General features: G+C 42.3%; 3 protein-coding genes across 4 annotated transcripts; 2 read left to right on the top strand and 1 right to left on the bottom strand.

The window, feature by feature from the left end:
* Positions 1-20,038: 20,038 nt before the first annotated feature.
* Positions 20,039-22,879, bottom strand: LOC308333251 (uncharacterized protein). Of its 2 annotated transcripts, none has more exons than XM_080789520.1 (4): positions 22,617-22,879; positions 22,332-22,468; positions 21,415-21,520; positions 20,039-21,137 (listed from the first exon to the last, which is right to left on the bottom strand). In XM_080789520.1, the coding sequence occupies exons 1-4, from the start codon at positions 22,828-22,830 to the stop codon at positions 20,137-20,139; spliced, it is 1,458 nt and encodes a 485-aa protein (XP_080645646.1). In that variant the 5' UTR covers positions 22,831-22,879; the 3' UTR covers positions 20,039-20,136. The 2 variants fall into 2 exon arrangements, with proteins under 2 accessions (XP_080645646.1, XP_080645647.1); XM_080789521.1 differs by having other exon boundaries at positions 21,415-21,513; positions 22,617-22,821.
* A 1,873-nt stretch (positions 22,880-24,752) lies between these two features.
* LOC308333699 (rho GTPase-activating protein 30-like) lies at positions 24,753-36,847 on the top strand (the record flags this gene model as incomplete). The annotated part of the gene is made up of 8 exons (XM_080790154.1): positions 24,753-24,778; positions 25,369-25,595; positions 25,927-26,029; positions 26,581-26,725; positions 27,886-27,968; positions 28,244-28,351; positions 28,950-29,068; positions 36,399-36,847. The coding sequence occupies exons 2-8, from the start codon at positions 25,505-25,507 to the stop codon at positions 36,845-36,847; spliced, it is 1,098 nt and encodes a 365-aa protein (XP_080646280.1). The 5' UTR covers positions 24,753-24,778; positions 25,369-25,504.
* A 13,861-nt stretch (positions 36,848-50,708) lies between these two features.
* LOC308333698 (caspase recruitment domain-containing protein 8-like) lies at positions 50,709-52,106 on the top strand (the record flags this gene model as incomplete). The annotated part of the gene is made up of 1 exon (XM_080790153.1): positions 50,709-52,106. One exon carries the CDS (start codon positions 50,709-50,711, stop codon positions 52,104-52,106), a length of 1,398 nt encoding a protein of 465 aa, XP_080646279.1.
* Between the last annotated feature and the right edge of the window lie 19,983 nt (positions 52,107-72,089).

Genomic DNA, 72,089 nt, shown 5'->3' with positions numbered 1-72,089 from the left:
AAAGACAAGTTGAGTCTAGATGTGAATGTAAGGAGGTCCTGAAGCTACTATATGATGAGATGGATCTAAGATCTAGAGGGAGGTTGTTCCAATCGAATGGGGCTTTGTAGGAGAAAGACCTCCGCCCAACCACATTGGAGATTTTGGGGATTTTAAAGTAAGGGTATTGAAGATGTCTTAGTGGATAGGATGAGGTAGACTGAGCCAGGTACTGTTTTAAGTAATCAGGGCACCTAAAATAAATGCATTTTTAAGTGAAGAGATACCAGTGTAGTTGCCGTCTTGATTTAGGCTGCAGCCAATTGAGTGATTTGTACATGAGGCAGTGGTGGGTATCATATGGGCATCTCAATACAAACCTGCACAGGGAGTTGTATAAAACATTTAGAGGTTTAAGATGAGAGTCAGTTGTGTTCTGATACACAACATCTGCGTAGTCAATAATGGGAAGAATCACTTGAGCAATAATTATTTTCCTAACATCAAAGGAGAAGCAATTAATAGAACGGTAAAGTGAGCTAAGGCAACCATAGGTTTTTTTAGTAACGTAATCTATGTGTGGTTTGAAGGTAAGCTCTGGGTCGAGCCACACTCCAAGATATTTAAAGGAGTCAACTTTCTCAAGTTGGGAGCCATTTGAAAAATGAATGTCTATTCCAAGTGTGCTTGCTTGACTGCGACGTGTGCCAAACACCATGCTGCAGGACTTCCTCTTATTCAACAGTAATTTATTATTGTGGAGCCAGTTCTGAACAAGGTTGAAATCGGATTGTAAGGATGATTGAATATGAGTTATGTCAGAGCCAGAATAATATATAACCGTGTCATCAGCATAGAGCTGAACTTGACTGTGTGAGCAAATGTCAGGTAAATCATTAATAAAAATAGAAAAAAGGAGTGGACCCAAGGTGGAACCTTGTGGGACACCTTTATCAATAATAGTATAATCGGATTGGGTACCTTGTGAAACAACATACTGGCGCCTATTATGGAGATAAGCATTGAACCAGAGGATGGCATTTCGCTGTAAGCCAATGGCATGGAGCTTGTCAAGAAGTAGATAATGGTCGACCACATCAAAGGCTTTGGATAAATCTATAAATATTGCTCCAGTAAGGAGGCCTTTACTGGAGGATAGGAGTACGTCATTGGTGAATTTTAGCAGGGCTGTAGTGGTGGAAAAATGTGGTCTGAAACCTGATTGGACTGGGGACAGGATGTTGTGTAGACTCAGATAATGTGAGAGCTGATTATAGATCAGTTTTTCAAATATTTTTGCAGTGGTACAGATAATGGAGATGGGACGATAGTTATTGGGATCAGATGTGTCCCCACTCTTAAAGATGGGGGTGACTTTCGCACATTTCCATATTGATGGAAATGAGGAGGTTGACAAAGAGAGGTTAAATAAATCAGCAAGGGGATACATGAGAATGTGAGCAGCAAGTTTGATGAATTTGGATTCAAGGCCATCCGGACCAGCCCCACAGCTTTCCTTCAGTTCACTGATGACACGATGTACATCTACAGGTGTGATGTTTTTAAATGAAAAGGATCCATTGTGTGTATTAATTGTAGATGGGCCTGCTGTGATATACGAGTTTGCATCTGGGGTGTTGGCACAGATAGAGGAAAAGTGATTGTTGAGGGCTTGGGAAATATGCAGTGGGTCAGATATTATATTATTATTAATTTTGAGGTGTTTTATGGAGCTTTTATTGTTTTTGTTAAGAAAGTGATTCAATTTATTCCAAAACTGTTTGGGGTTATGGAAGTCATGTCTGAAGCTATTTTTATAGTGATCTGATTGTGCATTCCTTGTTTGAGTTTTGCATTGGTTTCTCAGAAGTCTGTAATTTTCCCAGTCAGCAGGATTATTGGATGTGCGGTGTTTGAGCCAGGCTTTATCACGTTGTTTGAATAGGTTGAGTAGTTGTGGGTTGATCCAGGGTAGACGTCTGCCTTTTACTCTGAGTGTTTTGAAGGGTGCATGTCTGTCAATTATACTGGTAACCTCGGAGTGGAAGAAGTTCCATGCATCCTCAGCAGAGGGAATTATTTGAAACCTATCCCAGTTGATGGCAATTAGATCGTTGATAAAGCTGTCTACATTGATATTTCTGGCTTGTCTTACTGTAATATATTTCGGGGGAGACTTTGGGATTTTTATTTTCCATATACAGTAAACGATGGAATGGTCACTTAGAGCATCAGACATGACTCCTGAATTTAGAATCCTGTCGGGATTACTGACAAGAATCCAGTCCAGCAAAGATGAAGATCCACGATAATCGACCCTTGTGGGTTCTGAAATTAACTGAGTAAGATTTAAAGTAGAAAATATATTTTTGTCGTTGGAGGAGGCGCGGCTACTCCAGTTCTTATTAAAGTCGCCAAGGAGTATCAGTTCCTTTTGTCTCCCCAAGGAGTTGATGGTTGCCAGAATACAGTTAGTTGAGTCAGCTGGGGCAGAAGGGGGCCGGTAGATGTTTCCGATGATTAAATGTTTGTTGTCGTGAAATATGAGATTAATAAAAAGGCATTCAAAGTGAACAGGATCTACAGTAGGAGTGAGACGCTCAGAGGTTAGATTAGAGGAGACATATGTGGCTACCCCACCAGCTCTAGTAGCCCTATCCGCTCGATATAAGACAAAGTTTTCTATTTTAATTTCATCGTCGGTGATTCCACTGTGTAGCCATGTTTCAGAAATAGTGATGATATTTGGGTTGTAGAGATCGACCCAGGCTCTAAGCAGAGTGATTTTTGGTGCGAGGCTTCTTATATTGAGGTGTATGACCTTTAACCCTTTTGCGGAATCAATAGTACCTTAAACAGAAATACAGACACATCAGTGGAGCAGTGAGAGGAGGTTCAGGTAGAAAGTGGGAGCAGCAAGTAGGACATACATGACAATTAACAGATGACAAAGAGAGAGAGTCAGACGAACAAGACAAAAACACAGACAGATAAAGAGCATACATAACATTAAACACATAAACAGAAAGAAAAGACAGAGAACAAAAATAGCCCACTGCCATCCGAGTAGACCCTAAGCCCATAGGCCAAAGGATCTAGGTTAGTAACCAAGGGTTAGCCAACAATTCCCCCGCCAAAAGATGAGTGCAGAGAGAGAGAGAGAGAGAGAGAGAGAGAGAGAGAGAGAGAGAGAGATCGAATACCACTCATTGGATATTGTCTGAGAGAGGACAGATAGAGGCAAAATACTAAAAATAGTAACAGGAGAATAGTAATAATAATAATAATAATAGAGAGAATACAGTTAAATATAAGAATGATGAAAGAAAAGAAAAAAAGAAAAAGGAGACAAAATAAATTAAATAATAGTACTAGGTGTGTACATACACACGCGCGCGCGCACACACACGCACACACAAAGTACATACATACACAAAGTACATTCCTATAGACAAGGATGAAGGCAAATGAGACTCAGCTGAGTCAGGAGTACTTATCTACAGCCATCTGCAGTGATATGTTGGTTGACTAGGAATCAGTCACTGGTAGTCATGGCAACGTTGTCACACCGCTGACATCATCACAGAGCGACAGTGTTTACAGCAGCAGACGAGCATGCTGCACGCTCATGACGCTCATGACGCTCATGACGTCACGATCAACAGGTTGTGTGTGTTTACTTGTGGCTGGGGGAGCACGCTGGCTCGGTAGCTCCTCTTGAGCATCGTGGAAGATGTTTTCATCACTACCACCACACAACCAATAAGTGATGCGAGGATTCCTGTAGAGATTTCCATCAATGTACAACTTATCGATGACGAGACGAGTCTTCGTTTCCCTTTTTCTTGCATCCGCCATGATCGGATAGAGCAACCTCCGCCGAGCCATGATCTCCGCTGGAAATTGGTCGCTGATGGAATAGCTGGTATTCTTCAATTCTTTGCCCTTGGACATGACGGCAGATTTCATCTTCGAGTCGGTGACTTTGGCCACGATGGGACGGGGCCTTTCCTGATCGGCTCTGGATTTACCCAGGCGATGAACTCTGGAGAAACGAATGGCTTCAACTTCCTCCGACTCCATTTTCAGATTGTTTTTCAAAAATGTCTTGACGAGTACTTCAGACTTCAGGTAAGTCTCACCTGGTGCTTCAGAGAGTCCGTGTATGATGATGTTGTCCCTCATGCTTCTGCATTGTAGATCGAGAATGTCTTTAGCCATGTTACCGTTTTCTTTTTGAAGTTCGCCTGTCAGGCGTTTCAGACTGTTGACGTCTGTTCTGAGTGAGGCGTTGTCGGCCTTTAGCACCTCAATGAGTGCGTTGTTGAACTCGACAGAGGCTTTCAGATCCTTGACATCAGTTGATAACTGCTCAAGCAGATCCAGCTTCTGGAGTTGTTTCCGAATAGCCGATAGAGACTCGCGGATGTCCGTGTCATCCATATCACTTGAGCCCATCTCACTCCTGTTGCGTTTGGTGTCAGGTTTGTTGTCCGCCGGCATGTTGTTTTGGTGCTGGTAATATTTGTCAATATAGGCTTCCAAACCCTGTACCGTGTTGCCAGGAGAATCCAGTTTGAGGGTGGTGAGGTCGATCGGTGATCAAACAATGTTAGCAGGCATAGTTAGGAGGTTTTGTCGCGGCGTATAGCTCGTGTGTGTGCGTGCGTGCATGCAGGGCTGTGTGATGCGTAGTGCAGTAGGACTGCAGTAGTGCTTGTAGTTAGTGCATGTTGTGCATGTTGCTTCTGCTTGCTACTCTGCTTTCAGCTACTGCCGCCGGCTAGCCCTCCTCGCGGGGGGTGAAAAGAGGAGCTGAGCTGCGTAAGTCTCCTCCTGCCGGTACACAGCCTCTCCACCGCCAAGACTTCTGCAGTGCCTCCTCGTGGCCACACACGGTAACTGGGTACCTTGCGGTCCCAGGCCAAACTGTAGAGGATCTCGGAGCAACAGTGGGCCCCAGAGGCAAGGCGTGCAGGCCCACCGGTGTGTGGACACGCCCTGGCGCCTGCCAACCACTGTCCCAGCTATGGGCAAATAGCATGGGCAGGTGGGGCTCATAGCCGTGGAAGGCAAGGCAACCCATCTAGGAGAAGGACACTCTGAATTAAAACCAGGACTGCGAGGAGTTGCGCCCCACAGTCCTTAATTAGCATTGTAAAGCCAACCATGAAGTACAAAGTCATCCCAAATCCTATACTTCCAGCAGCGGGAGTCTGCAGGAACATCGCAGCGGACGGTGGTGTTGGTCCTCCTCCCGGAGGACATCATGACGACAGGACCTTAAACCCGCGAGGGAGGGCCCTGTCCGATCACAGCACCCCGTCCAATGCACTCTTGCGTTGTCGGAGACCATTTCTTATGGGAACCTTCAACGCATGTACAGTAAGAGAAGATGCTAGACTGGTGGAGCTAGCACACTGTGCTGAGGAAAGGGGAGTGGAGATCCTGGGGATCCAGGAACACAGGAGAGTGCACACTGAAGACCGGATCGTGTACCGCAGAGTGGAGAGATGCACGTTCATCACTTCATCCGCGTGGCGAAACGAGGCCCAGGCTGCAACAGGGGGCGTAGGGCTACTGCTGGGTTCTCGGGCGCGTAAGGCTCTCCGTCGGGCGTACCATCACACCGACAGGATCCTTATCGCAGAGTTCTCAGGCAACCCAGTAACAACAGTCATAGTTGTGTACTCGCCCACCAACGTGGCACCACCTGAGGAGGTGGAGAAGTTCTACGAGGACCTTTCAACAGCGGTTCAAGACGTCCCAGCGCACAACTTTCTGGCAATCCTGGGGGACTTCAACGCAAGGCTCGGACCAGAGGACGCGCCCTTCCCATATCATGACTCTACCAACCGCAATGGTGCACACCTTGCCTCCCTCCTCATGGAACACCAGCTACTGGCAGCGAACACCATATTCAGGAAAAGATCAGGCAAGAGATGGACGTTCCAAGACCGAGCCTCAGGTATGCTACGCCAACTGGACTATATACTTGTGAGGCAAAAGTGGAGGAATTCCATCCTGAATGCTGAGTCATACAGCACGTTCAGCTCTGTGGGCTCTGACCACCGCGTGGTCTCCATGAGGGTGCGACTGAGCCTCAGGGTCCCCAAGCCAAGCCCTAAAATCCGCTATGACTGGAAGGCATTCTCAACAGACCCTGGCCTGCAAGCCAGGTACACAGAGGAGGTCACAAGGCGCTTTCAGCTGCTGGATGAGGGTGAGGAGCCCAACAATGAATACAGGCGCTTCGTTGTCGCAAATGAGGAGGCAACCAGGCTGTGTGTGCCCGTTCTGGTTAAATCCAGAACCACCCTGTCCAGGCACCCGGAGGTCGTGGTGGCACGAGGAAGGGTGGAGGAAGCACGGCTTGGCTTTGCGCGAGAGCCAACTGCGGAGAGACGTGGGCGACTGAATGAAGCCAAACAGCTTCTATTCAGAACCTACGATAACATCAAAGGGGAGGAACTCATGGAGAGGGTGCATAGAGTCCAGGAAGCGCAAGGTGAGAGGCAGTACGGTGAGGCCTGGAAGGTCATTAACGAAATGACTGGACGGAAGAGGTCCAAGGAGGGACAGGTGGAGGGGCTCAGCCCTGAGGAAAGGGTGAACACCTGGTTCAACCATTTCCAAAGGTTGCTGGGAACAACAGTTGAGGGAGAGGAGGAAGACATACCACTATTACTCCAGAACCTCGACATCAATGATGGCCCCTTCACGGTCAGTGAGTTAGCCAGGGCGAAAGCCACACTGAGAGTGGGCAAAAGTGCTGGGCCGGACGGCATACCTCCAGAAGTGGTAAAGAACTGCGGCTTTGACAGCGTCATCCTACAGTTTTGTAACCTTGCCTTGCTAAACAACAAGCAGCCTGACATTTGGTCTCTGTCCAACATCATCCCTGTGCCTAAGGCTGGGGACCTCTCGAAGCCAGACAACTACCGAGGCATCAGCCTGACATGCATCTCCGCAAAGGTCTACAACCGTATGATCCTGAACCGGATAAGGCATGCCATCGACCCTCATCTGAGGGAGAACCAAAACGGTTTTCGAGAAGGGAGAACTACCGTGGCCCAGATCTTGGCCCTAAGGAGAATCATTGAGGAGGTCAAAAGGAACAACCTGACTGCCGTGTTGTGTTTTATCGACTTCAAAAAAGCATTTGACTCAATACACAGAGGAACGATGATGAAGATCCTTAAGGCCTACGGTGTCCCTCCCAACTTACTCCGGGCAATAGAAACCATGTACGCAGAAACAAGGGCCAAGGTGTTGACTCCAGATGGCAACAGTGAGGAGTTTAACATCGTGGCTGGAGTACTGCAAGGAGACACCCTAGCGCCCTTCCTCTTCGTCATAGTCCTGGACTACGCGTTGAGGAAGGCCATCAATGGACGAGAGCAGGACCTTGGCCTCACCATAACACCAAGGAGGTCGAGGCGACACCCAACAGTAGTCCTGACAGACTTGGACTACGCGGACGACATCAGCCTGCTCTCTGACCACGTGGAACAAGCGCAGGAGCTCCTGACCAGAGTGGAGTCAGAATGTGCCAAGGTTGGCCTCCGGCTGAATGCCAAGAAAACTCAAGTCATCACTTATAACATCCCATCAGAGCATCCACCTCTAACAACAACAGAAGGCACTGCTTTGAAGGAAGTCAATGACTTCAAGTACCTGGGCTCATGGGTCAACTCCACCGAACAAGACCTGAAAGTGAGGAAGGCCCTTGCATGGAGGGCCCTAAACGGCATGGCCAGTGTATGGAACTCCAACCTCCCCCGTCAAACCAAACTAAGCTTCTTCTACGCAACGGTAGAGTCCGTTCTCCTATATGGCAGTGAATGCTGGACCTTGAAGCCAACCCTGCAGAAGTCTCTCGATGGGTGCTACACCAGAATGTTGCGGGCAGTACTCAACATCAATAAGAGCACACATGTTACAAACACAACTCTGTATGATGGAATGCCAAGGGTGACCCAGAAAATAGCAGCCAGGAGAATGAGACTAGCAGGACACTGCCAAAGACACCAAGAGCTGCCAGCCAGTAAACTAGTGCTGTGGGAACCAACACACGGGCACCGATCACGAGGACGTCCAACGCTAACATACGTGGATGTACTCAGGAACGACGCAGGAGCACAAAGTACCAACGAACTGGCCAGATGTATGGAGAACCGGGATGACTGGAAACGACGATGGAGGGCTCGTCTGAGGACGACCTAGAGAGATAGCTCAGCACTTCATGCTAACGACTGTCGGACGTGTTGCCAGAAATGATCAGAGTCTAATAGTTTAGTCCACACTTCCGTATCATCAAATGTCAATTGGCTTCACCCGATGTGGGGCTCGAACCCACGACCCTGAGATTAAGAGTCTCATGCTCTACCGACTGAGCTAACCAGGCACGAGTACCATGTTCACAGCTCCATTCTTTCACCAAATGTAAAGAGGTCTGTGAAAGAAAAACTATTGTGGGCAATACACAATAGTTAAGAACTTGCTTTCGGAGGTACAGCTGGGATTTGAACCCAGGGTCTCCTGTTTACAAGACAGGCGCTTTCACCGCTAACCACAGTACCTGCCTAATAGCATGATGTTATTGATGACCTGAGATTAAGAGTCTCATGCTCTACCGACTGACCTTACCAGGCACACATACTATTTACACAGATGCATTATTTCACCAGAAGCATCTCTGGAAATCTAAGCATGAATACAAAATTTCAATCAAATGTCAAGAGGTTCATGAAAGAAAAACTATTGTGAGCAATAAACAACATTGCTAGGAACTTGCTTTTTGAGATACTGCTGGGATTTGAACCCAGGGTCTCCTGTTTACGAAACAAGCGCTTTCACCAGCTAAGCCACAGTACCTGCCCAAAAGCCTGATGTTAGAGATAGAAGATGTTATTCTCTGATAAAGTAAATGAGTTATTAAAGTTCTAAACACATTCATATTTCAACCTGCATGCTTTATTTTACATATGGAACAAGAAAAGTCTCCATTGTGATTAGAACTGTGGCCAACAGCACAACCTAGTGGACACATTCAACCTGTAGAGAGCAGGGCTATGACACATTTTCTGCACTTTGTAGCATATTTGCATATAGTTGAACTGGACCTCATATACATCTACATATTGAAATGATCAGAGTCTAATATAGTTTAGTCCACACTTCCGTATCATGAAATGTCAATTGGCTTCGCCCGATGTGGGGCTCGAACCCACAACCCTGAGATTAAGAGTCTCATGCTCTACCGACTGAGCTAACCAGGCACGAGTACCATGTTCACAGCTCCATTCTTTCACCAAATGTAAAGAGGTCTGTGAAAGAAAAACTATTGTGGGCAATACACAATAGTTAAGAACTTGCTTTCGGAGGTACAGCTGGGATTTGAACCCAGGGTCTCCTGTTTACAAGACAGGCGCTTTCACCGCTAAGCCACAGTACCTGCCTAATAGCATGATGTTATTGATGACCTGAGATTAAGAGTCTCATGCTCTACCGACTGACCTTACCAGGCATACATACTATTTACACAGATGCATTATTTCACCAGAAGCATCTCTGGAAATCTAAGCATGAATACAAAATTTCAATCAAATGTCAAGAGGTTCATGAAAGAAAAACTATTGTGAGCAATAAACAACATTGCTAGGAACTTGCTTTTTGAGGTACTGCTGGGATTTGAACCCAGGGTCTCCTGTTTACGAAACAGGCGCTTTCACCAGCTAAGCCACAGTACCTGCCCAAAAGCCTGATGTTAGAGATAGAAGATGTTATTCTCTGATAAAGTAAATTAGTTATTAAAGTTCTAAACACATTCATATTTCAACCTGCATGCTATATTTTACATATGGAACAAGAAAAGTCTCCATTGTGATTAGAACTGTGGCCAACTGCACAACCTAGTGGACACATTCAACCTGTAGAGAGCAGGGCTATGACACATTTTCTGAACTTTGTAGCATATTTGCATATAGTTGAACTGGACCTCATCTACATATTGAATTGATCAGAGTCTAATAGTTTAGTCCGATGTGGGGCTCAAACCCACGACCCTGAGATTAAGAGTCTCATGCTCTACCGACTGAGCTAACCAGGCACGAGTACCATGTTCACAGCTCCATTCTTTCACAAAATGTAAAGAGGTCTGTGAGAAAAACTATTGTGGGCAATACACAATAGTTAAGAACTTGCTTTCTGAGGTACTGCTGGGATTTGAACCCAGGGTCTCCTGTTTACAAGACAGGCGCTTTCACCGCTAAGCCACAGTACCTGCCTACTAGCATGATGTTATTGATGACCTGAGATTAAGAGTCTCATGCTCTACCGACTGACCTTACCAGGCACACATACTATTACACAGATGCATTATTTCACCAGAAGCATCTCTGGAAATCTAAGCATGAATACAAAATTTCAATCAAATGTCAAGAGGTTAGGATACCTAACACATATCTAGGTTTAACTCAGCTCAACGGGCGACTGTGTTCACCAGAGAGAGCGCTATTGTGATCTATAAATATTTGTGCAATGTAGTACCGCCTCCCGGTCGAGAGGAGTCAGCATAGGACCTTAGAGTATATACTCTGAGCATTGGACCGCCGGCTGAGTCAGTTCAAAGTTCTTATAACTTACGATGACGTCCGTAACTAAGACATAGGCTTATATGGTGAAGTTATGACATACGGGATGGATGGACATCTGATTATCCATAGATAGATAATCGCTCATGACCTAACACCCAATACACTATACATATACTTAAAAGGTAACATAATACCTAATACCAAGCATATCGTTGTATTGATTGCAGACAGACAGACTCATACAGACAGACAGAGATGACAGTGAGACAGACAGACAGAGATGACAGTGACTGATGGGTCGACAGCTTAGTTTACAATGGTAACATGTCGTGTAAATATTTACAGATAATTTGGTGTAATTATTAACTAGACTAGCCACATTAAGCCTAAGATATTCTACATATAGAGGAGCTATATGTGCGACATATGATCACTGAGTAATAAATATCCGATCAGATATTTTCAGACCGGTAAAGGTGTTCACAAGTTTTAATTTCCAATTAAACCACTCAGTCAGTTTCACGACTGTCTATATATACCATTCGGACAGCATACCTGACTACTTATGTTGGCAATTAACAGATATTTAGGTATGTCCAATGTTGACCGATAAGGTATCCCTATAGTTTATGTATTGTCCATGATTATGGACAATACATAATACTATACAAATCATGCTCATACATTAGACAGTATAACATGTACATTATGTCATCCCAAAAATCCCAGTAATCTGTTCGTCATTTCCGTTCTCAAAAATATATTTTTTAAAATATCTTTAGAGCTTTTTTTTTAAATTTCCATTTCTGCTAAGCTGCAAGCTATATATATATATATGCTTATGATTTCTGATTATATATTAGGATACGTTTCTATGGTGAAGACGACACTCGGGTCATGACATGTTATGGCTCAACATATATGCTTATACTAGGTTGACCAATGCGTCAAAGCAGTGGAGGCGCCACTGAACCTTGGTAACCATGTGTGTCTATGGTATGTGTATTGATACCCCAATAAGCAAGATGTTCTATTCAGAGCTGAATCCTCAGAAATGTTCCTTGACCAAACCCACTACTCTGTGGTTCAATATGTTTTTAAGCTCATGTATCTGAACTCAATACCTGAAATGCGTTCGATTATAACGTGACTCGAAATATAGACCTACGAATGTTATATTTACTGGCCATCTATCTAGATAATAGATGATTGTCTATACAGAGCGATTTTCCGACATAATAGGTCCATCTGACGTATTCTAGCAAGATGAAAAAAACCAGGAACCTTCTGGTTGCAAGGCCAGTGTACTAACCAGTTCACCACCATGCAGAAGACTGCTGAAGTGATGCTATTGCACAGTCTACAGTGAAAGATTGGATAAAGATGCAAAGAGGAAAATGCCCGTGCTGGACTTAAACCCAGAACCTTCTGTTTGCAAGGTCTGAATTTTAACCATTGCACCACCATAGCTCATGCAGAAATGATGCTATTGCATGCTCTACATTGAAAGATTGGACAAAGATGCAAGACAAGATTAATTGGAAAATTGTCATGACTGTATTTGAACCAGGAACCTTCTGGTTGCAGGGCCAGTGTCCTAACCAGTTCACCACCATGACTCATGCAGAATTGATGCTATTGCACAGTCTACAGTGAAAGATTGGATAAAGATGCAAAGAGGATAATGCCCGTGCTGGACTTGAACCCAGAACCTTCTGTTTGCAAGGTCTGAATTTTAACCATTGCACCACCATAGCTCATGCAGAAAAGATGCTATTGCATGCTCTACCGTGAAAGGTTCCAACCTAAATCTCATTTGTTGTCATAATGAACCCTAATGATTAGAGGTTGTATGACATAAGTTTGCTTTGAAAAGCATTTAGGTTAGGCATTTGGATTGTTGTGGTTGATGATTTTTGTTTATTGCTTTTGTTTTGTTATTTGACATGTTTTGTTTGTTTTGTTGTTTCAGTTTTTATATTGACTCATTTTTGAGTTTTTTGTTGATTTTTAGTATTGTTTGAGTTTATTTGAGTTTTGTTTGAGTTTTTGGTTGAGTATTAGTTTTGTTTGAGTTTTGAACCAGTAACCTTTGGATTGTAAACCTCCAGATGTATCTTTTGAGCCACGCTGGGCTGTAAGGTACAATCTGGGTACATTTTATTATTATATAATATATATATATAATATATTATATATTACATTTTCATTGTAATGGATTTATTGACATTCAATTCAAATTGTCATTTATTTAATCATGATGCATTTAATTTGTATAACAGCATTTTAAAAATCAAATGCTCTTAAAGTTAATTTAGACTAAATGTCAAGGCAAAATTGTGTTAATATTTATTCATATATTTTCTATGATGAATTATACAGTTATAGTTTATGTGAGAATAAATTAATGTAAAATACACAAATGTTCAAACATGACAAATGACTCAAGTTTAAAATCAGGACAAGTTGACGTTTAGGAATGTATATTTATTTTTGCGTAATCAGTCTTCTTTTGCTTTACATATACAATGACCGTCCATTTTAGTTTTTTTTTTTCAGTCAGTTCCATGTCATTTTCCAATCATTTTCTGTTATTTTTATTTTAGTCAGACGATTCTGTAGAGGAGTCTGAAGATTCCGCCGTGCTAGTCTCACCAGGCTGTAAGGACATATAGGATAACAAACATTAATACATTTTCTGTTGATATCAAAATATTTGTGTGTTTGCAACCCACTGCAGAGTGTGTGAATCCCCTAAACGTTTTAAATCTTTTTTAAGAATTGTTCTACAATGTTCGTTTTTGTAAAGTCCATATTAAAGCATTACAGTACATCGCAACGAAAAAACCAACACATTACAGTGCAACAGCACATTTTAAAAACACATTATTTTTCATATTCATCAATCACCTTAGACACACGTGATCTTAACCTAGATGTATTGGTCTAACATGTCTTATTTACCTTTGGCAAGCTTGATTTAGTTCCATCCGGTGTATTCATATATACACCGGATATTCATATATATATATGTGAACTGCTGATCTAAAATAAAAAATAAAAAATATTTTTAATTATTTGAAACCAATTGCACATGCAATTATTGCATTAACTTTTAAAGCTAATCACTTAATCAAAGAAAATTATTCTAACATTTTCCATTTCCAGTCATTCGTATTGCCAGCGTCAGGAATCTCATACATACAATAGTATCCATTTCTACTAACCCCAGTTCTGTGTAATGCAGGGTAATACTTACATTGATCCTTTCATAAGAATTGATTCTGTGCGAAATCTGTTAGTTTCCATTTTTTTGTAGCCACAGCAAGGTAACCTTTATTAAAACAAACGAAAAGATCACGTAGAGTCATCATGTTTGGATATTTGGAAGTTTCATATTACATTAAAAATCTCCATTCTACTCTTGTTATAATGTTTACTCATTCGAGCTATAGTTAAGTTACCTATATTTTATTAATTACAGTTATCATCACAGTATTATAATATATTATATCTTGGAGCACATTACCTTTTCCAAAGTCATATTTTCAAAATTGACTTACCTCCGGCATCAAGACATTTGTGTAGAAATCTTCATTTCCGTCTTTCAATTTTTCATACACCTTCTTCGTATTTCTTTTACTCAGAAACTTTAGAAGTTTTTCCCTCTGTAAATACAAAGACTTTATTACATTCCTGCAATGACATGTCATTAGGGGGATGTGACAAACACAATTATTGGTATATCAAACGGTTACTTACGTTTGCTGCAACGTAACCCAGAAACACACATTTATATGAAAAACACAAGAGTTGACTTGAAAGCTTTGGACAATGTTATGATAACCACGCCTTTTCTAGACAACGAAGATCTTCCACTAACCACTATGTCTGATGAGTGGTCATTTTTAGATTGTGTAATCGGGTTTTTGGTGAGTTTTCTTTACCTGATTGTATTGTGTTGTGAGTTTAGTTTTTTCGCTGTACAGAATGACAAAAAAGGTCACGGGCGCATCGGACGTTGTGATTTTTCAGGGAGGCTGCCAACTCGTGACAGGGAGTCCTAAAAACTGCTGAAATGTTTTGAAAAAATGTGGATTCTTTTTTTAAACATTCTTTTTTTCAAATATGACAAGATGTTTCACTTGTGCTGTGTGCTTCATTATGTAAAATGTGTTTGAAATGAAATGTAATGTGACATGTTTTGAATTACGTTCAAGAAATAGTCATTGTCTTAATATTATTACGTGAATTTGATATGAATTGATTCGCCAATTTAGTTGCTAATGAATGAATGTATGAAATACTTTCTTTTAACTCATGCATAATTGTAATGTTTTAAATAATGAAATAAAAATGTAAAAGAAAATGCATGAGAAAAAAAATGGGTATTCGCTCTTCGCGCTTGCGCACATCTACAGTACCCTGTTGAATGCATATTCCATACACTTGAATATAAACACATTGTTGAGATAACATTGTTCATTTCTGTCTAACATCAATGGGAACTAGAGATGCTAAGTGCTAACATTGATAAAAGCTAAAGTGCATTAATTTGCCATTGCAAAGAGTCGTTTCTGACCTTACATCATAACGGAAGTGACATTGAGTGTACTGGCGAGGTTTGACCACAGTGGGTCGCCATGGTATTTCATTTTCTGCCACCAAAATGTGGAATGCCCTACCAACAGTCATTAAGACATGCAAATCCCTTGACTCCTTCAAAACCGCCCTCAAAGGGCACCTACGAACGGCTGCAATTAGAAACTGGCCCCCCACCCACCCATTTTTCCCCTCACTATATGTTTCTTTTCCCTTTTCACCTCCTCTATGATGATTTCCTGTTTTGACCATATAGTTGTGTATATTCGTACGTCTAATTGTTTTGATGAATTGAAAATGGTGGGCCCTATTGTAAACAAGTGTAATGCCTTATGGTGCCGTACACTCACAGTTAACAGTTGTATTGAGTTGTACTTGAAATGAACTGTAATTCTGCAAACTTAATAAACCAATCAATCAATCATGACTTGAAAAAGAAGAGACTTTAGTGGCTTGTATATCTGCTGTTAATGGTGTGTTTCGTCTATTTTTGTATTCAGAGGTAACACAGCTGATGGAGAAAACAGAAGACATGGTGGGACGAGAAGAAGAATGGAAGAAGAGAGAAGAAGCGATGAGAGTGAGGATGCTGAGCTTCGTGGTGACGGAGCCAGAAGATCCAACCCATGAGACAAGACCGAAGACGCTGTTTGAAAGACTGAAAAGAAATAAGACATTAACAGTAGAAGAATGGAACCGACGAGAAGATAAATGGAAGAAGAGAGAAGGAGCGACGAGAGAGAGGATGAGAGAGAGGATGCTGAGGTTCGTGGCGACGGAGCCAGCAGATCCAACCCTGCCAGAAGAATGGAAGAAGAGAGAGCAGGAGATGAGGGAGAGGATGCTGAGGTTCGTGATGACGGAGCCAGAAGATGCAACCCCGTCGGCTGGTAGTAGATGGACCAGCATGGAAGATAGTGAGTATCAGTCAGTAGAATGGATCTGCTAACAGACGTCAGTCCAGATGTCTGGAGGAAACCTCATAACTCAATTTTTGAGGTTTTTGTCTGTTAAAGCAGCTAACTCCATCCACCTATCTCCCTCTCAAACTGTCTGCTATAAGCAGCTAACTCCACCACCTCTCCCCCTCTCAAACTGTCTGCTATAAAGCAGCTAACTCCACCACCTCTCCCCCTCTCAAACTGTCTGATAAAACAGCTAACTCCACCACCTCTCCCCCTCTCAAACTGTCTGCTAAGGCAGCTAACTCCACCACCTCTCCCCCTCTCAAACTTTCTGCTAAAGCAGCTAACTCCATCCACCTCTCCCCCTCTAAAACTGTCTGTTAAAACAGCTAACTCCACCATTTATCTCCTTCGCAAACTGTCTGCTAAAGCAGCCAACTCCACCACCTCCCCCCTCTCAAACTGTCTGCTATAAAGCAGCTAACTCCACCACCTATCTCCTTCTCAAACTGTCTGCTAAAGCAGCTAACTCCACCACCTCTCCCCCTCTCAAACTGTCTGCTAAAGCAGCTAACTCCATCCACCTCTCTCCTTCTCAAACTGTCTGCTAAGGCAGCTAACTCCATCACCTCTCCCCCTCTCAAACTGTCTGCTGTAACAGCTAACTCCACCACCTCTCCCCCTCTCAAACTGATAAAACAGCTAACACCACCACCTCTCCCCCTCTCAAACTGTCTGCTAAGGCAGCTAACTCCACCACCTCTCCCCCTCTAAAACTGTCTGTTAAAACAGCTAACTCCACCATTTATCTCAGCTACATAGCGGGGTTGAGGTTCCATTATGGAGCCGAGTTCAAATATTATTTGGGGGAGTCACGGGATGAAAAGGTTGAGAACCACTGTCCTGTCCTAGACATACCAGCGGTGGGGAGGAGCAGCTTATTTGGTTGATCTGGTCTCGGAATTGGAAATGTCGAGGAGGAAATCCTTGGTGGTGGTGTAGCTCTGTTCCATAGCTCTAACGCATTAGAGCTATGGACCAGAGCTAGTGGTGGTGGTTGTTCTTTGGAGGACACGGCGTCGGTCTGCTGCTGCCTTTCATGTTCCATGGACACCAGTTTGCGTTTCAACGCCTCGATCTCGCCATCTTTCCGCCTCACCTCCAGCGTGACGGAGGCGACCTCGTCGCCCCACAGCTTGGTGATCTCCAGCACGGCCGCCTTCACCACCACGTCCATGATGGACGTTAATTTGCTCTGGAAAGCCACACAGTCCGCCGCCATGTTCTCCCCGACGACGAGCATCTTCTTTCCCGACACGGTCTTCGTTTAAAACAGTTATACCAGCGCGACGCACACGTTTAAAGCCACATTCTATTCCGCGAAGATGAACCCGAAAGCATCTTTTTGGATGTATTATTTAGACATTCCTGCTAACGTTTCCGTGTAAACAACACAAACAGGAAACGCTGTGGAGTCAGCTGATACGCGGCTACGGTGTTCGTCAAGGACCAACACATGACAGCAAGAGCATAGTTTTGAGTTTTAAGAATTTATTGATTACAATAAAACATGGAATTAGTCATGGTTCCACCGCCATAAGAATAAATAAGTATACACTGGACTCTTCTCACATCGTGGCACATATATATATATATATATAATTAATCTCGTATCGTATTATTGTATTTTATACTACGTTGTGTGGCCGTCAGAGCATAAACAGCACCATCTACAGGAGTACGTTTTTAACAACAACCTCATTCATGGCCATAAAATAAATATACTGAAGACTGTACAGTAACTGTAAATTCATATCACAAACTAAAACACAATTAAAAAAACTTAAACACTTAAAAAATAAAATGGTCGGACTAATTTAAACCAACTTGTAATTGATTTAACGAGTAGCACATGGTCAAAGTGGGCAAGAAGCAATGCAGACACTGCTGTGCTGACTGGGTAAAAATACACACCACACAGGTTGATGTAAATACTCACCAGTCCATGTACATTGTACACATTTGCTGTTTTCTACCATTACCATAACAGTGCAGGGGTTGACACTAAGGGCTCAGAGGCACTTGCCCATCGGGCAAGAACAGATCATGTATGTTCACTTGCCCAAAGGTCATGCCTGCTTGCCCAAAAAGTAAATCGTTCATTATAAAATGATGATAGGTAAACTTTGAATTACCGTTCAATTTAACACTTTTTTACTTTCTGGGGCTGTGCGATAAATGTCAAACCTACATTTTTATGCTAAATAATTAAATAGCTATGAATATGACTATGGGTTCACACTTGTTATTTTATATTTTTAAGTGTAGCAACAGTGAAAACAGAACATTATAGGTAAACATAGCTCTGGTCCATAGCTCTAATGCCATCGCATTTAGAGCTATGTTACTGTCGACTTCCGGGGCTCGCATAAATGCAGACCAGCCTCTCCTCTGTAGCGAAAATAAAAAATAATGTTTTACCTACTCACCAATACAAAGACAGGTTGTGTAATTAGAAAGCCTTACATTCCTTAGTGGACACTCTGAGCCCCCCACCACATATATATATTTATATTATTATATATACACATATAAATGCACTTTTTGGCCAGAAAGGGTTTTTTTTCACCCGAAGGAAAAATCTTCTCTGAGGGTTTTCTCTTGGCAATATTGGTAGAGGGCGCAGTGGAGTAACTAAATGTATTTATTTTTCCGGTGAAAACAAAATCCCACTAAGGAAAGTAGGCTTTCTAATTACACAACCCGTCTTTGTATTGGTGAGTAGGTAAAACATTGTTTTTATTTTCGCTACAGAGAGGCTAGTCTGCATTTCATGCGAGGCAGGAAGCCAATCAGTTCCATAGCCTTAATGCAACGGCAGCAAGAGCAGTAAGGCTATGGGCCAGAGCTAAGGTAAACAGTGCTCTTATTTCACATTCCACAGACCAGAAGACAGAGAGCTCTGGCCACGTTCAGGCATTTAGACAGAAATCGTGTTGTGTTTATAGACTGTTGAGTCCCCTCTCAAACAAGTACTTGCCCGGTCGGGCAACCTGAAAGCCAACTCCACCTGCCCAAAGGTTTTATTGACCTTCTAGGGGCAGGTGGGCAAGCCTTAGTGTCAACGCCTGCCGTAACAGTGTCTCTCGCATAGCCAGATGAGCAGAGATCTCTGCCTATTGGTGACTTTGGACGGAGAAACTAAATTCAATGCAGAGGCTAAAACAGCCACTAACAAACCTACACGCTGTACTTTGAACTGACTCAATATGACCACTCCAAAGTCTGCATTTATTCTGCTTAAATTACTTTTTACATTTCCAAATTGTTTCCACCAATTTTAGCTAGTTCTGCACAATATAGTGTTTCAGCATCAACATAAAAAATGTGTAATTACATTAACTTTTATAGTAACCCTACCCCTAAGGCAAAGTTGGGCCAGGCACATTGTACTAAAACACTTTTATTCTTGATTTAAAAATAACTAAAATTAAGCTTCACATTTAATATGATTAATCTGTATTAAACAGTCCATCTGATAACATGAAATCTTGGTAACTGGTCTTGCAAGCATATCTTGCATTCACAGCGGTGTCATGTGGCACATTGATAATTACTTAATTCCATAAATTACACAAATTTAACTTAAGAATAGCCAATCTGCATTGTGAGCCTGTAGATTTACTATTCTCACTAGTTTTGGGTCCTGGGGAAAACAAAATCTATTTTGGGTCTCCTTTAGGAGCTAAAAAGTTTGGCAACCACTGATGTAGAGTACCAGTATTGAACAGACTTGTCTCTCTCTCAGTGTAAATGTACAGTGACAATTACGTCGACAACAACTAAAACGGGGACTAAACTATATTTCTTTGTATTGAAATGCATATTGCAAAAATATAAATAGATTTGCAAGCACATTTTTCCAATTGTCGTTCATCCCCAGTTTTAGCCGATACATTGAATTTTGATGCCATCAGATGTGTCAGTAGACCTATGACCGTCTGGCTATGTGGGGACTAACCGTAACATGTACGGTTAACACTGCGTAAAGCTCAGTGTGCCGTTTTCTGGTGGGATTTCAGGCTGGACCGCTGGGTAAAGCACTTCCCACACAGTGCACATTCGTAGGGCTTCTCGCCGCTGTGAACCACCGCGTGTCTGATGAGATTGCACTGCTTGGTGAAACTCCTGCCACACTGGAGACAGCTGAAGGGCTTCTCCCCCGTGTGGCTTCTCAGGTGCTCTTTGAGCTGGCTGAACCTCATGAAGCTCTTTGTGCAGTACGTACAGCTGAACCGCTTCTCCCCCACGCCCGATCTCCACGGCGTCCTCATCCTCCTGCCCAGGCTGAAAGCACGACTATAGCCAGAGTATGGTGAGGCTGAGAGGGTTGGCACCATCAAACCCTCGTTCTGATTTCTCATGTCACTGTCAGGTCCTGAGTTTGTGTACTGATTTTGCACCGACTGTGGAATCAAGCTACTGCCACTGGTGGTGGAGTTAATTTGCGCTAACGTGCCTTGACCCTCCTGTGGTATATGAATTGTCTGTGGTCTCTTATGACCAAATGTTCTGGCGCGTCTCTTCATCCGCACTGCATTGACCACGGGTGAAAGTGATTTCCACGCTGAATGAAGAGGCGACCCTATATCTTCAGGTATAGAGTGAGTCATAGGCAGGCCACTTTGACAAGCGAAGAGCGAGGAACTTTGTTGATAATGTTCAGTACCGTACAAGAAAGTTGGTTCACCCGTGTCTCTGCCAGGATCAGCGGACCACAGCTGCCTGTCCGCTTCCTCCAGGACAAACGTGTGGTCAGAGTCCACCAGGGCGGTGCTCTTGCCTTGCTCCACATCTTCCTTCTCGTGCTTCACTATGAGTTCCACTCCATCATCTTGGAGTCCACCAGGTTGCTGCTCTGGGAAGGAGTTGAGACCTGCTGCCGAGGAAAGTTGCGATCCAGCGTTGGCCGGGTTTTCGACTGAGGCGTAGTGCTGTGCAAAGACGTCAGTCCCGGTAGGATGTGTGTCTTCAAAGCACGGTGTTGGACCAGCTTCAAAAACAAAGAGAAACATAAATGAGGAAACAGTCAATCATAGATTCATAGTACTGTCTGATTTGGTTAGTGCATAGGCAAGTGCGCTAGATATTATTGTGTGTGTGTGTGTGTTAGAAGTTTGCACATAATGGCATGTGTAGTTCCATCCTTACTTTATACTGGTAAATGATAGTCATATTGCATTACTTTCTTCATAAGTTGCATGTTCATTTGCACATACCAGTGGCGTTTATAACAAAGAAAAATTGTGTGCACGCTTTGTTTCACCCACCTATGTTGTCGTGCGAGTCGATCTTCCACACATCCTCATCTGCGGTTTCCTCTTTGATTACGATGGGTCCAGTTTCACCAGCTTGTTCCAGTAAGAGTTCTACACACTGCAGCAGGGGGTCATGTATTAAACCACACGTTCAAGTGCTGATTATAAAAAGTATTGAAAATTGAAGTATTAAAATGTTTACCGATAATGGATTGAAAAGTTATTGGAAATTCCTACGAATTAACATTTTCATCAATGTAGTGGCCCGGGGCCCCTGGCCTGTTTAGACTATAAAATAAATCACACTTGTGTGAAGTGAGGGGCACCCACTGTGGCTGATCGAATAAATTTCCTTATTGTGTAGTGCTGTTGCAGTCTGACACCATCCTCCTTTACGAGAAATGAATGCAATGTGTTGCAAAATTTATTTATATTGGCCACATGTCTCACGTCGACGTCGTCAATGTTTGTTTTACTGGTGCCCTAAACAAGCATTAAGTCCATAGACTTGGCTGCCATTCCGTTTAAGTCATAAGTGCTCTAAACAAACTTTAAAAAGCCTTGGCTGCCATATGACGTAATTTTCAAAAGCAATGCAAGTGTAAACACTCAGCATCAAGGGTTGGATTGGAAGCAATCATATTAGCGTCATATCCAGTCAGTCATACCAGTCATATACCGTACATCAAGCCTTGGTTCCCTACTGCAAAATCTGTCAACTCATAGCAATCAACATATTTACACAAAATCCCCAGTGTTAATATAAATCTGAAGAGGGCTGTGCAAACCTGTGGGTCGCCACACTAAGAATTGTACTGTGTGTTGCACAGTTTGTGGTAATGTATATTAATGTGTGTGTGTGTGTGTGTGTGTGTGTGTGTGTGTGTGTGGGGGGGGGGGGGGGGAGGAGGGGGGGGATCATGAATTACCTGAGGGGGTTGCATAATCTCTTCTGCAGCCACCATTGGTCTGTCCCAGGCCGGGGGCGTGGAGTCCATCTCTTCCTGGTTCAACATTACCTTCACCAGTGGAGGGCATCGTACCACTGCTGTTGGAGGATAAAAACCTGCAGGAAATACATTAGAACTGTTTAAGGGACTGCTTACCTTACCACCACCAGCACAACTAGTCCACGACACACGCAACTAACGTTACTGGCATTATAGCAGCACATCTGGATGCTAATTGCTAATAAATAAGGCCACTCAATTTACACTTCTTCCTGGTCCTCATCCGTGTTCTCTTCAGCTCTCCCTCCATAGATGCACATTTGTTCTTCAGAAGATCAATGTCTCGTTGACTCGCAGTGATCTCCAGACGCAGAACAGCACAGCTGTCGTCCACACGTCTGTTGATCTCCGCCAGGGCTGCCTTGGCTAAGCTCTCCATGATGGACACCAACTGCGTCTGGAAGCCGCCGTTCTCCATCTTGACAAAAGGATTGTTTCGTCTCTATGCAAAACTCGCCGGATTAATAATGATAATAACAGCAACAACAAACTGAAATAACGAAACAATGCTGCAATAAATATCTAGAGTTCGAGGTAACGCTTTGTATTTGCTGTTGTCACTGTGTGCCTCTGTTTTTTTTCTCTCACAGAATTTGTATGGCACTACGAAATTCTCCTTCCGACGCACAACGTGACGTCTCATACCGTAAATGTTGGACAACACCCGCGGCACAAAACGAGCACGATCGATGAGTCGATGACCCGAGCTTCTGGCTAGGCGCTACATTGGTGCGTTGCTGCCCCTCACTGGCTCAAGAAGAAATTACCCCGCAATGAAGGGCTAAGTCTAGTGCTAAGATTTTTGGGGCCAGTGGCCCCTCTCTTGTTGATTGATATCATGTTTTCCCATTGATTGATTGATTGACATTTTTTTTTCACAGTATGCAGAATTTCAAATGAAAGCACAAGTCAATACAAAAACTCTTACTGCATTTACACTTGTTTTAAGTTGTTTATATAACAGGGTCCACCTTTTTCAGAGATGTACAGCATTGAGAGTTTAACTACTTATTCCCATCAAGTTCTGCAAACACAATATGCACCGTCTTCTCTCCCTATAAAAAGGTAATAAGGTATAACAAGGTAAGACGAAATTACATACCTTTCTAGTGAAAAAATGGCAACAAAAGTAATCAGGAAACTCAACCACAACTTGAGCTCAACTGAAACTCAACTTGAGCAGGATCTCCTCGTGGTCAGTATAGGAATACTCTAAGGACACTAGCTAGACTGGAGCACTCATCCAATGTCATTTAGACTATGCATGCGCCTCATCATGGTACTCTAGCACCCCTGCACCACAGAGGCTCAGAGTGACCTCTTCAAACAAACAGGAACTTGGCCTCACACAGGTCTAGAATTCACTTAACCATTGCTCATTAGGGTGGGGTGGCTCAGGGTAGACTCAGAGGACAGAGTACAGCAACTTGCAATGGGCCTGGTCTTCAACATACTCAAGGGAGCAGGGATACCATTATATTTGTCAGACTACTTCAATAACGTGAAAGACACAGGCACAACATCAGAGGGAGTTCCATTGATCTTGTTCAACCCAGATTAGGCACAAAGATCAGGTTAGATTCGTTCTACTGCTAGGCTACAAAAATGTGGAATGCACATAAAACGGCACGTGCTGTCTGAAATTTGTAACTGCATGGTACTAGAAAAGCAGAAATTAAATACCACTGTGCTATTTGCTATTACAGTGTTAATAAAGTATTAAATCAATCAGTCAATTCCCCCACAATCCACAGGGCCCCAACCTTAGCTAAGTTAGATTTCTAAATGGTATACATGTAGCTTTACTCTCATCCCTCTGAACAACTATGTTACTAAGGTCAGGTTTAATGAGATTTTAAAAGACACGTTTTTCTTTTATATATAGTAAAGACAAATTAATGGGTATAGACACGTAATAACCTAGGAACTGGACAAACCTATTGTGTGTAAGTGACAAATTAACTTATAATATTGCATTCATAATTTACCAGTCTCTTGTGAATGCATGAATGTGTGAACAAATGAATGAATGCAAGGAAGATAGGCACTTAAAATGACCAAAGTTAAAAAATAACATTGTATACACAATAGCCTACAGAAAACCTAAAGGATATAGGCCCTATATATTTTTTACCCAGAGTCTTTAACAGGCAGACAAGGTCCTGCACAGCATCAAATATAATAGATGGGTCATATAGATTAATTGAACTGATTCTGCAGTTCAATACATGCATGCAGCAATATGAGCCACACAGAAAAAGAGAAAACAGCAAGAGAGACACTCAGGAAGTCAACAGGGGAAGTTTAGTGGTTTTCTTGCGTCACCATTTTCTGCTGCTACTTGTGTCCCCGTGCTCAGAGTGAAGGTAGGAACATTCGCATTCTCTTTCATTTAAAAGCTAATTGTTCTTATATTTCCATGTTGAACCTTGTCACTAACATGAGGTAGAGAACGAGGGATGGTGGACTGAGGGATGTGGATGCAGGTGTTAGAGAGATGGATAGGTGGGGTTAGGCTGTACCTCCAACAGATGAGACTGTATTTTCTAGGCTTGGAGTCACAGGCGTAGAGAGAATACTTTACTTCCGCTATACTGTCAGAAAACCTACAATGGCCGTGACAGGCAGGCAAGCAAGACAAGTGAGCAACAGTAGCTTATGGGCTCCACACTACAGGCACAAGGCCTGAGCTGAGGTGTGTGAGGTACCACCAGTTCAGAAGCAAACACGGCAATGACTGAGTTCAGAGTTGATAAGATTCAATAATTACTCCAGTAAAATATGAGAACTAAGAGTAAGGGTGTGGCCTGATTATTGAAAATAAAACGAGGACATGGGGGGGGAAGTGTAGAGTGACAGTTATGCGGTGGATTCAGTAGCACAGTTTCATTTTGGACTGCTGAGTGTGTTCTGACATTGGTACACGTGAACTTAACTTCTTTATTCAACCTCGCAGGGTTGTCTGCAAGACACAAGTGGCAGTATGCCCTGACACTGCACTACACATAATACATCCAACAAACAAACAAGCACCACTTCTGAACAGAACAGGCCAGTCTGGATGTGAGCTGTGCTCTGTCGAAGGGAAGAAGATGCGGAGAGTCCGGAGAAAAGTGGCGAACAAGGAGAAGGTGGTGTTTGGTTGTGATCTGGTGGAGCATCTGACTGCTTGCGGTCAAGAGAGTAAGTCAAGGACTTGCATTCCATAATGATACTGTACATTCTGTTCTGGTCGACTGGTCCGGTCTGTCTCTGACAATATCATTAAATTATAAACATTCAAACAAATAATAATCTAATCCATTCTTGGGAATATAGATAATCATCCAATGTGAATGTTATATATTATTATTATTATTATTATTATTAAATCATAGGAGATATAAATGATTACATCCTCTAAATTGTCCACACTAGTTGTACAATTTTTGAGTAAAGGTCTCGGTAATAGTTACAATAGTATACTAGTTGTTTTAGTCAATAACCAAACTGCATTTGGCTTATTCTTCCTTAGTTCCACCGGTTCTGCAGAGCTGCTGTGAGTTTATTGAAGAGCATGGAATTGTGGATGGAATATATAGGTTGTCTGGGGTGTCATCCAACATACAGAAATTAAGGTGAAATACTGTGTGTGTGTGTGTGTGTGTGTGTGTGTGTGTGTGTGTGTGTGTGTGCAACTGTAGTATTACTACAAAACCCATTATGAGGCCCATTCTACAAATGTCTTCTAAAACAGCTTTCTAAAAAACCTATGTTGCTACTTGCTATATGTTATTGCTGTTGGGCGGAAACTTCTTACCCCCCCCCCCCCCAACACACACACACACACACACACACACACACACACACACACACACACACACACACACATAAATTAATGCCTCACTTCATCATACTACAGTGTCACACAAAACTACGTTTGAGTTTTAATTATGAAAAGTAACAGTTTTGGACATATGAGGTTTCTGTCCGACAGAGCTATAGCCTAGCTACTGTATGATGACAAATTATTGTATTTATTTGTTTGCCTGTGTGTGTGTGTGTGTGTGTGTGTGTGTGTGTGTGTGTGTGTGTGTGTGTGTGTGTGTGTGTGTGTGTGTGTGTGTGCGTGCGAGCGAATGAGTGCATGCATGTGCATTTTTAACCATAAGCTTTTCTGCCTGTCCAGGAGTGAGTTTGACAGTGAAGCGAGCCCAGATCTCTACAAGGAGCTGTACCTGCAGGACATACACTGTGTTAGTTCTCTGTGCAAGGCATACTTCAGAGAGCTGCCCAACCCCCTGCTCACATATCAGCTCTATGACAAGTTTGCTGTGAGTAACTCTTTCCATCTTTTCTCAGAGACAGTGGCCATGTCATCAAAGTCACAGCAAAGTTAACCACTTTCTACTTGGTACCCTATTATGGACATTTCATAGGTGAACATATTTTAAAAAGAGACACTTTGAAGATTTTCCAAAACAGCTCACAGTCACATCACACATGTGTTGTGAGCTTGCAGATTGTCTATGTCTATATTGTCTATGTTCTGCTGTTTGTTGTATATGACTAAGAATATAGGCCTAGGACTTAAAGTTATTGAAGTTTAAAAAAAATCTAAATTGCATTTACAGCATCTGGGCAGATTTCCATGAAACTTAATGTGCCAGCAAGAATGAACCCCCCATGGGCTTTCCACTAGTAGCCTACCACCCTCAGGCCAAAATGTCCAGATATCTCAAATTATTAACGGCTATATATTGCAATTAAACTCCCTGGAGGTAGAACTCTAACTCTAACTCTAACTCTAACTCTAACTCTAACTCTAACTCTAACTCTAACTCTATTAAACTCCCTGGAGGTAGAACTCTAACTCTTGTGCTTTTCTTCTAGTACCACCTTCAGGCCAAAATGTCAACTTTGCACACAAGATATCTCCTAATCCTTTTTTTTAAATATATAAATGGTTTTTTTTGGGTTTTGTTTTTTCGATAGATGTACAGTAGGTATAGTAGTAGACAGGAAACAGGGAGAGACATGGGGGAGAAGACAAACAGCAAAGTTCGTCAGGATCAGGACTTGAACCCGCGACAGCGTGTGAGCGCGACACACTGTCATGCTGAATTAAACTAGCTAAACTAGCCCAGGCCATGTGTCATAATGTAAAAGGCATATTGCAGGATGAACCCTATGGATTTGGTGACCCATTCAACTGGCCAACATAGTGGCTGGCAGCATGGCCTATAAGGGCTGCCACTCAGCAGGGCTTTTAGAAGCCACTTGCCCAAATACTTTTTCACAAGAAAAGCTCACTTTGAACTCTTGTTTTATTATGGCATGTGTTAAAAACTGATTGACCAATAAAGAGTGTGTGCAAGCTGGGCCTTTAGCCTTGTTTACCTAAAAACCCCACATGCATGCATTGCATGGTATTGTTACTACAGGCCTTTAGCCTGGTTTCCTAAACCCCACATGCATGCTTTTGTTACTACAGGAGGCTGTGGCCATTCAGCTGGAGGAAGAACGTCTGGTAAAAATCAAAGATGTGCTTAAAGAGCTCCCACCACCCCATTACAGGTAATGACCAAATCCTGAGAGTACATTAATGAGAATTGAAATCTAAATAGTGCTAAATAAATCTAAATAATCACTTAAACCCTATAATATTATTATTTAACCGACCGGAGTCACTCAGGACTCTATACTAAGCCCCCTCACTACACTAATCTATCTATCAAAAATATCCAATCTACAATCCTCTGAACTCCATTCAGTCAGTCCTTTCATTTGGACTGTTTCCATTTTTATTTATTCGTTTAATTAAAAGCATCCCTATACCTGGTTTCTTTCAGGACGCTGGAGTTTCTGATGTGTCACCTCGTCAAGATGGCTTCTCATTCCTTAGAGACCAACATGCATGCCAGGAACATAGCCATTGTCTGGGCCCCTAATCTGCTCAGGTGGGTTCATGTCTGTTATATGTTGGGTAAAGGTCTGTGTTAACTCTGAGAGCATAAATGTCCCTTTCGGAATTAATGCTACATTTTAAAGAATAAAACATTATTTTAACCAATCTGTATAGTAGAGTTTGTTAATACCAGTAAGACGCCTAAAGGGCGAGGTGGCGTGCACGCATCTGCCTGGGTGACAGCAGACTGCTGTGCGAGCACTGGTGCTTTGGCATGGGGTGTCAGATCAACATATGGAATGAATTCTGTACTGGCCATATATGGAGCGTGCCTTGAGTGTACAGGGTTTGATGAGGTCAGATCAATATATAGAATGTCAGAACAATTTGAAGTAGATGGCAGATCATGGCACGCCGGATTGGACACTAAATGGACTGGCTTCTTTATTGTATAGGTTGGTCTCAAAGGAGACCTCTCTTTTACAGGACAGATTTATGGAGTCTAACTTTAAATTGACAGTCTAAATCTTACAGTGTATCTTGAAGCATCCTTGAGCAAGATGCCCGTGTATCCTCTTCACTTTCACACCTGTCATGCTATGTAAACTGTCATATAAGTGGAGGATTTCACTTTTGTCACTTACATGAAGGTCCAAGGACATTGAGACATCTAGGTTCAATGGTACAGCAGCCTTCATGGAGGTGAGGGTCCAGTCTATTGTGGTCGAGTTTATACTCACCCACATGTCACAGCTGTTCCCTGAACAAGGTAATTCATCCTCATTCTGTCACTCTCTCACTCTCTCACTCACTCACTCACTCACTCACTCACTCACTCACTCACTCACTCACTCACTCACTCACTCACTCACTCACACACACTCACACACACACACACACACACACACACACACACACACACACACTCACACACACACACACACACACACACACACACACACACACACACAATGTGGGTGGGTGCCTGCCATGGGTGCCTGCCATGCAATGGCAGAAACACAGGTTGAAATCCGAAACCAATACTTAATCGTAATAATAATCAAGACACGAAACTTTGACCGCTATGGCCGGCCGCACGGTTTACCAAAGCCCCGCAATATATACATCGAGACGTGCGGCTCGGCCGGGAATGGTGTGCTTGTGCTTTTCTTTCCGTTTCGAGTTACCGTGCCGACGTAATTCGCAATAAACGACGCGAAAAATGCCCCATGCAAAGTCAATGGGGAAACGCGGGTAAAAACAGAAAATGACACGTTACTTTGGAGCCACATTACTCTGGCATACTGTTACGTAGAAACACGATTTAAACGTCAAACAGCACACGAGGCAATCGTCTTTGTCGTGGTTCAGACGGAATTCGAATACGTTGCACGGTTTGCCCGCTATCGCAGTTCAAAGTGTGTGTGGTCTGAGCAAAAATCTCGACTTAGAGTGTCGCACGCCCAGAGAGAGAGCGGGTCAGAGTGAGAGGCCAGTGTGAAAACTGTAGCGAAATTCTCCGAACAAATCGTCCTCACGGCCAAAATATTAACTTTACACGCATGGGTTTCGGTAATTCTGTAGCCACACTCGTCCTCTTTCACCCAATGTCACAACCACAGCCCAGATTCATACGGTACGTGAACTACAGCCCTGAAAGCGACAGGTGTACCATCATAATGTGTCATAAGACTGCCTGAATGAGTCAGCAATTTTTTCATCACAAACACAATTTCTTAACTCGCTCTTATAACCACGTTTTTTATCGTACTAATACCACGATCGCACACGGCGTACCTCAATGTCTCAGGTCACTCACGGCGAAAACAAAAATCGCATTCGACTTTTACTTTTTGCGCTATAGCAATTTGTTCGGACCGTATGTCTTAACAATTTTCTCATTGACTTTCAAGTGTTTGCATTCGCATAGACTAGCCCTGCCCCAAGCTCAGGTGAAATTGATACTTTGTTAATGATTCAAGGTCAAGTTGACCACCCCTCAAACACGCGCACACACGAACGCACATGCACGCACATGCACACATGTGCACGCACACACACACACATTGAAAGTCAATAGAGAAAATCGGGGAAACCCGTAACTCTGTCATTTCTCAACCGTTTCAGATGCGGGGTGGCTCGCCGGAACCGGGCCGCCCCCCTGAGCGAAACCAAATGGACACACACACACACACACACACACACACACACACACACACACACACACACACCAACACACAAACCCTCTCTTCCTATTGGCTGGCCTTTACACAGCTCTAACTTTTGCTTGCAGCATGCTACAGTCTTGAAACTTGCTCCATGGACTTGGACCACCAATAGGAGCACGCTGTAAATGTTTAATTGCTTAAGCCCCGCCCCTCTGTCTTCCTATTGGCTGGCCTTTACACAGCTCTAACTATTGTTTACAACATGCTACAGCCTCAAACTTTGGTACATGGACGTAGACCATCAAGAGGAACAAGCTGTGATGGCTTAATTGCTTAAGCCCCGCCCCTCTGTATTCCTATTGGCTGGCCTTTAAACAGCTATAACTTTTGTTTGCAACATGCTACAGTCTTGAAACTTGCTCCATGGACTTGGACCACCAATAGGAGCACGCTGAAAATGTTTAATTGCTTAAGCCCCGCCCCTCTGTCTTCCTATTGGCTGGCCTTTACACAGCTCTAACTATTGTTTACAACATGTTGTAGACCATCAAGAGGAACAAGCTGTAATGGCTTAATTGCTTAAGCCCCGCCCCTCTGTATTCCTATTGGCTGGCCTTTAAACAGCTATAACTTTTGTTTGCAACATGCTACAGTCTTGAAACTTGCTCCATGGACTTGGACCACCAATAGGAGCACGCTGTAAATGTTTAATTGCTTAAGCCCCGCCCCTCTGTCGTCCTATTGGCTGGCCTTTACACAGCTCTAACTATTGTTTACAACATTCTACAGCCTCAAACTTTGGTACATGGACGTATACCATCAAGAGGAACAAGCTGTAATGGCTTAATTGCTTAAGCCCCGCCCCTCTGTATTCCTATTGGCTGGCCTTTAAACAGCTATAACTTTTGTTTGCAACATGCTACAGTCTTGAAACTTGCTCCATGGACTTGGACCACCAATAGGAGCACGCTGTAAATGTTTAATTGCTTAAGCCCCGCCCCTCTGTCTTCCTATTGGCTGGCCTTTACACAGCTCTAACTATTGTTTACAACATGCTACAGCCTCAAACTTTGGTACATGGACGTAGACCATCAAGAGGAACAAGCTGTAATGGCTTAATTGCTTAAGCCCTTATGCTTAAGATAATTATTATTATTATCAATATTATTAAACCTTATTGTCCCCTCTTCTCAGCCAGAGCCAAACACAATCTTATTTTTTCAAGGAATTGAAATCCAAGGGCCAAAACATTTTTGTCTAGCCCTGCCAAGTACTTTAACTACTTTATGTATGGACAGAAGAAACTGCCTGAATGAGTTCGGACATACGTTCTCTCACTGAGTCTCACTGAGTGCTGTTGGTGGCAACATAATGCGCAATGAACTAAGACAAAATACCCCTTTGAAAGTCAATGGGGAGACCTGGCTCACATGTAACCAAATGGACCCTTCTGAGAGGCTAAATGTCATCAAATGGTGGTCCGTGGCTCAAATGCTGCACAGACTTGGCAAGCTTCAGGCACCCAGTAAAATTTCTTGAAATTTTGTTTCTAGTTAAGTATTGGTTTCGGATTTCAACCTGTGTTTCTGCCTGGTTCGCCCATTTTCTACATGTTTGCAACACAGCAACATGTTTGTGTTTTCTGAAGTTCCATCCAAGGCCATCTGCTGGTTTCTAGCCCTTTGAGTGGCAAAATGTTTTTACACTTTTCTATAATAAATCCGGTCCATGTACAACACATTTGCCTGTTCCTTGGAGGAGACTTATGGGAGAGAGTTTAGCTGGCTGTGGAGCCCAATTAGGACACAGAGTCACGTTGGGTGAAACAGCACAGTAAAAACATTGCGCTCTGCGAGGGACCACAACCAGCTATTGGACATTGGCTAGAGAGCCAGTCACCCCTTTGAGTGGCTAGTGCAATCATTAGCACTCTGCGAGTGACGTACACTCATCTTCACCAGCCCTATCCAGTCAACATAATGGAGACATCACAGGTATGGAAGCAAGTCAATGAGGAAACAAAGTCATCCTCCACTCACTCAAAGTCATCAAGAAGGCTGACTGTTGGATCATCAGCACAATCTTCAAGATCATCTGCATCAACCCAACTCAACAATGGCAGCAGCACAAGCGCTAAAATGAATCCTCCTTCTTCAAGGTGCTTCTGCCTCTCAGCACAGGAAGGGCAGAATCTTTTTTTTTTTTTTTTTTACCGGCCGGCCGGCCAGCGGGTCGGCCGGCCGGCCGGTCGTTTGATAGGTCGGCCGGTCCGTGGATAGGTCGGCCGGTTTTTTTGGGGGGGGGGGCCCCCAGGGACCCCCAAATGGTAACTCTGTCATTTTTCAACCGTTTTGGACGGGGGTGGTCTCATTTGAATCGTGTCGCCCCCCCGGGGGCATCCTTGGGGGTCTCAAAGTTGGGGGACCCCCCGGGGACCCCCAGGGACCCCCAAATGGTAACTCTGTCATTTTTCAACCGTTTTGGACGGGGGTGGTCTCATTTGAATCGTGTCGCCCCCCCGGGGGCATCCTTGGGGGTCTCAAAGTTGGGGGACCCCCCGGGGACCCCCAGGGACCCCCAAATGGTAACTCTGTCCTTTCTCAACCGTTTTGGACGGGGGTGGTCTCATTTGAATCGTGTCGCCCCCCCGGGGGCATCCTTGGGGGTCTCAAAGTTGGGGGACCCCCAGGGACCCCCAAATGGTAACTCTGTCATTTCTCTACCGTTTTGGACGGGGGTGGTCTCATTTGAATCGTGTCGCCCCCCCGGGGGCATCCTTGAGGGTCTCAAAGTTGGGGGACCCCCCCGGGGATCCCAGGGACCCCCAAATGGTAACTCTGTCATTTCTCTACCGTTTTGGACGGGGGTGGTCTCATTTGAATAGTGTCGCCCCCCCGGGGGCGTCTTTGGGGGTCTCAAGGTTGGGGGAACCCCCGGGGACCCCCAGGGACCCCCAAATTGTAACTGTCATTTATCTACTTTTTTCGACGTGGGGGTTAGCTTGTTGCACTTCCTCACTCATCATTTTCATTGTAATGGATTTATTGACATTCAATTCAAATTGTCATTTATTTAATCATGATGCATTTAATTTGTATAACAGCATTTTAAAAATCAAATGCTCTTAAAGTTAATTTAGACTAAATGTCAAGGCAAAATTGTGTTAATATTTATTCATATATTTTCTATGATGAATTATACAGTTATAGTTTATGTGAGAATAAATTAATGTAAAATACACAAATGTTCAAACATGACAAATGACTCAAGTTTAAAATCAGGACAAGTTGACGTTTAGGAATGTATATTTATTTTTGCGTAATCAGTCTTCTTTTGCTTTACATATACAATGACCGTCCATTTTAGTTTTTTTTTTTCAGTCAGTTCCATGTCATTTTCCAATCATTTTCTGTTATTTTTATTTTAGTCAGACGATTCTGTAGAGGAGTCTGAAGATTCCGCCGTGCTAGTCTCACCAGGCTGTAAGGACATATAGGATAACAAACATTAATACATTTTCTGTTGATATCAAAATATTTGTGTGTTTGCAACCCACTGCAGAGTGTGTGAATCCCCTAAACGTTTTAAATCTTTTTTAAGAATTGTTCTACAATGTTCGTTTTTGTAAAGTCCATATTAAAGCATTACAGTACATCGCAACGAAAAAACCAACACATTACAGTGCAACAGCACATTTTAAAAACACATTATTTTTCAGTGCCATATTCATCAATCACCTTAGACACACGTGATCTTAACCTAGATGTATTGGTCTAACATGTCTTATTTACCTTTGGCAAGCTTGATTTAGTTCCATCCGGTGTATTCATATATACACCGGATATTCATATATATATGTATGTGAACTGCTGATCTAAAATAAAAAATAAAAAATATTTTTAATTATTTGAAACCAATTGCACATGCAATTATTGCATTAACTTTTAGAGCTAATCACTTAATCAAAGAAAATTATTCTAACATTTTCCATTTCCAGTCATTCGTATTGCCAGCGTCAGGAATCTCATACATACAATAGTATCCATTTCTACTAACCCCAGTTCTGTGTAATGCAGGGTAATACTTACATTGATCCTTTCATAAGAATTGATTCTGTGCGAAATCTGTTAGTTTCCATTTTTTTGTAGCCACAGCAAGGTAACCTTTATTAAAACAAACGAAAAGATCACGTAGAGTCATCATGTTTGGATATTTGGATGTTTCATATTACATTAAAAATCTCCATTCTACTCTTGTTATAATGTTTACTCATTCGAGCTATAGTTAAGTTACCTATATTTTATTAATTACAGTTATCATCACAGTATTATAATATATTATATCTTGGAGCACATTACCTTTTCCAAAGTCATATTTTCAAAATTGACTTACCTCCGGCATCAAGACATTTGTGTAGAAATCTTCATTTCCGTCTTTCAATTTTTCATACACCTTCTTCGTATTTCTTTTACTCAGAAACTTTAGAAGTTTTTCCCTCTGTAAATACAAAGACTTTATTACATTCCTGCAATGACATGTCATTAGGGGGATGTGACAAACACAATTATTGGTATATCAAACGGTTACTTACGTTTGCTGCAACGTAACCCAGAAACACACATTTATATGAAAAACACAAGAGTTGACTTGAAAGCTTTGGACAATGTTATGATAACCACGCCTTTTCTAGACAACGAAGATCTTCCACTAACCACTATGTCTGATGAGTGGTCATTTTTAGATTGTGTAATCGGGTTTTTGGTGAGTTTTCTTTACCTGATTGTATTGTGTTGTGAGTTTAGTTTTTTCGCTGTACAGAATGACAAAAAAGGTCACGGGCGCATCGGACGTTGTGATTTTTCAGGGAGGCTGCCAACTCGTGACAGGGAGTCCTAAAAACTGCTGAAATGTTTTGAAAAAATGTGGATTCTTTTTTTAAACATTATTTTTTTCAAATATGACAAGATGTTTCACTTGTGCTGTGTGCTTCATTATGTAAAATGTGTTTGAAATGAAATGTAATGTGACATGTTTTGAATTACGTTCAAGAAATAGTCATTGTCTTAATATTATTACGTGAATTTGATATGAATTGATTCGCCAATTTAGTTGCTAATGAATGAATGTATGAAATACTTTCTTTTAACTCATGCATAATTGTAATGTTTTAAATAATGAAAAAAAAATGTAAAAGAAAATGCATGAGAAAAAAAATGGGTATTCGCTCTTCGCGCTTGCGCACATCTACAGTACCCTGTTGAATGCATATTCCATACACTTGAATATAAACACATTGTTGAGATAACATTGTTCATTTCTGTCTAACATCAATGGGAACTAGAGATGCTAAGTGCTAACATTGATAAAAGCTAAAGTGCATTAATTTGCCATTGCAAAGAGTCGTTTCTGACCTTACATCATAACGGAAGTGACATTGAGTGTACTGGCGAGGTTTGACCACAGTGGGTCGCCATGGCATTTCATTTTCTGCCACCAAAATGTGGAATGCCCTACCAACAGTCATTAAGACATGCAAATCCCTTGACTCCTTCAAAACCGCCCTCAAAGGGCACCTACGAACGGCTGCAATTAGAAACTGGCCCCCCACCCACCCATTTTTCCCCTCACTATATGTTTCTTTTCCCTTTTCACCTCCTCTATGATGATTTCCTGTTTTGACCATATAGTTGTGTATATTCGTACGTCTAATTGTTTTGATGAATTGAAAATGGTGGGCCCTATTGTAAACAAGTGTAATGCCTTATGGTGCCGTACACTCACAGTTAACAGTTGTATTGAGTTGTACTTGAAATGAACTGTAATTCTGCAAACTTAATAAACCAATCAATCAATCATGACTTGAAAAAGAAGAGACTTTAGTGGCTTGTATATCTGCTGTTAATGGTGTGTTTCGTCTATTTTTGTATTCAGAGGTAACACAGCTGATGGAGAAAACAGAAGACATGGTGGGACGAGAAGAAGAATGGAAGAAGAGAGAAGAAGCGATGAGAGTGAGGATGCTGAGCTTCGTGGTGACGGAGCCAGAAGATCCAACCCATGAGACAAGACCGAAGACGCTGTTTGAAAGACTGAAAATAAATAAGACATTAACAGTAGAAGAATGGAACCGACGAGAAGATAAATGGAAGAAGAGAGAAGGAGCGACGAGAGAGAGGATGAGAGAGAGGATGCTGAGGTTCGTGGCGACGGAGCCAGCAGATCCAACCCTGCCAGAAGAATGGAAGAAGAGAGAGCAGGAGATGAGGGAGAGGATGCTGAGGTTCGTGATGACGGAGCCAGAAGATGCAACCCCGTCGGCTGGTAGTAGATGGACCAGCATGGAAGATAGTGAGTATCAGTCAGTAGAATGGATCTGCTAACAGACGTCAGTCCAGATGTCTGGAGGAAACCTCATAACTCAATTTTTGAGGTTTTTGTCTGTTAAAGCAGCTAACTCCATCCACCTATCTCCCTCTCAAACTGTCTGCTATAAGCAGCTAACTCCACCACCTCTCCCCCTCTCAAACTGTCTGCTATAAAGCAGCTAACTCCACCACCTCTCCCCCTCTCAAACTGTCTGATAAAACAGCTAACTCCACCACCTCTCCCCCTCTCAAACTGTCTGCTAAGGCAGCTAACTCCACCACCTCTCCCCCTCTCAAACTTTCTGCTAAAGCAGCTAACTCCATCCACCTCTCCCCCTCTAAAACTGTCTGTTAAAACAGCTAACTCCACCATTTATCTCCTTCGCAAACTGTCTGCTAAAGCAGCCAACTCCACCACCTCCCCCCTCTCAAACTGTCTGCTATAAAGCAGCTAACTCCACCACCTATCTCCTTCTCAAACTGTCTGCTAAAGCAGCTAACTCCACCACCTCTCCCCCTCTCAAACTGTCTGCTAAAGCAGCTAACTCCATCCACCTCTCTCCTTCTCAAACTGTCTGCTAAGGCAGCTAACTCCATCACCTCTCCCCCTCTCAAACTGTCTGCTGTAACAGCTAACTCCACCACCTCTCCCCCTCTCAAACTGATAAAACAGCTAACACCACCACCTCTCCCCCTCTCAAACTGTCTGCTAAGGCAGCTAACTCCACCACCTCTCCCCCTCTAAAACTGTCTGTTAAAACAGCTAACTCCACCATTTATCTCCTTCTCAAACTGTCTGCTAAAGCAGCCAACTCCACCACCTCCCCCCTCTCAAACTGTCTGCTATAAAGCAGCTAACTCCACCACCTATCTCCTTCTCAAACTGTCTGCTAAAGCAGCTAACTCCACCACCTCTCCCCCTCTCAAACTGTCTGCTAAAGCAGCTAACTCCATCCACCTCTCTCCTTCTCAAACTGTCTGCTAAGGCAGCTAACTCCATCACCTCTCCCCCTCTCAAAATGTCTGCTAAAACAGCTAACTCCACCACCTCTCCCCCTCTCAAACTGTCTGCTAAAGCAGCTAACTCCACCACTTCTCCCCTCTCAAACTCTACTGTAACAGCTAACTCCACCACCTCTCCCCCTCTCAAACTGTCTGCTAAAGCAGCTAACTCCACCACCGCTCCTCCTCTCAAACTGTCTGCTAAAGCAACTAACTCCACCACCTCTCCCCCTCTCAAACTGTCTGCTAAGGCAGCTAACTCCACCACCTCTCCCCCTCTCAAACTGTCTGCTAAAGCAGCTAACTCCATCCACCTCTCTCCTTCTCAAACTGTCTGCTAAGGCAGCTAACTCCACCACCTCTCCCCTCTAAAAGTGTCTGTTAAAACAGCTAACTCCACCACCTATCTCCTTCTCAAACTGTCTGCTAGAGCAGCTAACTCACCACCTCTCCCCCTCTCAAACTGTCTGCTATAAAACAGCTAACTCCACCACCTCTCCCCCTCTCAAACTGTCTGCTATAAAGCAGCTAACTCCACCACCTCTCCCCCTCTCATGCAAGTAATTGACAACATATAAAGTCACAATACCAACTTTGATGAGGCAGTATTGCATCGTTTAAAAAATATGTATTTTTTTTAAATTTCCTTTAAAATGTATATTTTTAATTTCCTGAAAAATGAACATTTTGGAGTTTTCTTACTGACAGCAACGATATTATCTTAACCCATTTTGACCTGGGAACGATTCTAATGTCTTCTAAATCCTGACAGTTTTCTGAAAAACCAGATGTTTCTATGTCAGTCGTTCTTAATCATTTTCATGTCAAGGACCCCCCCAAAAGATATATATGTATTTGGCTGCCGACCCCTGTCTGAAAATATGTTGTTCCAGAGACACACTCCAGAAGCAAAGATTTGAGTTGCGCCACATTTTCACGATTTTTCAGAAATAGCAGACCTACAAGCTTGAGCTATGAGCTTGTAGATCTGCTATTTTTCAACAGCTAAAGCATAACATAATGCTTAAAACACCAAAAGGGGTTCCCGCCCAAAATGGGTTAATATTAATGGTTATAATAAAGCTTAGTTGTAGTTTTATGTTCTTGTATTTTCATCATTGTCTCGTTGCGTTCCAGTGAGTGTTGCAACGCTGTCTGAGACAGGAAGTTTACACGGCTGGTCACCTGACAAGATTTCATCCTCCCGTCGTGGATCAATAGCGTCCTCTTCAGGACACGGCAGCTGGTTCACTGACATGGCTTCGTCCTCGCGTCCTGGATCAATAGCGCCATCTTCAGGATACGACAGCATGAGCCAGGCCTCTGACAGAGTTTAATTAATGAAGAAGATGTTTCAGAGACGGAAAGGAAAGCAAAGATTGACAGAAGAAGACTGGAAAACACGAGAAGATCAATGGATGTGGAGAGAGCAGGAGATGATTGACATGATGGTGGCGTCTGTGGTGATGGAGCCAGAAGATCCAAGAAGAACCAGCATGGACCTCAGTCCTCCAAGGAGAACCAGCATGGACCTCAGTACTCCAAGCAGAACCAGCATGGACCTCAGTCCTCCAAGCAGTGAGTATCAATATCATTTGATCTACTAACCTCGTCCCACTACTAATCGAGGACCTCCCTATAGGGGAGACGCCCGAGAGGCATCCTAACCAGATGCCCCGAACCACCCTAAGCTGGCTCCTTTCCAGGCGAAGGAGCGGCGACTCTACTCCGAGTCTCCCTCGCGTGACTGAACTTCTCGCCCTATCTCTAAGGGAGATGTGTGTCTTCTGATGAATTGAACATGGTGGACCCTGTTGTAACTTGTAAACAAGTGTAAATGCTTTATCAGTGTGTCGTCCACAGTTAACAGTCTTTGTATTGAGTTGTGCATTCATGTGGAATGTACCCGTTCTGCAAACTGATAAAAACACTCAATCAATGTCCATTCCAGTAGGAAGTTACCAGACGTTAGCTCACGCAAAAGCAATCCTATATCGCGGGAAGATCGCAGATTTGTGGATCACCCGAGGCATGATTTTATCTTTAACCGCATTCAGAATCGGACGTAAATAAAGCTTGTTTTCAATCTGGGATTAGGATCAGAGATAAAAGGCCATCGCTAAACTGATGTGTTAAGACCTGAGGCCCATTCTACAAATGCCTTCTATATCACTCATTCTTGAGATGAGGGACAAAAGTGGAAAAAACATGTCCCACACATAAGAGCCTTATTTTATGTAAAAAATAAATTAATTCATAAAAATAAAAGCACTTGCAAAGTTAAGTGTAATACAGTTGTGTATTATTATGCCCTTAATTTCATTATAATTGTTTTCATATTCCATCTGAATTAGTTAAAAGCAGGCCCTGTACCCAAAAAGGCCTGTATTTAGCCTGTCCCCAGCAAGTGGCCACAATTTCAAACTGCCAAAAGAGTGTCTAATACTGTCACAATCACATAAATATACATACTAAATTAAAGTAGATTGTCAACAACATAGCAAATAATATACACAGTTAATTTTAATTTATATTTTCTATTAAATATCTCATATCAAATGTTCGTCCCACGTCTCCGTCAACTCCGTCAGGTTTTTTTAAAAGTCTTAAATTAATCAGAAAATATTGTCGACAGATTTAGCCTGAAGACTCCTTTTCCAAGTCCCATTTATATTTGTTGCAACAGTGGAGTACCTGGTCTGACAAGCATTCAATTGTTTGATATTTTAAACAAACAATGTTGATAACAATGTGGTCACAGCTTTTACATGTCAACTCCGTCAGGACATTATTATGATCTTTGTTAAGAATTCCAAAATAATGTTTATTATTTTAGTTTAGGGGTTAGGTTTAGCTAACAAAATTAAGCAAAAACAAAATGGCTACATTGTACTAAAGAGGGTTAAGATGAAAACAAATGCCATTTTGTCAACTCCGTCAGACGTCAACTCCGTCAGATTTTGTGTCTGACGGAGTTGACGTGTATCTGACGGAGTTGACAAAAGTGTTCCTAAAACAATAAAATTATTGTTTTTGAATAATGGGCAGTATTCTAATTTGGCACACAGTTAGAGCATGCCTTAAGGAACATTTTTGGCTATGGGGCCATCACAGATTTGTCTCGTGGTGACCATGGCAGCCATATTACAAAAGAGCCGCCACCTGATGTTATTTTACAATAACTCAAGTTCTACACCACCTAGGATCTTGATTCTGGTGACTAAGACCTCATTTTCAAGGATGAGGGATACAGTGGTACAATTTAGACTTTCCCTGTGACCATGGCAGCCATTTTTCAAAATGGCCGCCACCTGCTGTTATTTTACAATAACTCAAGTTCTACACCACCTAGGATCTTGATTCTGGTGACTAATCATACATTTTCAAGGATGTGGGGTACATTGGTAATATTTAGATTTGTCCTGTGACCATAGCAGCCGTTTTTTTTTTCAAAATGGCCGCCACCTGCTGTTATTTTACCAATAACTCAAGTTTTAGACCACCAAGGATCTTGATTCTGGCGACTAATCATTACATTTTCAAGGATGAACTTTCTCTGGGAGAGGTAAGGGCTTATTTCAGGTGCAGGTTGAGTTTCTACTGACAGGACATTAAAAGGAGGTGGGCTTTCTGGCCTTTGACTTGCCCCTTTCAGGTACAGATGCACAGTTTGACTTCACTGGCCACTGCAGGGAACTGTGGGGGAGAAACTTTGGTCTCTTGACACCCCGATTAGGTTCAGGGTTTTTTTTGGTGGAGACTTGCCTTTCATGACATCTTTGCTGCAGCAGTTGATCTCCTTACTGCCAGTGGTGGCACACTCTGGGTCTCTGGGGCATTGTATCTTGGTGGCCTCCTGCCAGTGTTTCTCCATCCTTCTCCTGAGCTCTGTGTTCTGGGGCTCTGTTATAGTCAACTTACATTGTCTTGGCTGGAGATTGCTTTCCTGCAGGGTCCAGCCCAGTCTTGTGCAGATGGCTGCTGGCCCACCTGGAGGCCCCAACCTCACTTCTTCGGTTGGTGTGATTAGGTGGGGTGGTCTTCCCCAATCAGGATGAGGGGTTTGACCCTTTCAAACGGCAGTCTGGCCAAGTGTCTGTATTTAGTTGTGAGTTTAGATACAGGATACGATTGCTCACCCAGCCCCAGGTGACATGAGGTGAAGGCTCCTTTGATTTGGTAACATTGCTTTGGTTGACATGCTGGGGACACAGAGAAAGACACTGATGCCTTCAGTGTCTGCACATCCTGCCTGATGGTCCTGAAGCCAAATCTTCTGTCTTCAGTCTTTCCCTCACTGTTCACTGCTCACTGTTCACCTCACCGAATTTAGCCCAAGGAGTTTGACCCCTAGTTTGGCCATAGACCCCCTAGTTTGGCCATAGCCACTTGCCCAAAGGTGCCGACATGTGCTGACCTCATCACATCTGTGATGATGGCTATGGCCGTTTTTAGCCAACGTAGTGTTTTTTGTGCAAAACTAATGCTTGGAATGGATCCAGAATCATGAAAAGCCCCTAGTTTGACATGCCACATGCTACTTAAAGCATAATGAAATTTAGAACATTTAGCCTTATATTGGTTGTTGATGATACCCAACTTTCAGCAGCTGTCAAACATGCCCCTAGGGTGGTCAAATAGAAACCAATGTGGGATATGTTAGTAGACACCTTTACAAACATTGGTGAAGAAAATTCTTGGTAAGAAATGTATTCACAGATTTTATATTATTCTGATAATATTCCCTGAGTAAATTGGTAAAATAATAGCAGGTCCACCATTTTTGAAAATGAAACCATCCATGGTCACAGGATAAATCTAAATAGTACAACTGTATTCCTCACCCTTGAAAATGTATGATTACTCACCAGAATCAAGATCCTAGGTGGTGTAGAACTTGAGTTATTGGGAAATAACAGAAAGTTGGCGGCCATTTTGAAAAATGTCTACCATGGTCACAGGACAAATCTAAATAGTACCAATGTATCCCACATCCTTGAAAATGTATGATTAGTCACCAGAATCAAGATCCTAGGTGGTGTAGAACTTGAGTTATTGGGAAATAACAGAAAGTTGGCGGCCATTTTGAAAAATGGCTGCCATGTTCACAGGGCAAATCTAAATAGTACCACTGTATTCCTCATCCTTGAAAATGTGGGATTAGTCACCAGAATCAAGATCCTAGGTGGTCTAGAACCTAAATCAGTTAAACTTGTCAACTCCGTCAGATGTTCGTCAACTCCGTCAGACGTTCGTCCCGTGATGTTTTTGTTAATTTCCAAAGAAATAGAAAATTTGCTGTCAAATCTTTTGTGCTTATGTATTGAAACACCAACTGAAATGATACGTAATGATGATTTTTTTTTTTTTTTACATGGTTTTCATGTTATAATATTGAAAATAAAGGTTGAAATGACGGTTTTGAGAAATTGGATATTTCATAATAGTGTGATATTGGAACAAAATAATATTAAAAGATTTGTATTACTTAACTTGATTACTGAAAGCCATTATAAGATAACTGAGGACTTTATATTATTGTTGAAATGATAAAATTCAATTAAAAGGGATTTTAGTGTGTCTGACGGAGTTGACATGAATCAGGTATTAAGTGCATAAATGTCCCATTTTAGAAAGAAATGTTATGCGAAAAACCTGTTCCTTCTCAAGATTGGTAGTTGAGACCTGTGTCTACAAATACATCTATTTGATTTGAATGTATCTTAAAAAAAAAAAAAATCCAGTTTGAAAAAGGTTTTGTCCCTTATCTCAAGAATGGGTGATATATCATTTTCTTCGTCTGCCAAGGACCCCCAGCATCATATATATATATTTGGCAGTGGACCCCCATCAGACCTTCTTTTTGTGCCCGCAAGAGATGATTAGTACAAAATAAATAAAACTAAATTATTATTATTCAAAAATCACTTTTTAAAATAGCAGATGTACAGCTGTTGCTGTCCAGCAGGGGGAGTGGTTCTACCATGCAGGCTACAGATGTACAGCTTGCAGCGTAAATCCAGTGATTGGTGGAACGCCATGTAAATGTCTTGCTGTCTTGTGTTCCAGTGATTGGTGGAACGCCATCTGAGGCAGGAAGGTCACCCTACAACAAGGTTTCCGATTGGCTGAAGATGCATCCTGGACCAATAGCGTCCTCTTCAGGAGCTGATGTCACGACTGTAGCTCCTCCTCAGCCAATCGCGTCCTCTTCAACACCTGATTTTCCAACTGAAGCTCCTCCCCAGCCAATAGCGTCCTCTTCAGGAGCTGATGTCACTACTGTAGCTCCTCCCCAGCCAATAGCGTCCTCTTCAGGAGCTGATGTCACAACTGAAGCTCCTCCCCAGCCAATAGCATCCTCTTCAGGAGCTGACATCACTACTGTAGCTCCTCCCCAACTGGTGAGAGATGAGGATTTACTTTGACATCAGTCACACACATTACCATACATATGATTATTGTTATAATAATTACTTGCGCAAGCAGAGCGCGCAAGTAATAATTTCGCCCGGTCTCTTCAACGTGACAGCCGTCAACTATTTGATGGGTATGCAAAAAAAACAGCAAATCTGTGCCTGGTTTGCTGGGACCAGACTACACAAATGACCATATGTCTTACGTCATCATTTAGAGCTAGTCATACGTATACTATACACATAATCAGTAAAAATAAAATAGCATTGTGCCTGATCTGCTGGGACCATAGTACGTGGTGTGTATATGTATGACTAGCTCTCAATGATGACATAAAAAAATGGTCATTTGTGTAATCTGGTCCCAGCAAACCATTTCTTGCATACCCATCAAATGGTTGACGGCTGTCACGTTTTGGCACAAAGTAACCACAGTATACTGCTAATCAAATTACAACTACATACTCTATATAGTATATGTATATTATGTATACGTATGTCTTACGACTTCATTTAGAGCTTGTCATACGTATACTATACACATAATCAGTACAAAATAAAATAGCAAATTGTGCCTGATCTGCTGGGACCAGAGTAAGTGGTGTGTATATGTATGACTAGCTCTCAATGAACCATATTTAATAATACTAGCAAATAGTTACACCTAATAATTAGACATTTCAAACGTTCCTTCATAGAGATATTGAGATTCCACATTTACAGAATAATTATACTGTATAACATATTTAATTCAGTTTATATACCTTTTTTTCATCACATATCAATGATTTATTTTTCTTTAAAAAACTAAAAAGGGATCCAGAATATATCTACATCGATAAAACTGTATTTCTTATATAGATAGAAACTTGAACCAGACTTAATAATACTAGGTGTTTATATGCATAAAGTAGGTAGGTAGCAAATAGTTACACCTAATAATTATACATTTCAAACTTACTTACAGATATACTGAGATTTGACAGTTTACAGCGGTCGAAAGTACTTGCGCGCTCTGCTTGCGCACTAGTTGGCCATTTATGGCCTACTAGTGTGCAACAAGCAAGTATGCACTCGGCAGAGTGCAGTTCTAGTTATTATTATTATTACATTTATCACATTACCATACATATGATTATAATTCTGGGTGCCTGCCATGCAATGGCAGAAACACAGGTTGAAATCAGCAACACATACTTAATCGTAATCGTCCTCAAGACACGAAACTTTGACGTCTATGGCCGGCCGCACGGTTTACCAAAGCCCCACAATATATACATCGAAACGTGCTTTCTGGTCTAGAGGGGCGGGCTCGGCTGGGAATGGTGTTCTTGTGCTTTTCTTTACGATTCGCGTTACCGTGCCGATGTAATTCACAATAAACGACGCGAAAAATCCCCATTCAAAGTCAATGGGGAAACGCGGGTAAATACAGAAAACGACACGTTACTTTGGAGCCACATTGCTCTGGCATACTGTTACGTAGAAACACGATTTAAACCTCAAACCGCACACGAGGCCATCGACTTTGTCGTGGTTCAGACGGAATTCGAAATACGTTGCATGATTTGCCCGCTATCGCAGTTCAAAGTGTGTGTGGTCTGAGCAATAATCTCGACTCAGAGTGTCGCACGCCCAGTGAGAGACCTGGCCCAGCCAGCGTGCTTTCTGGTCTAGAGGGGCGGGTAGCCTGGCCAAGCCAGCGTGCTTTCTGGTCTAGAGGGGCGGGTAGCCTGGCCCAGCCAGCGTGCTTTCTGGTCTAGAGGGGCGGGTAGCCTGGCCCAGCCAGCGTGCTTTCTGGTCTAGAGGGGCGGGCACGCATGGAGCAAGCGCTGGAGAATATTGGTTCACTGATCAGAGCCGCTGCCATCTTGGTAGAGTAAGGACAATGTAAGGACAATGAGATCTGAACGTGTTCTGAAGGAAACCATACAGCAACAGCAATGGACCCCTGTGACGGTTCCCTATATTGTGTTATATGTATATTACTCTATAGTTGTCTGGTTTAGGTATATGTTTTGTTTACGGTTTGCCCTATAGTAACCTCTGTTCTTTGTATCCAATAGGATTGGGGAGCAGAGCTAGACATGATGTTCAGCCTAAGTGGCTCGCACCTGGGCCCGGGTGTCGACGCCCTATAAATGCCTGCTTCCCCAGTCCTTCCACAGATCTGTTCTTTTCATTTGCCTCCTGCACTCCACCATGCACACTTCTCAACATTTATGTTAATCCATACAACACGCACACACATACATTTCACTCATGCATACACGCACTACACCACTGACTACTGATCTCCACACTTCATCGGTTCCATCATGATTTGTTCCTTAATTTACAGTTTTGTTTAGTTAATAAATTCTATTTTTTTGGTCAACTGCGTCTCCCCTGTTTTTTGTTGTGTATCTTGGCACCCCCTAGGCCAGGTACATAACAAAATGGGGGCTCTGTCCGCTTGAATTTTGAATAGTTGTGCAGGAAGTTTGGAGAGTCAAGTGACTCGCCCTTCTGCCTTTTGTTCTGCGCTTTTGTGAATTGAGTGAAATCATTTGGGAACCATTTCCTTGTCCATGTGGTCGACACTACAGTCCGGTGAGTACAAAGCGATGTTTACTTCAGCGTACACGCTTGGGTACTTGGACTTTGGGAGATGCAGTTGATTTGTTTGATTATTTGAATTTGTTAAGACATTTGGGTATTTTGCAATTTGATTAAGTTTGTGCTAGTGGGGAGGTTTTTTCCTGGAATTTGTGCTGCTAAAGTTAAAAAACAACAAAAACAAAGTTTGCCTTGCTGGTTTTGTCTTTTGTATGGTTACAAGTGTCTCTGGTAGGTGCGTTTAGCTTCTGGGTATAGAAAGTAGCTCGCTGGGTCTAGGCCGGGGTTTATGTGCAAGGTGCGGCTGTAGCGGCTGTGTGTACGCACGGTCGTCTCGGGGGCACAGCTGAGGGGTGCATGCGGGTCGGCAGTTTCTGGTTGCCCTCCCTGCCTTTCGGTATCAGCTAGGCCTTTGCGGTGGCCTTCAGTGCATAAATACCTTCCGCAAACCGGCATGAAGACGGGTGGAGTTTAGCTTGGGATTACATAGTCTAGAGGGGCACTTGTACATTTTGTTTTGTGTTTTAACCAGCTGGGGGACTTTCTGAGCGCACATAGCCAGGATGGTTACGCTAGAGGCATTTATGGCAGATCCGTCTGAGGAACTGTTGATGCAATGCACCAAAGACCAACTAGTTAAAATAGCAGATCATTATAGAATTAAACTTGATTCAAACGATAAGAAGACAAAGGAATCCATAGCAGTGGTTTTAAGGCACCATTTGCTTAATAAAGAGGAGTTTGACGAGCCAGGGGAGGTGTCTCCTCCTCCGTTAAACGCCGCATCGGCGGTGCCTACGCCAGGAATGATGTCAGGGACAGGCTTGACTTTTGAACAGCAGAAAGAATTGATGTTGTTGCAGGCTAAAATAATGGCTGACGCCGCTGAGGCGCAATATACAATTGAGAAAATGAAACATGATGCTGAACAGGTTAAATGGCAAGTAGAGCAGAACAGGCTGGACCTAATAAGGGATGGTAAGATTTCAGTTGCTGCACAAGTATCTACTACAGAACCTGCAGAGTCCGCAGGGGGTTTTGATATCAGTGGAAATCTACGTCTGGTGCCCAAGTTTTCTGAACGTGATCCTGAGGCATTTTTTGCCATGTTTGAGCGGGTGGCCGACGTGCGTAGATGGCCTGACTCGGCGCGCACGTTGATGTTGCATTGTGTCTTGACAGGCAGGGCGCAAGAGGTTTTTTCAGCTATGACTGTTGCTGACAGCCAGAATTATGGTCTTGTTAAGACCGCGGTGCTAAAGTCGTACGAGTGTGTCCCCGAGGCATATCGACAGCGCTTCAGGTTTTGGAAGAAACATGACAAGCAGAGTCATTTGGAATTTGCACGTGATTTGACTACTAGTTTTACCCGCTGGTGCAACGCCGCGGAGGTAACTGATTTTGACGAGCTATGTGATTTGATGATTTTGGAGCAGTTTAAGAATTCTGTTCCTGCTCGAGTGGCGACTTATATCAGTGAGCAGAAGGCGCGCAACGCATCGGCTGCGGCAGCACTCGCTGATGATTATGTCCTGACGCACCGGGACCGTGGAGAGTTTATGCCTGGCGGTGGCGAGTCTCATGGCCGTTATGATAAACCTCGTCCTGTTGAAAATGACACTAACGGTAATATGCATGAGGAAGACAAGGTTTGCAATTACTGTCATAGGCGTGGCCACTGGAAATCTGAGTGTTTCAGGTTAAACCCCAGGACTGAATCTTTGAGGGCAGGTCGTTCGCAACCAAAAGGGGCTGGCGTTGCCGCTCCAGTTAATCCGGTGTCCATTTGTGTTTCACCTAATTTCGGTCCAAATAAGGATACAGAGTTTGCAGCACTGAGATCTTACCATCCATTTATCAGGCAGGGGTCTGTGTCTTTGGTGCAAGGGGGAAAAGAAGTACCTGTAACTATTCTAAGGGATACGGGGGCTTTTAATTCATTTATTCAAACTGGTATTCTTCCGTTAAACCATGTTTCTGACACGGGTGACAAGGTGCCTGTTCGGGGCATGGACATGAATGTTTTGATGGTTCCTTTGCATAAAGTGGTGCTTAAATGTGAACTTTTTCAGGGAGAAGCAAAGCTTGCCGTGCGCCCAGCACTGCCGATTCCGGGAGTGACTCTAATCCTGGGTAACGACCTGGTTGGTGCTCAGGTGTGGGCGGGGCTTCAGCCACCAGCAATGGTGACGTCCGTTCCCATGGTAACGAGGGAAGCGGCCACTTTTCGGGCAGACGTATCTGGTCCACACACTGTGGTAAAGCAGATCTCTGATAAAAATGACAGGATTTCTACACCTAAACGTGGTAGGAAACGAAAGAAACGTAAGAAACAAACAGTTTTATTCTGGCAGCCCCACAGGTAGACAGGCCATTCTTGAGTTTTACTGAGGCCATTCCGGTCTTTGAGTACTAATGTTATTATGGGTCTTCTCTGTGGTTCATCTTTGTTTTTGACATTTCATCCCTTAAATGCTTCATGATATCAGTTGCTGGGGTGGAGACTGTTAACAAGGGGGGTTGGCCATGGTAGGAGCACTCTTAATGCTAATGTTAGTATTGGATCTATTTTAAAGCTAATTCAAGTAGTGGGTGCCGGTGTTCCCTTTGGGACCCCGTCTTTATGGGGGGGGTTTGACGGTTCCCTATATTGTGTTATATGTATATTACTCTATAGTTGTCTGGTTTAGGTATATGTTGTGTTTACGGTTTGCCCTATAGTAACCTCTGTTCTTTGTATCCAATAGGATTGGGGAGCAGAGCTAGACATGATGTTCAGCCTAAGTGGCTCGCACCTGGGCCCGGGTGTCGACGCCCTATAAATGCCTGCTTCCCCAGTCCTTCCACAGATCTGTTCTTTTCATTTGCCTCCTGCACTCCACCATGCACACTTCTCAACATTTATGTTAATCCATACAACACGCACACACATACATTTCACTCATGCATACACGCACTACACCACTGACTACTGATCTCCACACTTCATCGGTTCCATCATGATTTGTTCCTTAATTTACAGTTTTGTTTAGTTAATAAATTCTATTTCTTTGGTCAACTGCGTCTCCCCTGTTTTTTGTTGTGTATCTTGGCACCCCCTAGGCCAGGTACATAACAGCCCATCTCACACAGCCGGAGAGATTTGATATAATGAAAAGATACAATTAATCGGTTTCGGCCCATACAGCATTCCCAAGAGTGACTTTAGTGTGAATAAGGACTTTTAACCGGCAAAATTTCCCAGTTTGTTCCACTTTGAATGTACTTTTCCCGGATTTATAACTTATTACAAATGTGTGAAACTGTGTGCTGTCTTTTAATTATCTTTGCAGCTCTAAACTTTCACAAGCCTCTCCAACACGGAGCTATAGCTCTGAGACAGAATTACCGTATATCCAAAGGTTATGTTTGTGACGTCATCCCGACAACCAGGCCGCTATTAGGCTACATGTTGAAGTGATTTTGTAACGTCACTGATTATCCTTCATTGGTTAGGCTTCAATGCTGAGGTGCAGACAGACAGACAGACAGACAGACGGGGATGGGCCTGTTCTCTGCTGCCTGAGTCACGGAACCCAAGGCTCTGCACGGCCCGACCAATCGGCATACATTTTAGGCTAGGCCCTGCCCGAAAACGTCGGGTTGGGTCGGGTTCGGGCAGAAATTGACAACTCTACTGGCAACGCATGTTATAACATCGGCCAAAGAGTCAGGACTCAGCCAGCAGTCAGTTAGCAAGGATATTACATCTGTATGAGCTGACGCTGTGGAAAAGTCTTGGGTTCATCTTTGTCTAATTACTGATTTTATTTTCCCTTTCTCTATATTCTCTGTAGGGTACGATGCCTTTGCATGGCGAGATGGAAGAATGTCCTGTTACAGAGTCACTGTCCTCTCTGGAAGTTCATGCTGTTACAGATTCACTGTCCTATCTGGACATCCAAGATGAAACTGAGCTAAGTTCATGCTTCAGTGGTTTGAGGATAGAAGAATCCGTCTCCCTGCCTGGTTCTCACAGCTTACCGTCACTGAGCCAAATCCCACGTCTAGAGAACAAGACCGCTTTCAGAGCAAAGCGCTCCCGCAGTGTAAACGATGTCACACTACTACTGGACAATACACAGACATTTACACCCGACATCGTTCTTGTGGAAAACAAGGAACGCTACAGGTTCCACTGCACCCACGCTGGACTGTTCCAATGCAGCGTGACCGGCCTGGGGTTTAAGATGGAGACAGAGGGAGAGGTGACTTACGGGACAGTCCCGTGGCACCGGGGCCTTCTGTCCCAGCTGAGCAAGAGGCCCGCAGGACCACTGTTTGACATCAAAGGTCCTCAGGGGTCCGTGTGTCAGTTGCAATTTCCACACTGTGAGATCCTCTCCACGGGTGGAGGCAAGTCCTTGTCTGTTGTCCATGTGGTGGATGATGACGGCGTTGAGCTGATCAAACCCCGTGTGGTCACAGAAACTCATGTTATCATAGATGTAACCGGGTTGTCTTTATTTGGTATCATCATGGAGATGCTGTTCGGGCCCAGGCCTATCCAGGCACTGGTGTCACTGTTTTATACACCACCGATTGAGCATGATGATGACCCCATGTCAACGCTGAATGTACTGCTGCTACCCAGCAATGTGGTGCTGAGTGACGTGAAGAAGGAAAGGAAGGAGATGCACGGAGAAGAGATTTACATCGAAAAGCCTCCCTGCGTACTAATCCCAAAGAAGAAATATACCCTCTCCACCTCGCATCGGGATGATGCCGTCGTCATTGAACCACACAGAGCAGGCTTTGAAGTCGACAAATCGTGCTATCACAATTACATCTCAACGTTTCAAGTGACTTTAGAGAAAAGGATGAAGATGGTCAGGCTGCTTCTAAGGGACTGCGACACCTCTGTCTGTGCGTGGGAAAGCTGCGTGAACTTTTCAGCTCCTGCTGTGAGAAAACAACAGAGCCAACGTGTTCAGCACACACCGAGTCTCGCGGCAGAAGAAAGACTGTATTCCGTGCGGAATAGCTTCATCGACAGCATTTCGGACGCCAGTCTCAACGTTCTCCTGGACAGACTCTTTGCCAAGGAGGTGTTAACCGAAGCTGAGCGGGAGGCGGCCGCTGGGGAGCAGAGGAGAAATGTCAAGGCACGTATTGTCATCGACACAGTGAGGCACAAAGGACCTGATGTGAGTTCTATAATGATAGTGCTTCTCTGTGATCTGGACAAGTGCCTCTCTAAACATCTTGGGTTGATGTAGAACTGGACTGCTCCTTAACCTGGCCTAGAACACTGAACACGGGTGAATTTCATCCAGACAATTATATTCTTGTAATTTTCTTAATGTTGCTGATGTCTGAGGTGGGCGGGTCTTTCAGTACATTCATGATGCTCAGTGACATCATAATGTTGCTGATATATGTATCTATAGTCCGGGAGCTAGACCCAGCCCTCATAACAATTTTTGCTACCTTTTTTTCACTATTATTTCCTGTTAGCATATACCTTGGGCCATCTCAAAATGAAGGGACCACTCCCAACTCGGCCCCGTTTGGTTTCAGGGGCCCAAAAACCCCTTTTTTGGTATATGTCTCTGGCGAAATTGTGTAAAGGCAAATAAAAATTCACTAAAATTACATAAATACACATGGAAGTGTGAAATTTGGCATGGAGTATCCTGACACATAGGGGTAAGTATCAGAATAGGATTTTGGGGCTATCTACCTTTGTATTCTGAAATATGACCTACATCATCCTCAGAAACACAAAAATATACACTGTCCGTTTAACAAATAACAACAAAGATGGTTATTTTCCAGCACATTAGGGTGAATATAACTGCCTCACTTGTATATAGAAAACTTCCCATATCCTTAAGCTTCAATTTAAGCCCAAGATGACCTTTCTATCTTGAAGATTACTCTTTCTGTGGCCAAAATGCTGCACTATACCTCAAATCGGAGACATTTTCATTATCAGTCAATATAGCCTTCCAGAGTCCTAGAATGTAACAATAGGTTCACATGTTCTCCAACTACTGCTGTCTGAAGTTAGAAACATGAATACTACAGCAGGAACACAAATGCCTTTTATTATATTTATATTTATTTATTATATTATATGCACATAATAGCTTGTTTCAGTACATAGCCTATCAATAGTCACCCAAATCAATGTGCACCCAAATGTTAATAGAAATGTTGAATGGGAGTCTCCATTGTGATTAGAACTGTGGCCAACAGCACAACCTAGTGGACACATTCAACCTGTAGAGAGCAGGGCTATGACACATTTTCTGCACTTTGTAGCATATTTGCATATAGTTGAACTGGACCTCATCTACATAATTGAAATTATCAGAGTCTAATAGTTTAGTGCACACTTCCGTATCATGAACTGTCAATTGGCTTCGCCCGATGTGGGGCTCGAACCCACGACCCTGAGATTAAGAGTCTCATGCTCTACCGACTGAGCTAACCAGGCACGAGTACCATGTTCACAGCTCCATTCTTTCACCAAATGTAAAGAGGTCTGTGAGAAAAAGTATTGTGGGCAATACACAATAGTTAAGAACTTGCTTTCTGAGGTACTGCTGGGATTTGAACCCAGGGTCTCCTGTTTACAAGACAGGCTCTTTCACCGCTAAGCCACAGTACCTGCCTAATAGCATGATGTTATTGATGACCTGAGATTAAGAGTCTCATGCTCTACCGACTGAGCTTACCAGGCACACATACTATTACACAGATGCATTATTTCACCAGAAGCATCTCTGTAAATCTAAGCATGCATGCAACATTTCAATCAAATTTCAAGAGGTTCATGAAAGAAAAACTATTGTGAGCAATAAACAACATTGCTAGGAACTTGCTTTCTGAGGTACTGCTGGGATTTGAACCCAGGGTCTCCTGTTTACAAAACAGGCGCTTTCACCAGCTAAGCCACAGTACCTATCCAAAAGCCTGATGTTAGAGATAGAAGATGTTATTCTCTGATAAAGTAAATTAGTTATTAAAGTTCTAAACATTCATATTTCAACCTGCATGCTATATTTTACATATGAAACAAGAAAAGTCTCCATTGTGATTAGAACTGTGGCCAACAGCACAACCTAGTGGACACATTCAACCTGTAGAGAGCAGGGCTATGACACATTTTCTGCACTTTGTAGCATATTTGCATATAGTTGAACTGGACCTCATCTACATATTGAAATGATCAGAGTCTAATAGTTTAGTCCACACTTCCGTATCATGAAATGTCAATTGGCTTCGCCCGATGTGGGGCTCGAACCCACGACCCTGAGATTAAGAGTCTCATGCTCTACCAACTGAGCTAACCAGGCACGAGTACCATGTTCACAGCTCCATTCTTTCACCAAATGTAAAGAGGTCTGTGAGAAAAAGTATTGTGGGTAATACACAATAGTTAAGAACTTGCTTTCTGAGGTACTGCTGGGATTTGAACCCAGGGTCTCCTGTTTACAAGACAGGCGCTTTAACCGCTAAGCCACAGTACCTGCCTAATAGCATGATGTTATTGATGACCTGAGATTAAGAGTCTCATGCTCTACCGACTGAGTTTACCAGGCACACATACTATTACACAGGTGCATTATTTCACCAGAAGCATATCTGTAAATCTAAGCATGCATGCAACATTTCAATCAAATGTCAAGAGGTTCATGAAAGAAAAACTATTGTGAGCAATAAACAAGATTGCTAGGAACTTGCTTTCTGAGGTACTGCTGGGATTTGAAGCCAGGGTCTCCTGTTTACAAAATAGGCGCTTTTACCAGCTAAGCCACAGTACCTACGCAAAAACCTGATGTTAGAGATAGAAGATGTTATTCTCTGATAAAGTAAATGAGTTATTAAAGTTCTAAACACATTCATATTTCAACCTGCATGCTATATTTTACATATGGAACAAGAAAAGTCTCCATTGTGATTAGAACTGTAGCCAACAGCACAACCTAGTGGACACATTCAACCTGTAGAGAGCAGGGCTATGACACATTTTCTGCACTTTGTAGCATATTTGCATATAGTTGAACTGGACCTCATCTACATATTGAAATGATCAGAGTCTAATAGTTTAGTCCACACTTCCGTATCATCAAATGTCAATTGGCTTCGCCCAATGTGGGGCTCGAACCCACGACCCTGAGATTAAGAGTCTCATGCTCTACCGACTGAGCTAACCAGGCACAAGTACCATGTTCACAGCTCCATTCTTTCACCAAATGTAAAGAGGCCTGTGAAAGAAAAACTATTGTGGGCAATACACAATAGTTAAGAACTTGCTTTCGGAGATACTGCTGGGATTTGAACCCAGGGTCTCCTGTTTACAAGACAGGCGGTTTCACCGCTAAACCACAGTACCTGCCTAATAGCATCATGTTATTGATGACCTGAGATTAAGAGTCTCATGCTCTACCGAATGAGCTTACCAGGCACACATACTATTACACAGATGCATTATTTCACCAGAAGCATCTCTGTAAATCTAAGCATGCATGCAACATTTCAATCAAATGTCAAGAGGTTCATGAAAGAAAAACTATTGTGAGCAATAAACAACATTGCTAGGAACTTGCTTTCTGAGGTACTGCTGGGATTTGAACCCAGGGTCTCCTGTTTACGAAACAGGCGCTTTCACCAGCTAAGCCACAGTACCTACCCAAAAGCCTGATGTTAGAGATAGAAGATGTTATTCTCTGATAAAGTAAATTAGTTAGTAAAGTTCTAAACACATTCATATTTCAACCTGCATGCTATATTGTACATATTAAACAAGAAAAGTCTCCATTGTGATTAGAACTGTGGCCAACAGCACAACCTAGTGGACACATTCAACCTGTAGATAGCAGGGCTATGACACATTTTCTGCACTTTGTAGCATATTTGCATATAGTTGAACTGGACCTCATCTACATATTGAAATGATCAGAGTCTAATAGTTTAGTCCACACTTCCGTATCATCAAATGTCAATTGGCTTCCCCCGATGTGGGGCTCGAACCCACGACCCTGAGATTAAGGCCCTTTCCCAATTCGTTTTTTAACCCTACCCCTCAGCCCTTGCCCCTTCCCCTTGTTCCTACATAATGAGTGTCAAGGGGTAGGGAGATGAATCATCCCCCTAGGAATCGGAATGTCCCTTATAGATTGCTACGTCATCGCTGTGCGACGCAATTGTGCGACGGAAACCCTTGGACGTAAACATCCCGTTTCAGTGTTTATTGGGTAACTTAGCAACCGGTTTCTTCTTCTTCTCTGCGTTTTATGGCGGATCGCACCAACATAAAAGTGCATACCGTCACCTACTGTCCTCTTTCCGCGCCGTACTGTACTGTAGTGTACATTATGGCAGTACAATTGAGATAACCCTTCCCCAAACTTTGATGGCATTTCTGTCTCTAGGACCCCCAATTTATATTGTAATATCAATGTTAATTAACTCTGAGAGTGTACAAACTATCATTTAGCCCATAACCCACTTTGGAAACTACTTTCCATTTGATTTAAGCTGTAGAGATGGAACGTAAATATAACATTGCTGTGGTTATGATAAAATAAATATATTGTAATTTTGTCTCATGTTGGTAGCCCACCATGTATGCAGAATGTAATTCACCTGCTCAACAGTTGTACCTGATTCATTGATTATTGTCTTAACAGTTTGTATAGCATGGGTACATATATATATATATACAGGGTTAGAAAAAGGAAAAACAATTTACAGTATAGAAAGAAGGGGCTGTGGTCACTGTTCATTGTTTTTAATATCATTAAGAACAGAGTAATTTTCTATCAATGAAAATGCCATCGTGATTCATCTCCATCCAATGTACAGTCTGCACAGCAGCTTGCAATCTGTTCCATATGGTTTGCCTGGGGAAAAACACAACACCATTGCTAATTAGTTATGTACGTTTTGCAACTTGTGGGGATTAGCTTAACATTGGTCATGATAAAACCATCACTGCAGCGAGTAGCCAACGTTATGCAGTGACAGCGTTATGTAGGTACAGTAGGCTATTTCACGGCTTTTAAGAGCTCCAAAACTGCAGAATGTTGACATATCGTGGTCTGGGGGGTCGGACTTATGCCTGCTAATAAGCTAGCTTGCATCCGAGTTGTATCACCGGCGCACCAGCGCTAAATAAAAAAGAATAAAGCGCCGATGCGGTGCCAAATTAATGGGTAACGTTGTATGAATGCAACACCGTATCATTCATATCGTTAGTTCACGTGAGGTAACGTTAACCTTTGCTAGAGATTGCGATATTTTTGGCGATGCAGATTGTTAATACATTCAAATAATATTGGTTATTATAATATTTTTCCATAATAAAGGACATAAAAGGCTTCTTACCTCGTCCGCCTTTCATCCCTCAGTGATGTTGCTCCGTTTTGAGTCCGGTCGCGATGTCCCTTCAAACGAAGGGGATTCTACCCCTCGCCCTCAGCCCTAACCCTCGCTCCAAAGAGAATTGAGAAAACCCTTCCTCCTCACGTGAACGCGCATAAGCAAGGGCAAGGGCTAAGGGCCAGGATGAAGGGGGGAATTGGGATTGAGCCTAAGAGTCTCATGCTCTACCGACTGAGCTAACCAGGCACGAGAACCATGTTCACAGCTCCATTCTTTCACCAAATGTAAAGAGGTCTGTGAGAAAAACTATTGTGGGCAATACACAATAGTTAAGAACTTGCTTTCTGAGGTACTGCTGGGATTTGAACCCAGGGTCTCCTGTTTACAAGACAGGCGCTTTCACCGCTAATCCACAGTACCTGCCTACTAGCATGATGTTATTGATGACCTGAGATTAAGAGTCTCATGCTCTACCGACTGACCTTACCAGGCACACATACTATTTACACAGATGCATTATTTCACCAGAAGCATCTCTGGAAGTCTAAGCATGAATACAAAATTTCAATCAAATGTCAAGAGGTCCATGAAAGAAAAACTATTGTGAGCAATAAACAACATTGCTAGGAACTTGCTTTTTGAGGTACTGCTGGGATTTGAACCCAGGGTCTCCTGTTTACGAAACAGGCGCTTTCACCAGCTAAGCCACAGTACCTACCCAAAAGCCTGATGTTAGAGATAGAAGATCTTATTCTCTGATAAAGTAAATGAGTTAGTAAAGTATGGTATGGAACAAGAAAAGTCTCCATTGTGATTAGAACTTTAGCCAACAGCACAACCTAGTGGATACATTCAACCTGTAGAGAGCAGGGCTATGACCCATTTTCTGCACTTTGTAGCATATTTGCATATAGTTGAACTGGACCTCATCTACATATTGAAATCAGATTTCAGATTTTTATTGAAGGGACAGCCCCTTGAGATGCAGCATCTCATTTTCAAGAGGGACCCATAAAAAACAAAATACAGAAAAGCATACTGTACACAAATACACAAAATATGCAGTACACAGATACAAACAGATAAACAAATACATACATATATACACAAATAGCTTGCTCACCATCTTCCACCTAAATCACCAACCACCACATAATACACAGTGTAGATAAGGTCACAGCGCAAATATTTCAGGGTCATAAAAGGTTACAGTCAGGTTAGAAGCAAAGACAAGTTGAGTCTAGATGTGAATGTAAGGAGGTCCTGAAGCTACTATATGATGAGATGGATCTAAGATCTAGAGGGAGGTTGTTCCAATCGAATGGGGCTTTGTAGGAGAAAGACCTCCGCCCAACCACATTGGAGATTTTGGGGATTTTAAAGTAAGGGTATTGAAGATGTCTTAGTGGATAGGATGAGGTAGACTGAGCCAGGTACTGTTTTAAGTAATCAGGGCACCTAAAATAAATGCATTTTTAAGTGAAGAGATACCAGTGTAGTTGCCGTCTTGATTTAGGCTGCAGCCAATTGAGTGATTTGTACATGAGGCAGTGGTGGGTATCATATGGGCATCTCAATACAAACCTGCACAGGGAGTTGTATAAAACATTTAGAGGTTTAAGATGAGAGTCAGTTGTGTTCTGATACACAACATCTGCGTAGTCAATAATGGGAAGAATCACTTGAGCAATAATTATTTTCCTAACATCAAAGGAGAAGCAATTAATAGAACGGTAAAGTGAGCTAAGGTTTTTTTAGTAACGTAATCTATGTGTGGTTTGAAGGTAAGCTCTGGGTCGAGCCACACTCCAAGATATTTAAAGGAGTCAACTTTCTCAAGTTGGGAGCCATTTGAAAAATGAATGTCTATTCCAAGTGTGCTTGCTTGACTGCGACGTGTGCCAAACACCATGCTGCAGGACTTCCTCTTATTCAACAGTAATTTATTATTGTGGAGCCAGTTCTGAACAAGGTTGAAATCGGATTGTAAGGATGATTGAATATGAGTTATGTCAGAGCCAGAATAATATATAACCGTGTCATCAGCATAGAGCTGAACTTGACTGTGTGAGCAAATGTCAGGTAAATCATTAATAAAAATAGAAAAAAGGAGTGGACCCAAGGTGGAACCTTGTGGGACACCTTTATCAATAATAGTATAATCGGATTGGGTACCTTGTGAAACAACATACTGGCGCCTATTATGGAGATAAGCATTGAACCAGAGGATGGCATTTCGCTGTAAGCCAATGGCATGGAGCTTGTCAAGAAGTAGATAATGGTCGACCACATCAAAGGCTTTGGATAAATCTATAAATATTGCTCCAGTAAGGAGGCCTTTACTGGAGGATAGGAGTACGTCATTGGTGAATTTTAGCAGGGCTGTAGTGGTGGAAAAATGTGGTCTGAAACCTGATTGGACTGGGGACAGGATGTTGTGTAGACTCAGATAATGTGAGAGCTGATTATAGATCAGTTTTTCAAATATTTTTGCAGTGGTACAGATAATGGAGATGGGACGATAGTTATTGGGATCAGATGTGTCCCCACTCTTAAAGATGGGGGTGACTTTCGCACATTTCCATATTGATGGAAATGAGGAGGTTGACAAAGAGAGGTTAAATAAATCAGCAAGGGGATACATGAGAATGTGAGCAGCAAGTTTGATGAATTTGGATTCAAGGCCATCCGGACCAGCCCCACAGCTTTCCTTCAGTTCACTGATGACACGATGTACATCTACAGGTGTGATGTTTTTAAATGAAAAGGATCCATTGTGTGTATTAATTGTAGATGGGCCTGCTGTGATATACGAGTTTGCATCTGGGGTGTTGGCACAGATAGAGGAAAAGTGATTGTTGAGGGCTTGGGAAATATGCAGTGGGTCAGATATTATATTATTATTAATTTTGAGGTGTTTTATGGAGCTTTTATTGTTTTTGTTAAGAAAGTGATTCAATTTATTCCAAAACTGTTTGGGGTTATGGAAGTCATGTCTGAAGCTATTTTTATAGTGATCTGATTGTGCATTCCTTGTTTGAGTTTTGCATTGGTTTCTCAGAAGTCTGTAATTTTCCCAGTCAGCAGGATTATTGGATGTGCGGTGTTTGAGCCAGGCTTTATCACGTTGTTTGAATAGGTTGAGTAGTTGTGGGTTGATCCAGGGTAGACGTCTGCCTTTTACTCTGAGTGTTTTGAAGGGTGCATGTCTGTCAATTATACTGGTAACCTCGGAGTGGAAGAAGTTCCATGCATCCTCAGCAGAGGGAATTATTTGAAACCTATCCCAGTTGATGGCAATTAGATCGTTGATAAAGCTGTCTACATTGATATTTCTGGCTTGTCTTACTGTAATATATTTCGGGGGAGACTTTGGGATTTTTATTTTCCATATACAGTAAACGATGGAATGGTCACTTAGAGCATCAGACATGACTCCTGAATTTAGAATCCTGTCGGGATTACTGACAAGAATCCAGTCCAGCAAAGATGAAGATCCACGATAATCGACCCTTGTGGGTTCTGAAATTAACTGAGTAAGATTTAAAGTAGAAAATATATTTTTGTCGTTGGAGGAGGCGCGGCTACTCCAGTTCTTATTAAAGTCGCCAAGGAGTATCAGTTCCTTTTGTCTCCCCAAGGAGTTGATGGTTGCCAGAATACAGTTAGTTGAGTCAGCTGGGGCAGAAGGGGGCCGGTAGATGTTTCCGATGATTAAATGTTTGTTGTCGTGAAATATGAGATTAATAAAAAGGCATTCAAAGTGAACAGGATCTACAGTAGGAGTGAGACGCTCAGAGGTTAGATTAGAGGAGACATATGTGGCTACCCCACCAGCTCTAGTAGCCCTATCCGCTCGATATAAGACAAAGTTTTCTATTTTAATTTCATCGTCGGTGATTCCACTGTGTAGCCATGTTTCAGAAATAGTGATGATATTTGGGTTGTAGAGATCGACCCAGGCTCTAAGCAGAGTGATTTTTGGTGCGAGGCTTCTTATATTGAGGTGTATGACCTTTAACCCTTTTGCGGAATCAATAGTACCTTAAACAGAAATACAGACACATCAGTGGAGCAGTGAGAGGAGGTTCAGGTAGAAAGTGGGAGCAGCAAGTAGGACATACATGACAATTAACAGATGACAAAGAGAGAGAGTCAGACGAACAAGACAAAAACACAGACAGATAAAGAGCATACATAACATTAAACACATAAACAGAAAGAAAAGACAGAGAACAAAAATAGCCCACTGCCATCCGAGTAGACCCTAAGCCCATAGGCCAAAGGATCTAGGTTAGTAACCAAGGGTTAGCCAACAATTCCCCCGCCAAAAGATGAGTGCAGAGAGAGAGAGAGAGAGAGAGAGAGAGAGAGAGAGAGAGAGAGAGAGAGAGAGAGAGAGAGAGAGAGAGATCGAATACCACTCATTGGATATTGTCTGAGAGAGGACAGATAGAGGCAAAATACTAAAAATAGTAACAGGAGAATAGTAATAATAATAATAATAATAATAGAGAGAATACAGTTAAATATAAGAATGATGAAAGAAAAGAAAAAAAGAAAAAGGAGACAAAATAAATTAAATAATAGTACTAGGTGTGTACATACACACGCGCGCGCGCACACACACGCACACACAAAGTACATACATACACAAAGTACATTCCTATAGACAAGGATGAAGGCAAATGAGACTCAGCTGAGTCAGGAGTACTTATCTACAGCCATCTGCAGTGATATGTTGGTTGACTAGGAATCAGTCACTGGTAGTCATGGCAACGTTGTCACACCGCTGACATCATCACAGAGCGACAGTGTTTACAGCAGCAGACGAGCATGCTGCACGCTCATGACGCTCATGACGCTCATGACGTCACGATCAACAGGTTGTGTGTGTTTACTTGTGGCTGGGGGAGCACGCTGGCTCGGTAGCTCCTCTTGAGCATCGTGGAAGATGTTTTCATCACTACCACCACACAACCAATAAGTGATGCGAGGATTCCTGTAGAGATTTCCATCAATGTACAACTTATCGATGACGAGACGAGTCTTCGTTTCCCTTTTTCTTGCATCCGCCATGATCGGATAGAGCAACCTCCGCCGAGCCATGATCTCCGCTGGAAATTGGTCGCTGATGGAATAGCTGGTATTCTTCAATTCTTTGCCCTTGGACATGACGGCAGATTTCATCTTCGAGTCGGTGACTTTGGCCACGATGGGACGGGGCCTTTCCTGATCGGCTCTGGATTTACCCAGGCGATGAACTCTGGAGAAACGAATGGCTTCAACTTCCTCCGACTCCATTTTCAGATTGTTTTTCAAAAATGTCTTGACGAGTACTTCAGACTTCAGGTAAGTCTCACCTGGTGCTTCAGAGAGTCCGTGTATGATGATGTTGTCCCTCATGCTTCTGCATTGTAGATCGAGAATGTCTTTAGCCATGTTACCGTTTTCTTTTTGAAGTTCGCCTGTCAGGCGTTTCAGACTGTTGACGTCTGTTCTGAGTGAGGCGTTGTCGGCCTTTAGCACCTCAATGAGTGCGTTGTTGAACTCGACAGAGGCTTTCAGATCCTTGACATCAGTTGATAACTGCTCAAGCAGATCCAGCTTCTGGAGTTGTTTCCGAATAGCCGATAGAGACTCGCGGATGTCCGTGTCATCCATATCACTTGAGCCCATCTCACTCCTGTTGCGTTTGGTGTCAGGTTTGTTGTCCGCCGGCATGTTGTTTTGGTGCTGGTAATATTTGTCAATATAGGCTTCCAAACCCTGTACCGTGTTGCCAGGAGAATCCAGTTTGAGGGTGGTGAGGTCGATCGGTGATCAAACAATGTTAGCAGGCATAGTTAGGAGGTTTTGTCGCGGCGTATAGCTCAGCACTTCATGCTAACGACTGTCGGACGTGTTGCCAGAAATGATCAGAGTCTAATAGTTTAGTCCACACTTCCGTATCATCAAATGTCAATTGGCTTCACCCGATGTGGGGCTCGAACCCACGACCCTGAGATTAAGAGTCTCATGCTCTACCGACTGAGCTAACCAGGCACGAGTACCATGTTCACAGCTCCATTCTTTCACCAAATGTAAAGAGGTCTGTGAAAGAAAAACTATTGTGGGCAATACACAATAGTTAAGAACTTGCTTTCGGAGGTACAGCTGGGATTTGAACCCAGGGTCTCCTGTTTACAAGACAGGCGCTTTCACCACTAAGCCACAGTACCTGCCTAATAGCATGATGTTATTGATGACCTGAGATTAAGAGTCTCATGCTCTACCGACTGACCTTACCAGGCACACATACTATTTACACAGATGCATTATTTCACCAGAAGCATCTCTGGAAATCTAAGCATGAATACAAAATTTCAATCAAATGTCAAGAGGTTCATGAAAGAAAAACTATTGTGAGCAATAAACAACATTGCTAGGAACTTGCTTTTTGAGGTACTGCTGGGATTTGAACCGAGGGTCTCCTGTTTACGAAACAGGCGCTTTCACCAGCTAAGCCACAGTACCTACCCAAAAGCCTGATGTTAGAGATAGAATATGTTATTCTCTGATAAAGTAAATGAGTTATTAAAGTTCTAAACACATTCATATTTCAACCTGCATGCTATATTTTACATATGGAACAAGAAAAGTCTCCATTGTGATTAGAACTGTGGCCAACAGCACAACCTAGTGGACACATTCAACCTGTAGAGAGCAGGGCTATGACACATTTTCTGCACTTTGTAGCATATTTGCATATAGTTGAACTGGACCTCATCTACATATTGAAATGATCAGAGTCTAATAGTTTAGTCCACACTTCCGTATCATGAAATGTCAATTGGCTTCGCCCGATGTGGGGCTCTAACGCACGACCCTGAGATTAAGAGTCTCATGCTCTACCGACTGAGCTAACCAGGCACGAGTACCATGTTCACAGCTCCATTCTTTCACAAAATGTAAAGAGGTCTGTGAGAAAAACTATTGTGGGCAATACACAATAGTTAAGAACTTGCTTTCTGAGGTACTGCTGGGATTTGAACCCAGGGTCTCCTGTTTACAAGACAGGCGCTTTCACCGCTAAGCCACAGTACCTGCCTACTAGCATGATGTTATTGATGACCTGAAATTAAGAGTCTCATGCTCTACCGACTGACCTTACCAGGCACACATACTATTTACACAGATGCATTATTTCACCAGAAGCATCTCTGTAAATCTAAGCAAGCATGCAACATTTCAATCAAATGTCAAGAGGTTCATGAAAGAAAAACTATTGTGAGCAATAAACAACATTGCTAGAAACTTGCTTTCTGAGGTACTGCTGGGATTTGAACCCAGGGTCTCCTGTTTACTAAACAGGTGCTTTTACCAGCTAAGCCACAGTACCTACCAAAAAGCCTGATGTTAGAGATAGAAGATGTTATTCTCTGATAAAGTAAATTAGTAAAGTTCTAAACACATTCATATTTCAACCTGCATGCTATATTTTACATATGGAACAAGAAAAGTCTCCATTGTGATTAGAACTTTAGCCATTCTTTCACCAAATGTAAAGAGGTCTGTGAAAGAAAAACTATTGTGGGCAATACACAATAGTTAAGAACTTGCTTTCGGACGTACAGCTGGGATTTGAACCCAGGGTCTCCTGTGTACAAGACAGGCGCTTTCACCGCTAACCACAGTACCTGCCTAATAGCATGATGTTATTGATGACCTGAGATTAAGAGTCTCATGCTCTACCGACTGACCTTACCAGGCACACATACTATTTACACAGATGCATTATTTCACCAGAAGCATCTCTGGAAATCTAAGCATGAATACAAAATTTCAATCAAATGTCAAGAGGTTCATGAAAGAAAAACTATTGTGAGCAATAAACAACATTGCTAGGAACTTGCTTTTTGAGATACTGCTGGGATTTGAACCCAGGGTCTCCTGTTTACGAAACAAGCGCTTTCACCAGCTAAGCCACAGTACCTGCCCAAAAGCCTGATGTTAGAGATAGAAGATGTTATTCTCTGATAAAGTAAATGAGTTATTAAAGTTCTAAACACATTCATATTTCAACCTGCATGCTTTATTTTACATATGGAACAAGAAAAGTCTCCATTGTGATTAGAACTGTGGCCAACAGCACAACCTAGTGGACACATTCAACCTGTAGAGAGCAGGGCTATGACACATTTTCTGCACTTTGTAGCATATTTGCATATAGTTGAACTGGACCTCATCTACATCTACATATTGAAATGATCAGAGTAATATAGTTTAGTCCACACTTCCGTATCATGAAATGTCAATTGGCTTCGCCCGATGTGGGGCTCGAACCCACGACCCTGAGATTAAGAGTCTCATGCTCTACCGACTGAGCTAACCAGGCACGAGTACCATGTTCACAGCTCCATTCTTTCACCAAATGTAAAGAGGTCTGTGAAAGAAAAACTATTGTGGGCAATACACAATAGTTAAGAACTTGCTTTCGGAGGTACAGCTGGGATTTGAACCCAGGGTCTCCTGTTTACAAGACAGGCGCTTTCACCGCTAAGCCACAGTACCTGCCTAATAGGATGATGTTATTGATGACCTGAGATTAAGAGTCTCATGCTCTACCGACTGACCTTACCAGGCATACATACTATTTACACAGATGCATTATTTCACCAGAAGCATCTCTGTAAATCTAAGCATGAATACAAAATTTCAATCAAATGTCAAGAGGTTCATGAAAGAAAAACTATTGTGAGCAATAAACAACATTGCTAGGAACTTGCTTTTTGAGGTACTGCTGGGATTTGAACCCAGGGTCTCCTGTTTACGAAACAGGCGCTTTCACCAGCTAAGCCACAGTACCTGCCCAAAAGCCTGATGTTAGAGATAGAAGATGTTATTCTCTGATAAAGTAAATTAGTTATTAAAGTTCTAAACACATTCATATTTCAACCTGCATGCTATATTTTACATGGAACAAGAAAAGTCTCCATTGTGATTAGAACTGTGGCCAACTGCACAACCTAGTGGACACATTCAACCTGTAGAGAGCAGGGCTATGACACATTTTCTGAACTTTGTAGCATATTTGCATATAGTTGAACTGGACCTCATCTACATATTGAATTGATCAGAGTCTAATAGTTTAGTCCGATGTGGGGCTCAAACCCACGACCCTGAGATTAAGAGTCTCATGCTCTACCGACTGAGCTAACCAGGCACGAGTACCATGTTCACAGCTCCATTCTTTCACAAAATGTAAAGAGGTCTGTGAGAAAAACTATTGTGGGCAATACACAATAGTTAAGAACTTGCTTTCTGAGGTACTGCTGGGATTTGAACCCAGGGTCTCCTGTTTACAAGACAGGCGCTTTCACCGCTAAGCCACAGTACCTGCCTACTAGCATGATGTTATTGATGACCTGAGATTAAGAGTCTCATGCTCTACCGACTGACCTTACCAGGCACACATACTATTACACAGATGCATTATTTCACCAGAAGCATCTCTGGAAATCTAAGCATGAATACAAAATTTCAATCAAATGTCAAGAGGTTAGGATACCTAACACATATCTAGGTTTAACTCAGCTCAACGGGCGACTGTGTTCACCAGAGAGAGCGCTATTGTGATCTATAAATATTTGTGCAATGTAGTACCGCCTCCCGGTCGAGAGGAGTCAGCATAGGACCTTAGAGTATATACTCTGAGCATAGGACCGCCGGCTGAGTCAGTTCAAAGTTCTTATAACTTACGATGACGTCCGTAACTAAGACATAGGCTTATATGGTGAAGTTATGACATACGGGATGGATGGACATCTGATTATCCATAGATAGATAATCGCTCATGACCTAACACCCAATACACTATACATATACTTAAAAGGTAACATAATACCTAATACCAAGCATATCGTTGTATTGATTGCAGACAGACAGACTCATACAGACAGACAGAGATGACAGTGAGACAGACAGACAGAGATGACAGTGACTGATGGGTCGACAGCTTAGTTTACAATGGTAACATGTCGTGTAAATATTTACAGATAATTTGGTGTAATTATTAACTAGACTAGCCACATTAAGCCTAAGATATTCTACATATAGAGGAGCTATATGTGCGACATATGATCACTGAGTAATAAATATCCGATCAGATATTTTCAGACCGGTAAAGGTGTTCACAAGTTTTAATTTCCAATTAAACCACTCAGTCAGTTTCACGACTGTCTATATATACCATTCGGACAGCATACCTGACTACTTATGTTGGCAATTAACAGATATTTAGGTATGTCCAATGTTGACCGATAAGGTATCCCTATAGTTTATGTATTGTCCATGATTATGGACAATACATAATACTATACAAATCATGCTCATACATTAGACAGTATAACATGTACATTATGTCATCCCAAAAATCCCAGTAATCTGTTCGTCATTTCCGTTCTCAAAAATATATTTTTTAAAATATCTTTAGAGCTTTTTTTTTAAATTTCCATTTCTGCTAAGCTGCAAGCTATATATATATATATGCTTATGATTTCTGATTATATATTAGGATACGTTTCTATGGTGAAGACGACACTCGGGTCATGACATGTTATGGCTCAACATATATGCTTATACTAGGTTGACCAATGCGTCAAAGCAGTGGAGGCGCCACTGAACCTTGGTAACCATGTGTGTCTATGGTATGTGTATTGATACCCCAATAAGCAAGATGTTCTATTCAGAGCTGAATCCTCAGAAATGTTCCTTGACCAAACCCACTACTCTGTGGTTCAATATGTTTTTAAGCTCATGTATCTGAACTCAATACCTGAAATGCGTTCGATTATAACGTGACTCGAAATATAGACCTACGAATGTTATATTTACTGGCCATCTATCTAGATAATAGATGATTGTCTATACAGAGCGATTTTCCGACATAATAGGTCCATCTGACGTATTCTAGCAAGATGAAAAAAACCAGGAACCTTCTGGTTGCAAGGCCAGGGTACTAACCAGTTCACCACCATGCAGAAGACTGCTGAAGTGATGCTATTGCACAGTCTACAGTGAAAGATTGGATAAAGATGCAAAGAGGAAAATGCCCGTGCTGGACTTAAACCCAGAACCTTCTGTTTGCAAGGTCTGAATTTTAACCATTGCACCACCATAGCTCATGCAGAAATGATGCTATTGCATGCTCTACATTGAAAGATTGGACAAAGATGCAAGACAAGATTAATTGGAAAATTGTCATGACTGTATTTGAACCAGGAACCTTCTGGTTGCAGGGCCAGTGTCCTAACCAGTTCACCACCATGACTCATGCAGAATTGATGCTATTGCACAGTCTACAGTGAAAGATTGGATAAAGATGCAAAGAGGATAATGCCCGTGCTGGACTTGAACCCAGAACCTTCTGTTTGCAAGGTCTGAATTTTAACCATTGCACCACCATAGCTCATGCAGAAAAGATGCTATTGCATGCTCTACCGTGAAAGGTTCCAACCTAAATCTCATTTGTTGTCATAATGAACCCTAATGATTAGAGGTTGTATGACATAAGTTTGCTTTGAAAAGCATTTAGGTTAGGCATTTGGATTGTTGTGGTTGATGATTTTTGTTTATTGCTTTTGTTTTGTTATTTGACATGTTTTGTTTGTTTTGTTGTTTCAGTTTTTATATTGACTCATTTTTGAGTTTTTTGTTGATTTTTAGTATTGTTTGAGTTTATTTGAGTTTTGTTTGAGTTTTTGGTTGAGTATTAGTTTTGTTTGAGTTTTGAACCAGTAACCTTTGGATTGTAAACCTCCAGATGTATCTTTTGAGCCACGCTGGGCTGTAAGGTACAATCTGGGACTTAAATTTAACCAGCCTTTTAGAATTTAGATGGACATTGAAAATGTTCTTCAGGGGACTTGAACCCTGAATGTCCTGTTTACAAACCCCCGGCTTATCACCTGTGCCACACTGGCATGTAAGGTACAATCGGGAACTTATATTTATACTAAACACTGCTCATACACACAAAGACTCCCAGGAAAGTGTTCTAAAGCTTCTAAACATCATTAACATATCCACAGACATTGGAACATATTGAAATGCGATCCCGCAACTTGAAAAATATATCAACAGTATCACCCAGGTTGTTTTAAGAGAGGTAAAAACGTAAAGGATGTTGTTATCACTTCCATGTACAAACCACCCAAGGCCACTGGGACTAATTGGTTAAAATGCTGAATTGTGTGGCAACCACCCTTGTGGTAGATGTACCCCTTGTTCAAACACTAGTACCACCAAGGTCTTCTATCAACATACTGGTAGATGTACCCATTGTTCAAACACTACTAGTACCACCAAGGTCTTCTATCAACAGACTGGTAATTGCGGAAATTGCGTAATTGCGGAAATGCTAATTGCGGAATTGCGGAAATGGTAATTGCGGAAATGGAAATTGCGGAAATTGCGGAATTGCGGGAATTGCGGAATTGCGGAAATTGCGGAATTTGCGGAAATGGTAATTGCGGAAATTGCGAAAATGGAAATTGCGGAATTGCGGAAATTGCGGAATTGCGGAAATTGCGAAATTGCGGAATTGCGGAAATTGCGGAATTTGCGGAAATGGTAATTTTGCGAAATTGCGAAATTGCAGAAATGGAAATTGCGGAATTGCGGAAATGGTAATTGCGGAAATTGCGGAAATTGCGGAAATGGAAATTGCGGAAATGGTAATTGCCGAAATTTTTGGAATTGTGGAAATTGCGGAAATGGTAATTGCCGAAATTTTTGGAATTGCGGAAATTGCGGAAATGGTAATTGCCGAAATTGCGGAAATTGCGGAAATGGAAATTGCGGAATTTGCTAATGTTTCTCATCCTCCGCAACACTCAATTTTTCCGGTAAATACAACACATTGAGCAGGGCACTGCAGGGAGTTGAACCCCGTTCCGGTAAACCAGAAGTCCGACACCAGTGCCTTAGCTTTTGTTTATTCAACTATTTGGGTAACATGTGAGCTTTATCCTCTAATTCATGGGCCTGGATTTTTTTTTTCAAAATTTCAAAAAACATGGGCTATAACCCATCGTTTTTTTCATTTTTTCATTTTTTTCAAATCCTCAAAAATGATGAAAAACGGCGCGCTATAGTATGCCGTACGATATGGGCTATAGTCCATGGTCCAAAATGATGAGAAACGAGGATAACTTTTTTTTTCAAAATTTCAAAAAACATGGGCTATAACCCATCGTTTTTGTAAAATTGCGGAATTGCGGAAATTGCGGAAATTGCGGAAATTGCGGATTTCTTTTTTCATTTTTTCATTTTTTTCAAATCCTCAAAAATGATGAAAAACGGCGCGCTATAGTATGCCGTACGATATGGGCTATAGCCCATGGTCCAAAATGATGAGAAACGAGGCTAACTTTTTTTTTCAAAATTTCAAAAAACATGGGCTATAACCCATCTTTTTTGTCAAATTGCGGAATTGCGGAAATTGCGGATTTTATTTTCATTTTTTTCAAATCCTCAAAAATGATGAAAAACGGCGCGCTATAGTATGCCGTACGATATGAGCTATAGCCCATGGTCCAAAATGATGAGAAACGAGGCTAACTTTTTTTTTCAAAATTTCAAAGAACATGGGCTATAACCCATCGTTTTTGTCAAATTGCGGAATTGCGGAAATTGCAGTTTTTTTTTTAATTTTAATTTTTTTTTCAAATCCTCAAAAATGATGAAAAACGGCGCGCTATAGTATGCCGTACGATATGGGCTATAGCCCATGGTCCAAAATGATGAGAAACGAGGCTAACTTTTTTTTCCAAAATTTAAAAAAACATGGGCTATAACCCATCGTTTTTGTCAAATTGCGGAATTGCGGAAATTGCGGATTTTTTTTTTTTTTTTTTTCAAATCCTCAAAAATGATGAAAAACGGCGCGCTATAGTATGCCGTACGATATGGGCTATAGCCCATGGTCCAAAATGATGAGAAACGAGGCTAACTTTTTTTTTCAAAATTTCAAAAAACATGGGCTATTAACCCATCGTTTTTGTCAAATTGCGGAATTGCGGAAATTGCGGATTTTATTTTCATTTTTTCATTTTTTTCAAATCCTCAAAAATGATGAAAAACGGCGCGCTATAGTATGCCGTACGATATGGGCTATAGCCCATGGTCCAAAATGATGAGAAACGAGGCTAACTTTTTTTTTCAAAATTTCAAAAAACATGGGCTATAACCCATCGTTTTTTTAATGTTTTAATTTTTTTCAAATCCTCAAAAATGATGAAAAACGGCGCGCTATAGTATGCCGTACGATATGGGCTATAGCCCATGGTCCAAAATGATGAGAAACGAGGCTAACTTTTTTTTCCAAAATTTCAAAAAACATGGGCTATAACCCATCGTTTTTGTCAAATTGCGGAATTGCGGAAATTGCGGATTTTGTTTTTTCATTTTTTCATTTTTTTCAAATCCTCAAAAATGATGAAAAACGGCGCGCTATAGTATGCCGTACGATATGGGCTATAGCCCATGGTCCAAAATGATGAGAAACGAGGATAACTTTTTTTTTCAAAATTTCAAAAAACATGGGCTATAACCCATCGTTTATGTCAAATTGCGGAATTGCGGAAATTGCAGATTTTTTTATTTTTTATTTTTATTTTTTTTAAATCCTCAAAAATGATGAAAAACGGCGCGCTATAGTATGCCGTACGATATGGGCTATAGCCCATGGTCCAAAATGATGAGAAACGAGGATAACTTTTTTTTTCAAAATTTCAAAAAACATGGGCTATAACCCATCGTTTTTGTCATTTCGGCTATAACCCATCGTTTTTGTCAAAAACTCCTGTGTACCAATTTACGTGACA

Source organism: Protomyctophum bolini, assembly GCF_963924005.1.
Source record: "Protomyctophum bolini genome assembly, chromosome: 18".
Classification (NCBI taxonomy): domain Eukaryota; kingdom Metazoa; phylum Chordata; class Actinopteri; order Myctophiformes; family Myctophidae; genus Protomyctophum; species Protomyctophum bolini.
Note: the sequence above shows the minus strand (reverse complement) of the source record. Positions and strands in the feature narration are given on the sequence as shown.

What these genes read in the sequence shown, in the direction of transcription:
- LOC308333251 (XM_080789520.1), bottom strand. Translation starts at nt 22,830, where the DNA reads ATGGAGAACGGCGGCTTCCAGACGCAGTTGGTGTCCATCATGGAGAGC. An exon ending in AGATTATGCAACCCCCTCAG is followed by an intron (nt 21,521 to 22,331) that starts GTAATTCATGAT and finishes CCCCTGCTGCAG; the next exon opens with TGTGTAGAACTCTTACTGGA. An exon ending in CGACTCGCACGACAACATAG is followed by an intron (nt 21,138 to 21,414) that starts GTGGGTGAAACA and finishes TTGTTTTTGAAG; the next exon opens with CTGGTCCAACACCGTGCTTT.